This window comes from Corticium candelabrum, chromosome 14 (assembly GCF_963422355.1).
Source record: "Corticium candelabrum chromosome 14, ooCorCand1.1, whole genome shotgun sequence".
Lineage (NCBI taxonomy): Eukaryota > Metazoa > Porifera > Homoscleromorpha > Homosclerophorida > Plakinidae > Corticium > Corticium candelabrum.
The window spans coordinates 2,209,655-2,281,053 of record NC_085098.1 but is presented as its reverse complement, the minus strand read 5'-3'; the positions used below and the strand labels follow the sequence as shown (position 1 = coordinate 2,281,053).

The window sequence follows — 71,399 nt, the reverse complement described above, 5'->3', positions numbered from 1 at the left end:
CACAGACACACACACTGGTGTGTGTATGTGTGTGTGTGTGTGTGTGTGTGTGTGTGTGTGTGTGTGTGTGTGTGTGTGTGTGTGTCCGTCCGTCCATACAGATGGCATCATTCGAACACTCACACAAACAATGCAGACATGAGCAGATACAGCCACACACAGACTACAAATGCAAATCAAACACTTAATTCCAATATCCAATATTGTTTCAGACAAAAGCAGACAGAGACTGGCTACACACACACAAACTAAACCAACTTACTTCCTCTACTCTTTATGAGACGAGCCATTCGCTTCTCAGCACTCTTACTCTCATCTTTGTTTTTTCTCTCTGCCCCTTTATCGCGAAAAACTTTAATCTGGCAAAACCCCTTGTGACATGCATCAGCATCTGGATTCAGCAAGTCCTCATATGTATCAACTTGAAGATGAAGTGGAATGCCTTTCACCCCTTTCTGAGATGAAAACTCGGTACTCAGACAATTGATCCTTATTACAATCTAATGACAACACAAAACAAGCTACAACATCACCGTTAAGTAATGTGGTTTAATGTGTGTATGATATGTAGAATGTGTATGTCAACAGACAGACAAATCTCATGTTACAAGTCATATTATACAAACTCAGACTATCTAATACTTCATTTTCAACAGCCAAGCTAGACAAAGACCTTAGCTGGCACTCGAGGATTCCATATAAAACTGCAAGCATTATAGGCAATGTCATCAATCAGCTCCATCTCTACATTCTGACACGACTTTCGATCTACAACATAAAGCATTTGAGCAAATAGCAGTCGCATTCCATTCAACGTAGCTAAACATTAAGTGCTACCTACCAACATCAAATGCCTTTTGATTTGGATTAGGCTGTTGAGAATGCCAGTACTGCCAACGCTGCAGTTCACCTCCAGGATCACGTTCATCTCTGAATCCAAGATGTACGACAGACTATAAGAAACAATCTCCAAGTATGCAACAAAATCAAGCACATCCACTGCAGCACACAAGTTTCATATATTCAATGTGTTTCTAAGTAAAGATAAATCAAACAGCTCTAAAAATGTTACATGTCATTATATCCACAAGTGACACACATAAGAAGCTGCCCACAGATGTTACCAGTCGGCATATCTACAGTATATCAATCGATGCCTTACAATGCCACTAATTAAAGCATCACAAACTTCTGGTGTCTCTCAGAAGCCATTCCTAGCTCGAAAGTCCTGTTGAAGTCATATTTTCCACATTCCAGGTGACCTCCCAATGCATTATTCAAACAGATAAAATGCCGAACAGAAACAAGTACAGACATATCTCCAACAACAGTGAGGACCAAGTCTGCCTGGAAACAAATTTGTCAGCAATCATGTCACTTTAACTTCAACAGCTACTTGCACTTTCATTGTTTCTTTAAAATGACTCACACTCATAAAACAACAGAATATACCTTGTGTTCTAGTTGTGAAGCAAGCTAAACTGAACTACCATACACTCAATCTAAATTAGCAGATTTTATTTAGTCTAATTTAGACACCAAACAAATACTCTATGCACTCGTGAAACTGTTAGAGCCCCAAAGACCAATAGTGCAACAAAAAAACTTGCAAGAACATAGCCCCGACTGTACAGTATGATTATGTCTTTCTTTATCTCTATGCATGGCACAATTTATGCAAAGCCATCTCAGTACAGTAGACTGCTGATAATATGAAGCAGTGGATAGGTTCCAGACTATTTGCCTAATTACACAAGGCACTCACTGTTATCCTCTTCTGCACTACAATCGCACTAATTCAAACTTCATTAGTTCAAACCCTTACTAATCATTGGTTCTATGTATGGTGAGTCCCAACCATAAAACAACTCCATACTTAAGATGTCCTCAGCTGAAAGACTGGGAAAGCTTGGTACACAATGATAACAATTGACAAAAAGTCAGATGTATCATTGCAAGCATCTTCCAATACAATCACGTGCAAGCACTATGGCATAGCACAGATTAGATATCAAAACGAGTTAGAGCTTAGACAGCTTAAAGGGTAACTGCAACGCAAAAATCAAAAATTCTTTTATGTTGTAAATCGATAGTTCTAGTCGCATACATGACAGAAAAAGTAGTTTTAGATTTTTAAGCTAAGTCTTTGCTGAGAAATCGCAGGTCAAAGTTGCATCCGGTTCTTCAAGTTCCGGTATCGAGCATGATGTAGTGTACATGTCACAGAAGAGAGACACGTGTGCATCTGTATAATCATCGGCCTGTAAAAATGACTACATCTTCATATCCAAGACAACGCTACTATGGCAAAGGCAACAACAGCGACAATTCTTCTTCTAAAGAGCCATCTGGAGGTTTTTGCATGATGACATTCCGTCATCGCATGAATCACAGGATGAAGAAGATCTGATGGGAGCCATCAGACCATACAGGTTCAAGCTTAGCGACAGTGTTTCTGAAGCTTTGAGATCGCCTGCTGCCTTGAAAGCAGATGAGGAAGAGGACAGGCCACCCAATAGCCTGTCACCATCGTAAGTAGAAGTAGAAGTAGCAAACATAATCAATGAAAATCAGGGTAGGTAAACAACCATAACAGGTGTAGTTGCGATCATTGTGAGATTATGAATACGTACTCGTGTGGAGTGCGTGTGCTGTCAAAACATATTTGAAGTTGTCTCAAAGAAAGACACGATAATAATGTCGAATACCAGTGACAGTAATGGACAGTGTACTGGTGAGTTCATGCAAAACTCTAGCTAGTGCTGTGAGAAATAGAACAAAAATGAGTTGACGTTCGTGCGTTGAATTCACATTGACACAAGGTTTGACTTCACTGTACAGTATACTGTAATGCATACGACTGCATTTCCAACACACAATAATCAAACACCTAGCAAGACGCAAGTCTAGTCATCAAGAGTCTGACCTCTCCGAGCCATTTGCAGTCCTTTTAGCCCTGCACGAGATTCTTCCTTACCCTTATTTTCTCGCTTCTCAAATGTGGGACTCCTTTTCATTTGCAAAGGTTCCAGACTGCTGCAATCTTGAAGTGTGGAGGCAGTTAGATGAAAAAATGGGGCCTCAATTTCGCTCTTCTACAACCCAGACCAAGTTCTTGAATAGACCGGCTGTACATATCTTAAAGCAATCAGGCTAAAAGTGACTACTACAGAGTCCTGTCCACTCAATAGGACAAGTCGTACTCAGTAGTAGTCACCAGGACAACACAAACGTCTCTGCAATTGTCCTCCTTATTTGCGATTCCCACTCTTTTCTTAGCTTGGGGATCTTCAGAAATCGAAACACACTTGGATACGACTTGCATGAAATTGATGCATCCTGCAGCCACACGACACCAAACCATTCTTTCGCCACAGATTCCTTTGTTTACAGTACACACTAGCGTGGAGTCTCCCCTCTGTGACGTGTACTACACCACGCCCATTACCGGAACTTGAAGAACCGGAAGCAACTTTGACCTGCTTTATCTCAGTGAAGACTTAACTTAAAAATCTAAAACTATTTTTCCTGTCATGTATGCAACTAGAACTACCGATTTCCAACATAAAAGAATTTTCGATTTTACGTTGCAGTTACCCTTTATTGAAGAAGGCTGACTAAACGACAACTAGAAAGTCTGCCAAGACAGTAAAGCTGTCAACCTATGAAAAGCTAGAGTGATCGTACACAGTTGGTTCAAAAAGGCATGAGAGAAGAGCATACGCAAGGAGAAATTTAAAGGCTACGCATTTCCGCTAATTTGTTAGTCTGAACAGGTAAATGATTTGTGACACAGTGCTATTCAAATTAGCAAGGATCTACTGTACTCATCTATAATAACAACTTTAGCAGTAGCAATTTTTTTGTTAGAAACCAGTCATAAGATCTCTTAAAGCAAACTACAACAAGAATATGTTGACACAAATGACAAAATCCAAACTACACATTTGAGAGTTAGTACACAGTCAGAATATTCATTCCAATTAATAACGAAGTTGGATATCAAAAATGTACTGTATCTAATATTAGCTGTACCCTTTATTATTGCACAAATGACAGCCTAAACCTTATATAATACCTACACCAATACAAAACTAGAGAAATCAGAGAGCACATACCTCCGCCACAATACTAATTCAATTTAGATGTGTGTGTAACTTTCCCTATTGATTGTCCTGGATAAAGATTAGACATTCCAGATAAAACAACATTTCGCTTTTCTCAATTCTTCTGGTGACAAACAACAAACAACGGACTTTCTCCATATCAGAAAACATGCATGCCACATTTGGTACAGAGGAGGGTTTGAATCAGCAAACAATGTGATTTCATGAAACCATTAAGACATATATTGACCTGTCATGGAAATGTTATCAATGTGAATAATATCTGGAGTGACTCTGGTGCTTAATCAAGAAATTCTATTTGAGAGTAGACACCTTAAGTAGGACATTTTGGAGTTATGTTGTTATAACAGAAAAACAAAGAACAAACCAACATAATCTTCTTAGCAAAGGTAATAGGATACTAATGAATTCAAAGTACCTACCTACACTTGTATCACCCCACTGAAATATGGGATGGAGTCTTGCTGAAGGATATGACACCATTAGGTGCTAATTGGCAGAAGTGTTTGACTAATTTATTACTACAACTCAAGTTTGCTAGAACAACCTTCTATTACTAGTATCATCTACTACTCCTCTGTCATCTCAGCTTCACCAAGGCCTTCAAATTCTGCATCAGAGTCAGAGTCAGTAAGCTGCCACGACATTTGAAATATCATAACCAAGAAACACTTCATGATTGTGTCATCTCTGATAGCTGTCCATAACACTGATATCCAATTCACATTTTCAAAAACAAATGTTTCCATAAACGACGCATGTGATCTCTGAACAATTTATTTACCAAAACATCAAGTCGCTGTGCAAGGCTGGTATAGCCACCAGGAATATACACAAGGTCAGTGTTCCTACTGGCAGCCTCTGCTCAGATTTCATCGCATTTGTGAACCCTGTACTGATCAAGAAAAAGTAGGCAGCACACATCGTCTTCCGTATTGCCCCAAACCTACTCATCCAGTACATCATGGTTTCATAAGTCATCCAGTTGCTTTTAGATGGTAATCAAAATGCTATCTGAATGTTTAACCAGCGCCTTACTCCCAGACCAATACTCCAGCTGCCATCCTTGACACTACTGAGCCATGCTGTCGATGCCATTCTATGATGACACACTTCATTTCTACTGTAAAAGAGCGAATTTTTCTTGGCATAACTGAGAACTCAATGTTCAAATGCTGAATGGTTGGCAGTACATATAGTATTATGCATGTATTTTCTGGTTTGTTTCGTTTGTTCAGGTGAGTTAACATATCTTCCTATGTCCCAACCTATGTGCTACATTTTTCATCTGGGTGCATATTAACACCAACTAAATTGAGCTTAGGTGTGAAAATGTTTGAGACTGGGCCAAAGTTGGGGATAGGGGCTTCATAGATATAATGGGGTGATACAAGAGTAGGTATAGCATGTACATCTAATATATAAAGCTCAAGCTGTCTGTGTGTGTGTGTTTGTGTGTGTGTGTGTGTGTGTGTGTGTGTGTGTGTGTGTGTGTGTGTGTGTTCACGTTTGGCGGGCACGTCTTTTGTCCGTTCGTAACCAAAATCGGCATGCACACTCGGGACGCACAGGGGAAGGTTTGCGTAAAAAAATTTTAAAAAATTATGCACCAAGTCCCCATTCGAGGGGTCGACCCCTGCGTAAAATTTCTCGATGACGCAAACGCTACACATTCCAGTTCATTCAAACACACGCACACACCAGCCCTGTGTAGACTGTATGCATCGTCGTCCTTCGCAAAGCTTTAAGCAATCGAATATCTCTTGCCGACGAAACTTACTCTTCTAGCGCTTTCGTTTCTCTCCCAATTCTGATTGCATTTGCACCGAATCCAACCTACACGTTTTCTGCAGCAAGCGCTACAGCATATCCGGGACCTCGCAACAAAGATTGCACGTGACGTGTCCACAGACCTATCTTTACACTACAGTATCTTCCCCATACAAAGGACAGGCCATGGATACTAGTGTAAAATATACTGTATAAAATGCAGCTTGTTGCACTCATAAGTTTAGAGGTGACCAAAACATGATATTAGAACATACCCTGACTCTGTCTGTAGGGTCACTTTCATCAAGGTAGCCTTCCAACAGAATGCTGTAAAACTGTCCTTTGTTGAGATAAGTTAGACTATCTTCACCACGCTTCTGTACTACAGACGTTGGAGCATCTAACACATAACGATATCTAAACACAATATACAACAACAAACATCAATTCGAATCATCAAGTAGCATTTGGGGCTCTAAATGTTGCTGTAAAGTTTATGAAAGTGGTGTTCAAAAACAATATAACTATACAATGATCTAGATAAAAATATCATAAACAACAAATAACATTAACTAATCTGCAAACTTGCATTGATTTCTCGTTTAATAGAGTAAATTACCTACAAATATGCTTGTGTACTCACAGCTTGCTAGGCAAAGGCAAATATTTTAAACTTCCAGATACAATCTTTGGCAAAACAGAACATTTACAATATAACAAGAACCTGTTATCGCCACTACAACCCACACCCAAAAGGACAGATACTACATGTGTACATAAGGCAAGTGATAAGATTGGTAACAGGGCTAGTTACCTTATCGACAAAATTTCTTAGGTTTGTTCAGACATCTCCTGACCACCAAATAAACTTCATCCTGCAGTGCTTAGTCATAACATTAAAGGCTAACCACCCAAGAACCCATGAATTCTGTCCCAAACGTCTCTCTCTCCCTCTCCCTCTCACTCACACACACACACACACACACACACACACACACACACACACACACACACACACACACACACACACACACACACACACACACACACACATACACACACACACACAATGCCCCAAGCATGCATGGTTTTTATCATCAGTCAAAACAAACACCATTTTGTGCAATATCCATTAAACTGCCAGTTGTAAGGATAATATTACCATCACACAGAACTAACAAACTATAACCCAAGACAATAAAATGATAGGATAGTGCCCTTACCTTTCTTGTGCTTGAAAAACAGTAGGTGGATTGTCGGAATGAAATCCCTCATGACTAATCTGTGGGCTATAATCTGGCCTCGGCGGGCTACTACCACTACTAGATAGAGGAACATGTCCTTGACTTGAACTAGCTGATGCTCCGTTCAGCAATCTGCCATAAGAAGACAATGAACTTACGCTACTCACGTAAGCTATAGCAATAGATATGCATAAAACAACAAAACCAATAAATAAACTTAAAGTAAGCAATCTATAACAACACTAAACTGACCTTTTCTGTGGGTGACGCCTTTGGACTGAATTGCCAGACAGCTGAGAAATAGTATTCACAAAAGAGACAGAGCTTTGTGACAGTTCTGGCGAACCGGATGTTTGACCAGCTGTCACAAGACTGCAAACAACATGAAAGTCTACATGTATTGCCTCGTTTGGAAATCCAAAACTAATTGACAATTTGCCATGTCTACACATCTAGGTATTGCAAGAGAAATTTGATAGCAACAAAAGACATGATGTTTATATTGATAATAATTTTATGGTTATACGTAAGATCTGTGTGTATCTGCAAATGAAAAGACGACCAATGTAAAGCATGGTTTCCCCAGATTTACAAGTGTGGAGCAAAATAGTAACGCAGAGTGCTGGCTTCGCCACCTCACTGTATACAGTACATCTATTTGCAAAAGTGTGACTAAGTCTTCCACAGTCCTGATTGTACAGTAATGACATTAAAGGTTTCATTGAATAAGTATTTTGGGAACTGCCTTTCCACCCACTCTTGGTCAATTAACTTGTCTTGGAATTTATCACAAGTCTTCTGTCAAAATTCTTTTGCAAACAGGATTTGATTTAGTAAGTGATACCTCAACAAACGTCAACCATTTGAATCTTCGTTAAACTGATAACCTACCGTAATAATAATGAATTATCATTCCTTTTGTCTAAGAACACAATTCGCCCCATCACCATAAAAACGGCAACCTTGCTGACTGCCCAGACTAAAACTGCAAAACCTATTGTCCCATATATACCGCAACTCAAATCCCGTATAAAGCAATCCACTACAACTGACTTAGCTAGATCTTCTTCAGTTTCTCCATCATCGGATTCACTTGATAATTCTGCTTTATCTCTCAGAAATGCCATGGATCCTCTGTTCTGATCTAAATTTGCGCATAATCTAAACAGAAGTTAAAGTCACACTCCGGAGATATGCGCTAGGCTACTGGCTCCGCTTTTGCTCACAATGGGAAATCCATACTACCAAGTTGGGTTGGGTGCTATCTCAGAGCAAATCCGACAGATGTAAGTTAAGAACATTCCAAGAATTTTGTCTGCCAAGTGGAGAGTATTTTGGCGTGCGATCAGCTCACTTAGCCTTACTGATGCAATCATGTTCCCGGAAATGGTCTCTCTGTTGTTTCTGTCGCTCCAAGCACAGTAGAAACTGTCGTGCTACTTTCAGACAGTCTAGAAACTAACCTTTTCGTGCGATATATTTCCGTTTGGCAACATTTGAGAGAATTTGGTGTTTTGAGAGATTATTTGGCATTAAAGGTAATGGACGCTGCCGTCGATCATGTTCTAACAGTTTCAAGGCACTCATCCCTACGCAGGCACACTTTTGTGAACACCCTCAATCACCAGACTTCACTATTTCGGTTGCACTATACACTGCGCAGTTCTCCAGAGTGTACCTTTAAAAGCATCTGCACAACCAAGCAGTGCTAAGTATGCGCATAATCGTGACCATGTTCCTTCAATTTATGAAACCAGGACAAAAGACATATGATGCATACGCATTACGAGGACTCTCTGTGTCATGACTTGTAATGATCCTACTACATCTAGCCTCAGTCCCAGACCATATATAAACTTACACTCTTCCTAGACGAGACAAAAAACTGCTTGTTATCTAACTTTAGCAGATTGATTGTTATGTGGAAGCATTGGACGCCATCATTGTCTGGCTAGCTAGAGGGAGCATATCGCTTCTTGTCCCACTTTGGTGGAACCCTTCAAAGCATGTACGTGTGACCATGTTCTTCAGTGGCCAGTCCATTCAGCAATCAAGTTCATGCATTGTCAGTGACTGCTAAATTGTTATGAATGAACAGGGAAGATACAATCTCACATGCACATGCAATTTTAAGTGCTACACACTTTTATCTCCTCCCATGCTGACTCTTCCCACCATTAACTGCACTGCTAGACATTCCCAGTCACATTTGAGAAGGAACGAAATGGTAATAGTATGTGTTAGCTCTACTTGTTAACATCATGCATCTTCACCAAACTAGCAATCGCCCACTTACACCACTGTTCCAGATAATAAACAAGACAAACAGACAGATAGTCAGACAGACAGACAGAAAGAAATTACCCAACATTTCCTAACTGATTCTCATCTGCAGCACCAACACCGTAGATATCATAGAGCAGATTTAGTGGCAAGCTATTCTCATCTTGATTCCCAGAAGTTCCAGTAGATGGCAAAGCCACAGCAAATATGCTGCCATCATGAGGGCCTGTAAGACTCCACTGAGATGCTTCTTTCAGAGCAACAGCTGCTATTCCTCCCTCAATAACACGAGTGCTTTCATTCATAATACAAGATTGAGGAGATGGTGAGTCCTCCTTTTTTCCAGGTGAACTAGCATTAAATAAGCAAAATCATTCGGTTGCATATAAAACATGTAATCCACTAAGTGGCAACTATAGCTATAGAGTTCAACTCACAGAACTGCATACTATTATAAATAGTCAGGCCAGTATTGTATTGTCTACTGTTTCATATCAAATGTCAATCTGTAGGAAGTGAGTGCAAACATCTAATAACAACTTGCTTTCCATCATTATAAAAATAACAGACTTCTCAAGTTTTATGTTGAGCGCTGTTGCAGCCTACTTCAGAAAGGCACTTCATCATTTCTACCACAAGGAGTCTGAAAGACCTCTTGCCATCTGGCAAGAGTCACTCTTGACATTATTAATATTATATCCAGTAGGGTATTACATATATAATTATGTACTTAACTGTAATAGCTTAGTCGTAATATGCTAGCCATTCACATAAAACAAATTCTCCATTCAGTGTTCAAATGAACTATCCACATCATGTGAGAACGGTACGCCCTACTTTAGACCAAGAGTTTCAATGAGACTATGTTCGTCAAGTATGTAGCAACAGTCAAGAGATACGTAAGTCGACAAGGAAAGTCACCTACCCGTGTCGTACGCGCATGCAATAGAGCCACACCATGAACAAAGAAAAAAAACAGAAACTAGAAAATATGCCCACACATCTCTTATGTGTTTATCTAGAAACCAAGAGCCATAAAGCGACGAACTGCACGTGTTAAAGACGTCGCCACAAAGCTGGAAGAATCACAAGCACAGCGGTTAACATGACAACTTAGACGAGGTGTAGAGTACACAAAACAAACGACGTCACGTTGCTACTACCACTGTAAAAACTAAAACGTTGTCAAAAAAAACGCAAGAACGTATAAAGCAAGTCGAAAGTCGTCAAATAGCGAAAAGTATATGTCTCTTGTCCATCAATCCTTACAAGGGGACCTTCTAACGGAATCATCTACGCCTAGACTTACTTTTCCTCAGACATCGTGTCCCAAGATCTACACTGGCAACTTCATTACGTGACTCGAACAAATGGACTGACAATTCTGAAGTTCTACTACGCAATCAACGCTGATTGGTGTCCGACTGGGATGGATCACCGGTTATCCGGGAACTGTGACACCTATCCTCGGAAGCTAAGTAAGCTCGGAAGTTTAAAAAGGTAACAAAAATTTTTGCGAGTCGGCTCGGTTCGCTACTCTAGCAGGAAAAATAGTTCTCTGCGACTGCGATGTTTTTCGGGCGCGTGCGTGAGTGCGCGTGGGTGTGCGTGCGCCTGCATGTCTGCGTGCGCGGACATGTGTGTGCGTTGAACATTGGGAAATAACGAAAGCGGGGCGAGACCGGTCACGAGTGTATGTGCGTTCCGTGTGTGTGTGTGCGTTGCGTGTTTGCGTGCATGTGTGCAATGTGTGTGTTGCGTGGCGTGTGTTGCGTGGTGTGTGTTGCGTGGTGTGTGTGTGTGTGTGTGTGTGTGTGTGTGTGTGTGTGTGTGTGTGTGGTGTGTGTGTGTATGGTGTGTGTGTGCGTGTGTGTGTGTGTGTGGTGTGTGTGTGTATGGTGTGCGCGCGCGTGCGTGCGTGTGTGCGCGCGTGCGTGCGTGTGGTGGTGGTGGTGGTGGTGTGTGTGTGTGTGTGTGTGTGTGTGTGTGTGTGTGTTGTGTGTGTGTGTGTTGTGTGTGTGTGGTGTGGTGGTGGTGGTGTGTGTGTGTGTGTGTGTGTGTGTGTGTGTGTGTGTGTGTGCGCGCGCGTGTGTGCGTGCGTGTGCGTGTGTGTGTGTGTGTGTGTGTGTGTGTGTGTGGTGTGTGTGTGTGTGTGTGTGTGTGTGTGCGTGCGTGCGTGGTGTGTGTGTGCGTGGTGTGTGTGTGCGTGGTGGTGGTGGTGTGTGTGGTGGTGGTGGTGTGTGTTGGTGGTGGTGGTGTGTGGTGGTGGTGGTGGTGTGTGTGTGTGTGTGTGTGTGTGTGCGCGCGCGCACACCGTGGTTTGAGGACAAAGTTGAAATACTGGCACCATTTTAATCAAAGCTAAGAATAAAACCTATGCTGCGTACTGTAAAACGCAGAAGGAGTCAGAGTTCAGACAACTCTGAGACAACATCAAGGAATTGTGAAAAAAGCAATACATGAAGGCATAAAAAAAGATTTAGTTTACCATCAGACAAGATGGAAATGCATCAGACAGCTTCAGCAAGCACTCTCATGATCAGAGTCGAATTCAGACTGCAAATTAACTTGGCCTAGAGCTATTGTGAAGAAGAATGAAGGTTGAGACATGGTCCATCAGAATTAAGTATTGGCTTGGTGGCATCATATTTCACAAACTGCTTAACTTAATGTGGAGAGTGAACGAGTTCAGTGAGTATATACTGCTGTGCTATTTGCAGAACTTGATGCAGCTCCTAATCAGGAGGAGGTCGAGTTGGAGAGCACATTGTCAAATCTGAAGGGAAGGTGGAAGGCGGAAGGCAAACCAGCATTCTACCAGAGCTGGTCAGCAGTGGTGGTACATGGTGCTCCTCCGTGTGACAGGCTAGACTGCTGATGCAGGACCTGTGAAAGGCAAGACAGTAGTTGTCCCTATTTCAAAGAAGAGAAACCTTCAATTCTCTGACAATTGGCAGTTTATTACTGGATATCGTGCTGTGGGGAAGATTTTTACTAGAATAATACAAAAACAAATGCAGATCATCACAAAACATTCTCTACCAGAATCTCAGTGTGGTTCCAGAAAAGAAAAGGAAGTGTGGACACAATCTTTGTGGTAAGACAGCTGATGGAAAAGCTGTAGAGCATGGTGAGACACTCTTTAGAGAAATAATGTGCCTACTAAGCACAGTGTTCAGTCTTTCAATCAAAACAAGAGAGCTGAACTGAGAATTGGATCAGAGTTGGATCAGAGTTGGATCAAAGTTGTCAGATACTTTTGAGGTGAAGAATGACCCATGACTGTTATTACACATTAGCTCCTACTTTGTTTAACATTTACTTTAGTGCAATGGTTTCTTGTTAGCGTACTGAATGCACAGAAACACTGGAATTGATGTTCTGTTTAGGCAAGTGAGAAAGCTAGTTTGTGACAAAACCATAAAGTCAAGACTGGGAGTGGTGAGAGTGACTGAATCACAGTTTGCAGACAATAGTAGCTCTGTAATTCCCGTTCTCGTGGTGCATTTGAAAGTGGCAGCTAGGAAGTTTGTCGAGGTGGCAAAGAATTGGGAAATCAAGTGCATGTTAGTACTCAGAAGACAAAGGAAGAGTGAAAGGGGAATTGTTACATAACATGGCCAAGAATGGTTTGACTTTCGCCAAGGAGTTGTAGTAGTCACTAGTCATGACATGGAAAGAACACTTGTAGGGCAAACGTGCCATGTCAAAGGGAAAGTATGCAAATGTGAAAGATCATTTGATGATCAGGTAACCTGAAACAACATAATGTTTGCCTGACTACACCAGCTGGAGATTTGCCAATAGCCCAGGACCACAATCCATGAGCGTGCAATCTTACTGTGGTCAAGGATCAAGGTGTGTGTGTGTGTGTGTGTGTGTGTGCACGCATGCGTGCGAACATAACCCATGCCAAAATGTGTGAGTAAACACACAGCACCACAACTCATTCACAAATCATATCAGTATATGTATTGTACAACACTGACCCTTCAGCAACATCAAGCAATAATTGTCTAACTAGGAAGACATATCAGCCTACTCAAAACATTCTGACATAAGAGCAGGTAGCATGTCAACGCAAGGACAAAACAGAGCTGGAATCAATTATTAACATCAATATACCTATACCTGCTCAACTCAGGCCTGTGCTAAACCGTTGTGGATGGTCAGGTGATCTGCTGTACACACTGAATCAATAAACCATCCTATCTGGTGACTTTACCACACATGTGCAAAATTGCTTTGACACATGCATGTACTACCAACCATATCAAATTCCAAAGATATTCACGTTTCTTACTATATTGACATTTATTACACATATCAATGAGCTACAAGGAAGTCAATAGACTGTAACAGCAACCAAATGCATGGATCTAGTTGCGATCCAAATGAAAACTAGTCACATGAACACAATTCAACTCTGTTGTGTTGTATCAGGTACAACCAATTGTTCCTAAAAACAGCAATTAAAATAAATCTTGGCAACACCATAGAAACACCTATCAGGCAAGGCCAGAATTTTATGCTGTAGTAGCATATTCATTTTATTTAATTAATAATAATTATTCCAGTACTACATGTATATGTAAAGTAACCTAATGTAAAGCTAAATCCAACTACAATATAATATAATATCAAGTATTAATTAAAGACTACCATCAATATCACTGTAAATGTCTTGTGTATGGCCTGAAACCACGTCATGGGATACCACCTCATGGGACACAACGTGATTGTTTAGATAACTAATTTAGACATCAAACCATGTAAAAACATGTGAGAAAGCATTTGCAGTTATTCTAATGCAGTAACAGAAGAAACATAGAATTAAAACAGAGTGGCCTATCAAACTTGACTTTACATATTGATACCATACCCTACAAGTTTGAGTGCTTTGGAGTCTTATCTCTGCATTGCTTGTTAATATTAATCATTAGTTTTTTCATGTTGATCTAGATAATGGTGTCATTCACTAAGCTTTGGAAAATATTCTGGCAACAACCCTGGATAGGCACAATGACATGAGACTAAACACTCCCCAGTTTTGCTGTAAGTGTCAGTAGTAAGTAACATTACCATCAAAGAAAGTTGGCTATTGCATAACACCAAAAAAAGTCTCTCAAAAAGTAGATGTCTAACCTATATTATCAACTCCACTAACTATTCTTATGCTGTCAGTCAAACTGTCTTCTTTCACATAACACAAACAGTCCACAAATTCAATGCAGTGTCAGATGTCAACTACTAGTATTACCATGACATGCAGATAAGTAACATACTAGACATTGGATTCACTAACCAACGGAGTGGGTTTCGTCATCTGTTCTGGTTTGAGCCATGGTTTGAACTCCGGCTTGTGCTCCTTCTTCCACTCAACATATCCAAGAGACGCTTTATGTAACTTTTCGATAATCTACAAAAGAATATATAGAAAAATTACATACTTTTAAGTAAGTTTCAAGACAATTGATAACATTTCAATGCCAGCATTTATTTATTAGTAAGCATCTTAACATCACAGTGTCATGCCATGAGACGGCTAACTGGGATGTCTACTGCCTCCAAAAAAGTCATACTTCTCAAAAGCTGTACATATTGCTTGATCTATTGAAATTTGTTGAGCAGCTTGAGAAATTTGTGTTAACACCATGCCCACGAGAACACCATGTTTCAGACCGTTGCAACGTGATTTGGGTCGCATTGGGAGGGGTTCACAGTAGGGGGTATGGTACTGTCGAACTCAAATGCTGAACACTGTTCGGAGTGCCAAACTACATACAACCATAAGATCATCTGGAGTGCCGAACTACATACAACCATAAGATCATCTGGAGTGCCAGATCGATCACATCATAGACACCGTCCGGACCGCCGGACACAAATCACATCTAAACCAGAGCGGTGGTTCGAAACCACCCGAAGCGCCGGGTTTCTTGAACCACCTGAGGCACCAGGCTTCAAAACCAGGTAGAGCTCGGCCAGACTGTAAGACTGAACTCGCTTATGTAACCGTACCCCGTTGTGATCCCTCCAACTTTATTGAAACAAAAACATTCATTATTATTACAACATAGAACAACAACTCTAGCAAAAACACACTTAATGACTACTACAATAGCAACCTGTCAGCTCCACAACAAATTTAAAGCGATAACTAAAAAGTGATTAGGCAATATGGCTAGCACAACATTGCACTACTAAGTAGTTTATTATAACTACGTTTATGAATTCAGACCTTGGAGTAATAGCGGGCAGGCGGGTGGAGGAATAAAGTGCAGAAACGTAACCCAGACGGAACTTGTTTTGCCGCTGTAGTTACAGGACTATCGCATTATCGAGCGGCGTTAACGTCAGTTGCCAAAGCTCCGCCCAGCAACTGTGCACTAGCACCATGCCCGCAAGAACACCATGCTTCAGACCGTTGCAACGTGATTTGGGTCACATTGGGAGGGATTCACAGTAAGAGGTACGGTACTGTCAAACTCGAATGCTGAACACTGTTCGGAGCACCGAACTACATTGAACCATATGATCATCCAGAGCGCCAGATTGAACACATTACAGACAACACCGTCCGCAAGCGCCGGACACAAAACACATCCAAACCAGAGTGCTGGTTCTAAACCACGCAGAGCGCTGGGTTTCTTGAACTGCCTGAGACGCCAGGCTTCAAAACCAAGTGTAGAGCTCACCTAGACTGTAAGGCTGAACTCGCTTACATAACCGTACCCCCACATTCCCTCCAGAGTTCAGCCTGCAAGACCCAAATGCAACTCTCAAGTAAGCGGACACCAAGCTGGAGTACCATGGGCAGACAATGGCTGCCAGTTGTGAAGGGACTCCCCTGAGCGTCTCCGCTGAGGTGCGGACATAGCGTCGGTAGCACAGACGTAGCATCGCAGTTGCTAGACCAGTGACCCAACGTCTGGATCAACTAAGGGGGCATGCCCCCAGCTGCAGCAGTTGTTGCTGCACAGATACGGAAGCTATGACCCGCGTAGAGTGTCTCCTCGATGCCGGCTACATGTAACAGTGAATGCAGACGAGTGGTAAACGATCTGTGAGTTAATTAAGTAGGCACCATCAGCACGTCGAAACAATGGCTCACCAGGAATGCCTTCACGAATTGCCAGAAAATGATGTAGAGCTCAAACTGTGCATACAGAACGCCCAGATGGATAAATGCAAACGGTGTGGCCCAGACGGAACAGGTCTGTCTTGGAGGTGCGCAAAAACACGAGAAAACCGTTGCCTGAAGCGGTAACATTGTAGCGTTGAAGGTCGGTGTCCAAGAAACGTCTCGAGCCAGTCGCTACAAACTCTGTGCAATGCAAAAACCAAAGAAGGCGAGTGTACAAGCCGACCACATCAGACAAATGTCACAACAGCTCATGACCGATACATCACGATGTGACCTTTTTAGGCTGCGGAGGGCATCCACCATGATCGGCAAGTGAAATTGACGAGTGTTTGCGCCTTTGCGACGGATACCTCTCAGCACCAGTTTGAGGCAAAGGGAGTCATTGAGCAGGTGTGAGAACCCCCTTTCAATATGCTCCAGACGGATTCCTGCCAGGTAGACTTTATGGTTGTGTAGCTGGTCGACTGTGCAATGAAGGCAGAGAAGTCCATCATCTGTTCTTCAGAGGCAGGAAATGGAGTACGATGCCCTATCGTGCAGAACGTAAGGTAGCGCTTGAGGCCGGCTTGGTAGCTTCTACGTGTAGATGCTGCGCACCTTGCTGCATAAAGTAGTGGGCCTCAGCGGTCAGAGATCTCGGGTGAGCTGCAGAACTGGAGTTGCAACTGGAAGGGCCCGTGGGGCTAGTTGTCAAAATCTTGTCACCTGTGAACAAGATAAAGGCATCAGCAATACTGTTATCGGTGCCTGGAACATGCAACAGTCTGATAGCAAAGTTGCCCTTTGCCGCTATCAGGAGCAATCGCCGTAAAAGACCCATGATGGCTAGGGAACGGGAACTGCTGTTTTGCCATGAATAGACTATTGTCTGATTGTCGCAATGAAATAAGACTCTCTTGCCCTTCCACTGGTCTCCCCATGTTAGAGAGGCCATGATGATTGCCGCAAGTTCCTTCCAAGCTATCAGATGGTTGAGTTGTGCTCCAACCCATTTACACAACAGCCAGGCCCTGCCATAGAAAGCACCGTAGCCTGTGAGAGAGGCATCAGTGAACAGATTCATGTCAGGCGAGCTCGACCATTCTGAATCTAGGAAGAACGAGTGACCATTCCATGTAGGAAGAAAATTGTTCCACCACACCAAGTCAAGTCGCACTTGCTGATTGAGGGTAAGAAAATGCTGAAGCATCCTGGCTTTGGTGCTGAGGTCAATGAGGCGTTGCATGAAAAAACAACCTGCAGGCACTGCCTTGCATGCAAAGTTCACGGTCCCAAGCAGAGAGAGTAGCTCATGCTTCCTGCATTTTTTTGTTCAAGCCAATCTTGAATAGCAATGCACAATTCCTCTAGTTTATCCGGTGGAAGGCAAATTTCTTGTCAGGGAACATCCAACTCGATGACCAGAAACGTCATGATTGATGCTAAACCAACGACCTTCTCCAGGGCGAGTGGGACCCCAATGACATCAAATAGATCACGAACAGTTTGCAACAATTTCCCGCACTCTTCTGCAGAAGGCGCAACAATGAAAAATTCGTCTAGGTAGTGTATAACGTTCATGACACCACATTTATTAACCAAAATCCAATGTAGTGAGTCGGCTAGCCAATTGAATAAGAACGGCGCTGAACGTAGGCCGAAAGGAAGCCGTTTGTCTATGTAAAATTTTCCGTTCCATTTAAGGCCAAGTAAATTCCAGTCCTCTCGCCGGACTAAAGGCATGCTTTATGTCGACTTTTGCCATGGCAGCTGACAGTCCCAAACGTTGAAGGATGACGATAGCATTGTCGACAGTACTGTATTTTAGACCAAAGTCTTCCTTGGAAACGTAGTCGTTAACACTAGACCCAAATGGGGCCAACAGGTGCATAATTACGTGCCATGCGCCTCCCTTTTTCGAGACTACGCCTAGACCTGAGCACTGAAAGTTTTCCAAAGGTGGTATGTCATAAGACCCCGCCGTGTGTCCGTGATCACATTCACTCTGTAATTGTTTCTGAACAACGTCTGATGAAGGATGTGGTCGCCCGCAGTTGTTGTTCGAGCAGCAGTGCTTGTACTTGCATGACTCTGCTGACTTGTCGTACACACCTTTGTTGAACCGGTGGCAGGGTTCCCTAGAATTGCCTGCTTTAGTGAACGTGATTTTCTTCGCAGCCAAGATCGTGGGTTGCAATGGGTTTGCTGCGGCGTCTGTAAAGCGACGAAAATTACACTGCGTAGCTATGAGTTCCGATGATCTACAACGGAAGCAGGTGACGGTGCGCAAGGTTAACATCCGGGCCGGGCCAGTGAAACAGAGTGACCAAAGGTGAGGGTCAGCAAGGTCCCATCGCAGGTAATGGTCAGCAGCAGCACGGTGGCGGGCAGCGAGATCATACTTCAGACATGCCGATGGTTTGAAATCCTTGTTCGTGCCCGCTATCAGGTCCATGTACTAAAACAGCTCAGCACCTCTTGATGGGTGAGCTGACACCAACTGAGCAGCATATGCAACAAATGCGATCGACCATGACCCATAATTACTGATTGGCAGTTTGGGGCGTTTTGATTGAATACTTGAATGCCTGCCTCTTGTGCGCCCATGGTTGCAGTTCCGCTAGCAATTCCTCAAATCAACATACTCACCCGCAGTAATCTTCTGCTTCGTTGCTTGGGAGACTGCGCCTGCCAGCGAGCCAACGGAATCGGACACTGCTTCTCTACGTTTGCATGAAGAATGCCTCAGTAGGCCCGTCCCGTCGCTGGTTTCTCCCGGATGTAGTCGATGTCAGGGTCATCGTCATCATCCGAAGTGCTGCTGATCGGCGGATCAGTGGTCCATGTGGTTGAGTGCGGCGAGTCTCTAGCACTGTATTTCTTGTGACTTTCGACTGCGGCTGTTGGTGGGCATTTCCTGGAACATTGTTCGTATCCGGATAATGCGGTTATGTCAGCATGGGAATCTCAAGACACAGAGTCGAGGCAACACTCCAGCTTGGCCAAGGATTGTTGCAGTGGTGAGATTGCTTCCCGCACAATATCGCGAATGATGGGAAACAAGTCAGCATCCGTGATGGCGTGGTCTGTACATGATGACTGCTGTGTTTGGGTGTCGTACCGCCTGCTTGTAGCATCGTGGTGGTCGCTGCGTGGTCAATGGAGCAGCTGCATGTGGGAACATTGCAGCAGCTAAGCGATTGACTTTTTCAGCTTTACGGCCGTCTAGCATCAGGTGATGTTGTTGCAGGAGCAGGTTGATTGTCTGCACCAGTAGCTTGTGTAGTTCTGCCGGAGAAAGAGACTGTTCTGCTTGATTGTGACGACGACGAGATACAGTGGTGTAAAAACGAAGCGCAGAAACGTAACCCAGATGGAACTTGCTTTGCTGCCATAGTTATGGGACTATCGCATTATCGGGCGGCGTTAACATCAGTTGCTGAAGCTCTGCCCAGCAACTGTGCATTAATAAATTGGATTCACAGAAAAGAACACAATAAAGACGTTCTCAAGAAAGAAATCAGATTTGAAACAAATACTGTTAGCCAGCAAAAGTCATAAGACAACTGCAGCTAGGTGACAGAAGAAGTACTGCAATAATGTTATACATACAATCAACTGCACAAGACTACCAAAATGATCAATTGTTTAGAGGTCAAACACAGCCAAGACGGAGTAAACAATTATTTTGTTGATCATGAACAGCACGGTAGATAAAATGGTGCAATTTATTAGAAGCATTTATTCCTAACACTCTCGTATGTACAAAAGGGCATCTAGTCAAAGGCAGCATTTAATCAAAGAAATGAATACCATTTCTTCTATCCACACAGTTTAAGAGTAATTCAATCTTAATTAGCCTGGAATAGTCTAACAAACTTGATAACATCATTACTACAAATACTAATGTAGACACACGCATAACACACGCCCTTAATGAAATGAAACCATTATCTATAATATCAAATATGTCAGGCTTTATTATCAATTGATTTAAGCTGAAATGAACACTTACTACCTAGAATAAAAACACAAGCAATACTAGAAACAACAAATATAGTTAGAAACAATGTGATTTCAAAAATACATAAATGTGTGTGTGTGTGTGTGTGTGTGTGTGTGTAAATGCAAATGCTACTAAAACAGTAAAATGTACAATGTTGATATATATATATATATATATATATATATATATATATATATATATATATATATATATATATATATAAGTTGCAGCTTAGATCACACAAGTCACAATTGATGAAAACAACCACTACTCAATGTCAAACCAAGTCCATCACTCCACTGTACCTTAGGTGCAAAAAAGGTAGCAGCTTTGTTTGTGAGCCAAGCAGGTATCCAGCCTTTCATGTCTGTTTGTGTCACATATGTAAACGCACATGCACCATTTTCCTGTGGCCTCAATACGTATCCAGTAAGATATGAAAATGCACGTACGAAATTCTTTTTCTCAGGGTGATCCTAAATAATATACAACAATGATATGCACAATGAGAAAGTTAGACTCACTTTAGATCATTACCTTGTGGTAAACTGTATGATTAAAAATCATGTACTCTTCGTCATTGACACGCCAAGATCTCTCATTCACGAAGTCTCTGTTAGTCACTCCAGGTGGACATTTTACTAAATGTCAACAGAAAGCACACAATTAACCATCATATGATTTAACTATAAACATAGTACAGGAACTGTAAGTATAGGCTGTAGCTTCTGACTGCGTAGAAGTCCAACAATCACAGGTGTATGCTTACTACAACACACAAAAACGTGCCTAACTCTTCTTTATCAAATGAAGAGTGCTCTTGACAAGCTCTATACAATAACATCTTAACCTCTTCCTCCCAAAACCAAAGTTTCTGTAATCTTCTGTGTACCTTTGAAGTTAAAGCCCAGTCATAGCAACCAAACTACTGGAAAACATAGTTCCCCACTGACACCATTGCATGGCCGTAGCCTGGTTTCATAAGTGGAAGTGCTTAATTAATACACCAAAATGGACCAATGATGTCCCAAACACGTCACGTGGTCTTTTTGGCATTCACGTTGTTGTGGTAAAATGATAGAACCACACTTTTCTTCATGGTTACAGGACGAGTTATCAAAAGAAGGTTTACACCAAGACACCACTTCAATTAACAATTTACCAGTACACGTACTGTAGTCATGGAAAGGTTGAAAAAGTAACGGATGATCCCGTCAATGGAAAATGGAATCTTTTGGATATATCTGGCGTGAACATAGTGTGAACAGGGATTTCAGCTGCATCTTCTCTTTCGAGACCAACAGGCAATGAACTACGTTGCTTTTATGCTACTATAAACAAATTTCAACTCTTTCTGTACAAACTGTTCTTCACATACCAAGATCTGTAAGAGCTCTGTTGCTCAGATTCTTGCTAAAGAACTACAGCACGCATGTCAGGATGGTTTGTGGGGATTTGTTCGTCTCCACATGTTTCCAATAGCTGTGCTACGTACACCTCTTAGAGGTGGCAAGAATAACGCTATGTGGTGAAGGAGATGTTGTTTTCACGCCTTCGATGCCGGCAGCAAGGAGACTTGTTAGGTTTATGGGAAGAAGCCAAAGTAGAAAGTAATAGATCAGATATACGTACGACATCAGATAGTCCTAATTCTTTCAATCCCGTCGCTCACTGCAGCTTGCAAGAGAATGTCGTTTCAAGATGCATTAAAAACACTGGGATCCATGGGATGCACTTCTCGAGATGATCCAATCGCTCTTTCGGAGTTAGAGAATCATCACCTACATCACCCTTACCAGACAGGTCTGATGAAATTCCATCCCCACTCATTGTGGATAGTCAAGCCGTTCTATCTGCATTGGAAGCATTCCCAGCAAGATCCAGTCCAGGCTGTTCTTAGTTGCGAGCACAGCACTTTTTGGATGCCATCGAATGTGAATGTAAGCATTTCTCCATGGTTGTCAGGTGCACCATTGACTGCCTTGAATAAGAAATCTGGAGAGATACGTTCGATTGCAGTTGGAGGAGTGATTAGACGTTTAGTCAGTCAGATCTGCTGTACAGCAGTCAAACCTCGTTTACAAGAAGTATTCTTACATTATCGTCAAGTTGGGGTAGGTGTAAGTGGTGGATTGGAGACAGCTATTCACAATTTGAAGTCTTACATCGCTACTAATAACAGGAGGAAAGATCTATGCTGTTTCAAAGTTAATATGTGGAATGCATTCAATGAATGTCACTGTAAATAATTTTGCCTACAATTACGTGAAGAATTTCCAGAATTCTGCATGGGTGCAGTGGTGCTATAGTTCACCAAGAGGACTTAGGTTCGGCAAACATCGCATCCTGTCAAATGCTGGCACTCAACAAGAAGACCCACAGGTCTAATACTATTTCCATGGTATTACTAGAATTCTGGACGACATCAGCAATGTTCCTGGCATAGATCTGCAACTATGGTACCTGGATGATGGCATATTTGTTGGTGATCAAGATTGCATCTCTTCTCTATTAGAATTGTTTTTAGCAAAAGGTCCTCGATTTGGTCTTCACACCAATCTGGATAAATGCAAGATTTATTTTGTGCCATCAGGGGACAATAATTCTCTCAATCTCCTACTGAAATTCATAGGCTTACGGACGAATTGAAATTGCTTGGATCACCGGTCTATGGGTCAGATATTCTTTCAAAATACGATCGCTAAGCAGATAGACAAAGTACTCGATATTCAATCACATCTCAACAACATAGACAACTCCTAGGTCGAATTACACCTTTTGCGGAGTTGCTTGAGTGTTTGTAAGATCAATCACCTTTTGTGGACTGTAACACCTGGTCTGACAGGCAGTGAATTTTTCATTTTGACAGAGGTTTAAGACATTCTCTTGAACTAATCACTCGCTCATCCATTCCGAATTCCTCATGGCTGCAAGTGACACTACCAGTTCACACAGAAGGTCTTAGTCTCAGAGAAGCACTAACATCATCAGCGGCTGCTTTCATAGGAAGTTGCAATACCACCCAAAAGTTGATTCAGCGTCTCTTAAGAAAGGCAGGCAATTCGAACACCGAATTTGCTGAAGAAGTATTTTGTCCTGATTTTCGAGTTCAAGGCAAAAGTGAAGGGTACAGTATTCTTGGAGAGAAATTACCTATAATGCACACTTTGGATATCAACACAGATTTTCAGCAGAACATTCAGAAACAGATACATTACAATGTTTTCAACTCCTTAATGAAAAATGGGAGTTTAAGAGACAAGCTCGTCTGAACTCAATTTCGTCGACCCATCGAGGGCTTGGTTGCGGGCATTACCCAACCCCAATTTGAGGCCTCACCATTCCTCCGCATGAATTCGTAATTGCGATCTGGACGTGGCTCAGCATTCCAATTCCACTGCCTTCTGTTTTATGCTGCTGTGGCACTACAATTGATCCATGTGGTGACCACCTAATCAGCTGCCCTAGGGATCCGCTACGTGTTCAACGTCACAATGCTCTTTGTGAAGTAATATTCCAAGCTTTTCTTGTTGAAAACAAGCAAGTCAAAAAGGAAGAGAACTGCTCAGGCTATGATTCAAGCAGACCAGAAGATGTGTATCATCCCTTTCATGAATGGTCAACCTGGATATTTCAATGTTACAATCCATAACTCTTTACAGCCTTCCTATATTGAAAACAGTGATCAGTCCTGGCGCAGCAGCAGAAGCAGCAGAATATGAAAAAGATGCCAGGCATGAAGCCAATGTTACCGCAGCAGGTGGTCTATTCTATCCAATCTCTGGGCTTCATATCATCTTTCACTCTACACACATTGAGAGGAATATGATCAAAGACATCATCAACCAGCAGGATACCGTTTCCTCAAGCTTTCCACAACATATTAGAACAGTTGTCTGTAAAACTATGGTGCTACAACACCAAGCTGTTACTTGCACGCATGCAATTAGAAGTTTAGATGTTCATAGTTGGGATTTGCCTACTTGACTTGGGAGAGATGTTGGGAGGGAAGTTGGGGTATTGGGATATATAAAATAAAATATATGTTATATATAAATAAAATATTAACTAACAATCAATAATCTAATCAACCCAAACAAAATCTCATCTAGTATATATATATATATATATATATATATATATATATATATATATATATATATATATCTTTGTTGAAGACTAATAAAAATGTAACAGAATGTCCCATTGCAAGAAATTAGCAGAGAGTTTTCCTTTCAGAGACAAACATCCGGGCAGCTAAAACTTGAAAGTCACGTGCAGTTACTTATAGTTTAAAAGTTTAAATTAATTCAGTGGCGATCTGATGCGCCGTTCCAGAGAAAATCGCACATGAGTAGAGGCGGGTTCAATTGACAGAAAGTCGCATCGTGCCGAGAGAAGTCCGACAATGGCAGCTTCACTTTCGAGCTCCATTATTTGGCGTGTGCAAGCAAAATTCAGTGGTGCTGTGACTCGCCGTTTTGAAGAAACGCTCTTACATGCATACACACACACACACACTCGAATTAAAATAAGGAGAAACGTTGGGATTGCATAAAAACAACAAGATTGACAGAGTAGTACTAGACATACATAAGCAAACAATTCGTCCAACCCTCACCCCCAGGCTATGGGCCTGTATTGCTAAAGTATGTAAACAGCAATACATAATAGCAAATGATTAATTAAGCTATCAAACAGTAGTGACAATCTTATGCACCTGTAAGATAACTAACGAAAAGCTAAAAGAATCTCATCCAACAAAGTCCTTTAGCAAGAAACATCATCAGAGTTCAAGACTGTAGAAAACTTTCCCCAGTAAAAGGTGTCAGAGTAAACTCTGCATGTTGTGTTGTCTTTGTCTTACTCATAGAGTGTACCAGTTAGAGGGAGCATAACCAGCAATGCATTCATTGTGGAATAACAAAATTTGTGGCTGTTTGTGTTGTTATACGACTGTACATCATTAAGAAAACCTGCTGATTGTGGCAACATACCAATGCTATCACAAACAGGTGACAAGGAATGAAATAGTATTATTACATACCTGAGTAATATCCTATGTCATTAGTAGCATCCAGCGTACAGATTTCAAAACCATCAATCATGTGATCATCCCACACTCGACGATAATCGGGATCATGAATAACATCATACAACACATCTGCAGATATGTCTTGAAATACATACTGAACCTGTAAAAAAGAATTCCAAATTTTAACAAATCAGAAAAATAACAAAATGCACATTTTGAACAGTTTTTGACAGCTGTCAAACTTTCCCAATGTCACTCTTCCCCAAATGCGTATTTGAGAGCAAAATGTCGGCAACACAGAATTTAGTGCAAGGTGTCAACATATGTGTAAACACAGCCTACCTTGGTAAGGTTAGATGTACTGTACTAATTAAAGCAACAGTGTCAAGGTTTTCATCATACTCTCACATGAAACAAAGATGGTATACCTTGACAGTAGAACTAGCTCTGCTAGAAATGGCAGCAACTAAGGCAGCAATGCTGTCTCTTGCAAAAGACTGTGACTATGAAAATGGTATGACAGTGTAAGCTAAAGAAGAAGACAAAAGAAAAGAGGCCTAACAGGCAATGTATGAATTGATTCCATTGTGCAGTTTCATGACTTTCCTTCCATGTGAATTCACATCATGTCTCTTCAGTTCATTGCACTCGAAAGTCTCAATCATAACTGCATTTTCTGTCTACATCACATCTTTGGCCGTCCTATAGCTAGACACTAAAGAACCACGTTGACAATGACACTCTATGGTGGTGCACTTCTGTTCTCCAGTAACTGATCAAATCTTCTTGACATGATATAGAAAGTGTGTTTCACACACAGAGTACGAGTGCCTAATGATGTCATAACACTTGCACTACAAGTTAATGTAGCTGCAATCTACATCATGCAAGTGAAATCCACAACTGAAAATTCTATAAATAAGGGCAAAGTTGAGGATCAGGGTTTGATCGATTATAGAAATAACCATACACAAGTAGACATTTTGTTTCATACATAAATGCTTTATGTAAAATCATCTGTCTTCCAGTTACTACTGAGATCTCATGATCAACCAGTCACGTCAATGTAATTTCTACCACCTAGGCCACATTAAAAACAAGTGGGATTCAAGTAAGGCCAAGCAAACTTGATTCACAGTTTAACGTCCAGCCTTTTTCACGACGACATGCGGGCAGGCGGTCATTATTCATTATTCATTTAATATTTTAATAATAATATTAATGAAATAATAAGTTTGCAGTTACAGTAACTACCATGCATCGACTGGCACTACAGCTGCAAATGGCTCACTATCAAGTTTGGCAGGTACTAGTATCGATAAAACCTGTTTTCTTTAAATGTTTTAGTGTTTCAACAAACGCTGGTTTATTCTAACAAAAGAAGCACAATCGTGACAATAAGGATAAAATAGTTCAGAGCTCTTGGGCAACGTCAGTTCAGTTGAGCTCCCACAGTGAACACAGATAGGGTCATCTGATCCATAGACAGTGTAATAGAGCTTTTCAACATGGTCACTGCAGCTGTGCTTTTTTATCCCAATACTGGCTAGAGACTCAGGCAGCATCACGTCATCTATGGAAGCACCACAAGAGCAGGATATGTCTTGAATCATGTCCTGGAGTTGATCTCTTTCTTTGGCTGATAGCTTTCTTTTGGAGAATATCAGACGCCACTTGTTACATTCATCACACTGGACCAATACACCGACATTTCGAACATGCTGCTCACTTGGAGAGTATCCCAGAACTTTTGCATTTTTTGTGTGCATCCCGGATGGGCGGTATCTCTTATCAATTTCAATGCCAAATACATCCATAAATGGCAGGTAGTGATCATCAGGGCGAATTACAGGATCTGGGAGAAAATGTAATCCTCTGAATCAGTCAGGGTCCATGCGAAGTGGCTTGCTAAACCTAGTCATCCAAACCACACTTCTTTACGCAAAATGAGTAATGACGGGTTTGACAACAGTGATCAAACAGCTCCTTCAACTTGGGCTTCTTACTCAAAACAGATTTGCTTGTCTCACTTTTCTCCAAGATGCAGTCTACCTGGTGTAGTACTTCCCAAAAAGCATCTATTTCATTGCTATCAGCACTTTCAAACACAGAAAAAGGCTTTCCATGCAATTCAAGACGACTTGTTATACTGTTCAGCAATGGCACAGCAGGACGAAGATAGGATTTCATTTCATTGCCATACTGGTCTTTAACTGCTTTGCGCAATGTGTTGACACTGTTGGCATTTTTATTGCCTTTTCAAACTCTTCACTGCCTTTACTCCGCATCATCCCTACACATTGTAGACCCAAGTTGATTATACTCATGATCCTTTCAACAGGATTCCTTCAAGAATGATTTGGTGCCGTTCTTCCGACAACAAGAAGGTCCAGGTCTAAATTCAAGAAAAGAGCAATCAGTGATAGCTGGACAGAGAAAAATGTCACCCAGTGGTCAGGGCCACCATCAGTACAGAGAAAGAGAATACTCTTGTTCTCGATCTGCTTCAGAAGAATCGAGTACAGCTCAGATGAGTGACAAAGTGCTGTCGAGTGTTCTAAAACCGCGTCTTTGCATCCAACGTCAACCAAGCTGTCATACCATGAAGATTCCATTGTCTCGGAAATTTTGGACAATGAACGAAACACTGGGTACAATTGAAAATTTCGTGAAGTCATGATCTGCGACTTCAAACGTTTCGTGGCCAGCCACCAAAACCCGTCTCCTTCTTTCTGCAGCCACTACAGAGTTATTAGGCTCTCCAACCTTGATGCGGTGTTTGTCATTCAAGGAGACAAAGAAAGCTAGATCACGAACCTGAATGGCATACTCTTTCATGTACCAGAACAGTGCGGTGCAATAGTGGGCATCAACATGGTGGTGTCTAAACTGACGCTTCTGTACCATCATCTTGACGTTAAACTGTGATCTATATTTTACTGCAGCCTTGGATTGGGGATTTCTAGGGCAGAACTGCAAACGGACCCACTGTTCTGTCGGCACAGGATGTCCAGGATACATTTTGGCTACCTCCTGAACCAAATCTCTTACTGATATTGCCTTAGCCATGTAGGTGACCGTACCATGTCTCCGTTCATGTACTGATGTTGATTCATCAAGATAGACTTTCATTTTCTCCCAGAAAACAGAGAAGTTGTTACTGTGCAGTTTGTTTGATTCGCGTAAATCAACAACCAAGTCAGCGTCTTCCATTTCAAGAGCTTCCCTCAGTCTTTGATCAAGCTCTTCCTCAGCTGTTGTTAGATTGGCTGACTGATCTCCTGTTGCCACCCGGTAGAACTCTCTGAGTGTAGCCAAGTTAGTGTTTGCAAAATTCGTCCAAATTTGGAAACCAACTGTTGTTTAAGAGCTTGGCAATGATAAACAGGCAGGTCTTCTTGAAGATTTGACACAACCCTCTGGTTGTCATTCAGAGCAGCTTCAAGGGTGACTTGCTCTGGCAGTGGCCATACAAACAGGTAGTTACCTACTCGTCCACCAATGGAATAAGTGCACAGAACACAAGGTCTACTAAGCCCCATACGTAATTGTTGCACATAAAGATAGTTTTCTTGTCGATCAGATGGAGCATAGTCACCTATAAATTTGGGCTCGTATGGTGATGAGGAAGAAATGGCATCATTTAGCTTCTTGAGGCAATTTGATGGAGACCTGTTTGTTGCTAGAAGCTGAACAGACGTTTTATCAGCAACAGGTAAACTAGATGATTCATGATGTGGCTTCATCGTCTTGCATTGACTTCTCAGGTGTAAAACATAGGAGTCCAATGAACGAGCAAGACTTTCAGTTGCATTTCTAAAACTAGCCCATTCAGAAGTGTTCAGCCAAGAAGTCAGCAGAGCATTATACAGTGATGCTGTATGGTCAGCAAGCTTGTCTGCGTTCAGATTCTGAGACTTCCGTTTCCTGTGCTTGGAGAGCTCTGAGGTGTCGTACCCATTAAACTTCCTGAACATCTCAGGAACATTGCAACCTCGAAGACCAAGGGTCCCGTGATGACCATCTATGTACCACAGGGTGGAGCACACTGTGTTGACATAGAATCTACCGGATTCTAGTTGGTCAGGAAGGAATTTCAATCCTTTCTCCTCAGCAAACCGTATGAGATCATTAAACATCTTATCTCTCTTCGTTTTCTCTTCTATGAGGTTGGGCAAACGTGGTGTACTGACGGTCAGCCGACTCTGCATCATTACCTGAAATGCGTTCTTCACGTATTTGTTGCACCGGTAGGACGGCCTGCAGGTTCAACAATAAACTTTACGAAGTGGCCAAATACACTGATAACATCAGCAGCTGTCAGGTTCTTCTGGACTGACGACAAGGACGACTTGTCGCTGCCAACGAAGACAGACGTCAAAAGGGCCGCCGACAACTCGTTAGACATCTTCACAATAGAGAAGCACCCGGCCTGGACTGATGTCAGCAGATCTTCAAAGGTTTCTGAAGGAGACAGCAACAAAACAGTCCAGGGAACTAGGGTTTTCTCAGCAGTGTACACATGCACGCTTACGAAGGAAGCCATATTGTGAAAACTAACGTGTGCAACACGAGACATGCACGTGCGAGGTGTCATGTGTTTTATATAATGAATACTGAAACTTATTTTGCTTTCCCAGAATATGAAGTGGATGGGAACGTTAAACTGTGAATCAGTTTGCCCGGCCTAACATACGTAAAATTTTCACAGTCAGTTGATCGACATTTTTTTGTATCCTTTTCCCAGATACCAGAGAGTGTGTAGAAACCAAACACAAATATGTGTACTGTATCACCATGCCTCTGCTCAGGTGTACGTCTCTTGTTGGGTGTCCACTTATGGCTATAAATAGGGCTGTTCTCTGGTGCTGAAGCTTATTGAAAGCAACACCGATACTGCAACACAAGTAGGACAGCTACTACATAACTGGTATTGATGTTTTCCTTCCTTCCCATTACCTTCACTTTATGCGAAGCAATGTGAGGAAACCAGAGTACTGGATACTGTCAGCGTACATCTAGAAGATGGTTAATAAATATAATTTACAATGTATTACACTTGCACTGTAAACATCCTTACAATCTGCCTCAGACGTCATTGAGCCTACCCAAACAACATATTACAAATCAGTCAGTTGGGTCACCCACTTGCTCTTAATGAGCCTTATCAATATGATCCATGGGTTACTGTAATTTCAATGTTTGCTATCGCAGTCAAAGCAGAGCGCTATGCAAGGATTAAAAACACACTCTTGGCATACAAAGCTGTCACTCTAACTGCTATTCAGTTAATTCACTCAGCTTCACGATCATCAGCTAACCTTATTGTCCTCATTGGCATAATCATCATCTCTGTGTTTCTTCTGCTTCTGACTATTCTGCAAAACCTGTTATTTGATTGTTTTGCTTTAACTTTTGGTATAGAATCTGCTCACTCTCACAGCAAGAACAACCTGGCTACACAGTCTAAAACTGCACATGCAAAATGTTGCAAACCAATCTCTAACATCCCAAAGCATAGTTGAGTTCAAGTATGACTTGCTAAACTGATCAAATGTATTTGAGCAGGATTAATGAGATACTACAGTATTTGAAAAATGATGTGTTAAAGGTGTGCGTGATTGGCTAGCAACAAAAAGTAGCAGTGCTACCAGAAAACCAATCTCTAATAGCACTATGGTCCAACAAATCATTGCTGATGTAATTTGCTAGAAAAAATGACATGAAATTAAAAAACCAAGTGTTGTAGAGTGTTATATATCCCCTTTTACATGAGCAGAACATTATAGATAAGATCACGTGCAGAATAGTAGGTAGCCATGACGTCAACTCCGGTGAAGCATTTGGGTCTTCCCGGGAGTTAGTCTCTCCATTCTGACTAGTAACTAACAATCACTCATATGACAAGATAAACTGACTAACTCTTAACAACTTGATGGACGAGACTTCTGACGTCTGAGTCCAAACGACGATTCCATTGCTATCATATTGACGAGACCAGCCTTTGTCAATGTCAGCCAGCTTCTTAAAATAGTCGAAGTCCTCATCTGTCGCCGGTCTGGGCGTTGTTCCAAGACTGGACGATAGAGCTTCCGCCATGCTGCCGAACTAAATGATTAGCTACAGGATAGAACCCGGATGCTACAGTGGAACCAAGTGCATATGGTGTGGTATGCATTCATAACTCTGCAGAATGCACGTCAGGTGGCAACTGTCTTCTTCAACATTACTAGCACTTGGGGAGCTGTAATAATAATTAATAACAATAATATATTTTCTCTCGCACCCAAAGACGGTACAGTTCCCACTTAGGGGCAGACATAAACTACACACAGACAAACTACATAAGCTTAGCTTGGTACAATAGACTACAAACTAGAGTCGACCTTGAGCTCTGTCTCCCTAGTTAGAAAAAACAGCGTTTGAACATGTACATCATACATGAGCAGCGCTAGAATAAATCCAAAAATGTGATATCGATGTTGTTTTAAATGAATATAGATGACCATACCATTTTTAGTACAACAATGCATGTGATGCCCGAAAAAGAGTCTGATATGGTTGACTTTAATACACATGAAAGAACAGTCTTTAACATTTCTTCAATAGTGCCACATCACACAAGCACTCTGAAATTTAAAAGTTTAGACAAAAACCTTGTTGAGCATCATTTGTACCTCTAGATTTGCAAACTTGTAGTCTACTGCATAGAGCGCGCTAAAGAGTCATGAATACGAGGGCGTGGCCATCAACACCCTATGTAGAACGTCAAGGAACCCATTTAGGTATCTCATCAGTGAGCGCTTTCACACACACGGTTAATTCGGGTTAGGATAACTCGGGAAGAGTTATGATAACCCCACTCCACTCAGCTTGCGTTCACATGTAGAACATGGGTAATTAGATGCAGAAGATCTAGAGTAGAGCGAATACATCGATTGCTTGAAGTTTCGGCTGGAGGCTTGGAAAGCAGTAACGCCGATAGCCTTACACGAGAAGGACAAGCCATTTTGTACGTTAGCGCGATCCACTCTAGGGCGTGTTTTTGCATATATTAGGGCGTGTCTTCGCTTAACCCACTTTAACCCCACTTAGCTTAACCCTCACTTAACCCCAGTCTTAACCCGGGTTAACTTGGGTTTACTAAACTCGCGTTCACACGACCGGGGTAATTGGAGTCTAACCCAAAGTTAACCCGATTTAACCCAAGTTAACCCTGTGTGTGAAAGCGCTCAGTGACTATCATCTCACCCCTGAAATAACGGCTACTTCGACCAACCTTCAGTTGTTTATTTAATTTATTTAATTTAATTAATCAATCATACCCTAAAACAGATGTTTGTGCCAATGTGTCGCTAGCTAAAGCTATACTTGGAACATTGGTCCAGTGGCCACCAGACTTGCCAAACCTGTTCTGACACCCATGATTAATTAACTTGCAATTTCCATCACATACGCAACATATAAATTATTCAGTAACCGAAAGCAAGCTACAAGCTACAGGTCTGCTAAAGAAAAACCACTGAAGTTTAGCGGATAAGCAAAAATAGCAAACAAAGCTAATTTTACCTACTACTATTGTCACTATAATAACCATACATTCATGAACGTGCAATTAAGCCATTCCTCACAGGCTGCAAAAACTCCTCCACCAATTTGCTGACCATATCATCCAATAGTTGCCTCAAACCAGACACATCCACACTATTAACCAGACACATCCACACTATTAACCACACACAAAGACTTACTAAATGAAAACCTAATAAACAGTATAAACATAAACACATAAACATGTTTGCTTGCAAGATACAACATAGTAATGTGACCAGAACAATGAACACTGAACCAAATTTACAAAGCTCCTTTAAGGCCAAGTCAACTAAATAAATTAATTATCATCCCGTCCGTCCCAAGTTCGAAGGCTGTCCGGTGAATTTCATTTTATGCTCATGCTCAAAGCAAACCTCTGCTACAGTAGTTAGTAGCCTGATACACAGTGTGCTACAGTGGGAAGGCCAAACAAGTAATGCCTTCCGTCATAATTCAGATTCAGTGTAGCTGTCAGGTGCTCAGCCCATGCTATAGGTGCATCGTTGCAAAGCAGGCCACTGTTGTAGATATCTTCAGCAGTCGTGTGCTTCATTCTGGAAGTCCCCTACCGAATCATTTCCGGTCCTGCATGGAGACTCAAGTCGGCAGTAAAAAAGAGCTGGTAAATGTAAGTCCATAACCCCTGTTGGGGAGATCACAATTTCGCTTGGACAATACATGGAGTTCTGCATCACAAAGCTAGACAGTTCCGCAACCTGCATCTAAGTGCATGGAACTAGAAGATGTAGCTTCTTCTAGTTTTTGCAGACAATATTAAATAAAAGTACACGAAAACTTAAGGGGTCATTCAAAATTATCGACAATTTCACGAGCGTACACAAAGCACAAGCTAGGGAAGAGAAGTTATGGCCTCTGTATGCTTTATAAAAATTGTTGATCAGTAGCAGATGGCTCGTGCTAATTTCTCTGTTTTCCATGGCCGGAATTGTATCATTCATTGTTCCGTGCTAGTCACCTGTATGTATGGGATTTGCAAACATGTAAGACCGCAGCAGCCTATTCCAGTTTTGTCCTAGAGCAACATCAGTCGTCCATAAAGAGCCCAGCTGTCTCTACCACAACTTTCTCAATGTTTTCATCTTTGTCCACTTGAATGACCGGAAACCTCAAGCTGACATCATTCAAGTGGGTCAACTGGAATGGAAGAAGACTGTATCAATGCATTGAAGACCACATGTCAACCCTCTAATAGATGGAACCGTGGTCAAGCTATTGAACTGTGCATCAACAATATTGCATACGCTTTGGGAAGGAGAGGGGGCTTCAAACAGCGTGCAATTTGTATGCTCATGAAATTGTCAGTAATTTTGAACCACCCTAACAGGATCATTGTGTAATAATTATACATCTTGAAAAGTTGGTGTACACAGTTTCATACTTTAACTCCACACGGGTATTTACAATTCACACTCATATACATAACACTTTTAGATGTACGTACTAAATAAAAAAATTTGTTCACTCATCCCAATATAAAAAAATCTGGATGATAATCGTTTATTTGACTTGGCCTAATACTGCAACTGTTATACAGATTATGCCAAACTCATGTGTACAGCCACACACAACAGAAACTTCCTTGCAATGCTGTTTAATAAAGTCAGCATGCATAGACTGCAATCACTTATCCACTGCAACATTTTATCTAAATATTACTCTCAAACAGGAACACAAAACAACATCACGCACCTCTCTCCTGGCTGACCTCGAAGTTCAGTGTAATATTTAATCTTTGGTTCAGTACCACTTGTTCTTAGTGTAGCAACACAACCGTTTTCAAATGTGAATGTAATCATTTCACTAGATTCTGAGATGGGTAAAATCTAAACAATACCATTGCATTTAACTCACTGAATAAAGACAATAGCACAACAACACAGGAATGCTACAGTAGCACTGCTACCAAATGTATAAAGTACATATGCTACCTATGATTGGGTACTAATCTACATAGATAAATTCAGATATAATAACACTCATAAAATATCCACACTTCTAAACATGAAAAAATGACACAAATACTTGAAGTTTGACTTCCTGTTGGTAGCACTAATGTGCCTACAATAAATGAATACATAATTCTTAACTACATAAATTGCAATACTTCAAACATTTATCTAAACAAAGTAAACAAAAAATATTCAGATATACAAGTAGTTTTAAGATATCACAAGTCATTTCTGTTTTGTTTCATACAAGAAAACAGGTCTAAACCTACGTTATTGTCTAAAGACAATCTATATAAAAACAGACTAAAAGGATTTTGTTTATTGCATATTAAAGTTTCAAACAACAGTCTTACAGCTTTCTTGTTTGGTTGTGAGTCATCATAGCCAGTGTTGAGATCTCGAATATGAAGGATTTTATATGGTCCACAATGTCCAGGATACTATATTTGAATAAAGAATAGAACACATACGCAAATATACATACTATAACACAATTAAAAGCATGTCTTGAAACCAAATAGCAATAGAAACAACACAATGATATGGCGTTAACTACAAAAATATAAATGCCATATGTAAGCACCATCACCCAACTTTGTACCAACCAATGTCACGTAGTAGCTTAGAGTAAATAAAATATGCTGACTTTAGCTAAATGTTGACCTGTCAATAAATCCAGTCGTATAATGGAGTAAAGGCTGTCTATTAGTTGCATGCCTTGCAAACATTGTTGCTATAATATTGAAAAGCACAACATACACAATACCACAACACTAAACAAGCCTGAGCAGTGTGTTTTCATAATGCATCCAAAACAACAAAATTGAGTTTCACATGTCAACAGTCCATCACTCAAAAGGAACTATATTTTGTTTCAGTGTCTTGTCTCAGCTGGGTGCTACAAACCTTCTCTTTGGCGCTAATAACTATATATAAGAAGAGGCATCAAGGTCTCTTTTATTTATACAAGCATGTATCTTCAAAAGACCAATCTACTAAACAATAAATAAAGTCCAATAACAAATGAAGAGTCCTCCAGCAACAAGCTGTGACTAGAGAAGTTGTTTTGGATTACACATAAAGAGTAGTTGAAGCTGCACAAGAGATCCCTAAGGAAATTACAAAAGCTGTCTCCCTTGTATTTTTATCTATAAAACTTCAATTTCTCCATTAACTCTTTGAACAGAGGTTTGACATAACCATGATTAAGCCAAGCCACCAGTGTTAGTTAAATGATACAGTTGACAACTTGTTTAAAAATTGTGTGGTGTGGCGTGGTGTGGTGGCAGTGATGGTGACAGTGATGGTGATGGCGGCAGTGGCGGTGGTGGTGGTGGTAGTGTGTGTGTGTGTGTGTGTGTGTGTGTGTGTGTGTGTGTGTGTGTGTGTGTGTGCATGCGTGTGTGCATGTGCGCACGCGCGCATGTGCAACCAACCTGTCCATTTTCTCTTAAACTGTCAAAAATCCGTTTGATTTTTTCCTTAGAGTAGCATAAAAAATAGGAATTGCTGCTAATATGAAATCCATATCTGAAAGGCAAGAAGCAACTGACAAACCAGATTCTACAATGGTAAATGTCTCGTAACTTCTAGGACTGTACTATGCTATTGAGTCACACCTATAACACACTTTTAATGCACCACTGCAGGCATTGCAAACATGTACCTGTGATAAAGCTGGTTCAAATGAGACATTAAAGTTGAACCTTGTGCAGCCAAATAGATAGTTAACTCTGCCATAGCAGCAGCTGCACTGACACCATCTTTATCCAAAACACTTGTGCCAATCATAAAACCTTCAACACAATTACGAATTAATATATTCAAAACTAAATGTCAATATTCAATTCACATTACCAATTGCTTCTTCAAATGCAAATAAGACCGTTTTTCCTTGTGCTTGAAGATCACGTGTTTGATTTCCCATCCACTTAAATCCAGTAAGTGTTTCAATGAATTTGAATCCTTCTATTTGAGCCATTGAACCAAGCATTTTAGATGAGACAGTGCTAGCAAGCATGTAAACATTAGCTCCTGCAAGTAACAGACAACAAAATACAGTCAATAAATGCAAGTTTTATCAATACACTAAAATTCTATAATGTAATAACAAACGTATTAATTTTAAAAAAACCTTGTCAGGTTGAGATACTACTACCAAGTAGTCCAGTATCCTAAGTATACATTAAACTATAATACTGTAAAACCATTGCATTATTATGGGTCAGTGAATTACTAACAAATGCTGATTCCAACGAGTACAATGTAATATAAAGCAATCATCCTTGCTTGTAACAATCACACAAAAATTATCGTGAAAACAAACAGACCATATCATAAAAGAATGGTAATGCTAAGTACAGCTGCTGGTTGCTAATAACAGTAGCTCACCAATGCAAGCAAGCCAGTCTGATGCTACTTATCCTGATGCTACTTAGCCTGATGCTACAAAGCAATGCAAATGGAAGTACTGTACCAGGAAAATGCTCTGGATGATTCTTTTTGTGATTATGAAAAGCCCACCATCCCAGCAATGTTCCAATCTCGTTACCAGTAAACACATGCCACCGACCACTAGCCACAAGTGCAAACAAAAACCATTAAAAATCTGCTGTAGTTTCCAATTACTTCTTTGCTAGTAATGTTCACCTTTCTTGCTTCTCAGAAACTGCTAATCTGTCAGCATCTGGATCATTGGCCAAGATTACAGTAGAATTATGAGCTTCTGCGGTTTTCATAGACAACTCCTATGCATTCAACAGCAGATTCAACAGCACATTTGAAATAAGAACTCCTATGCATTCAACACCACATTAAAATACAAACAATTCATTACTATCTTACAGTACAAAACAATATCCACTATATAACCACACCATAATCATAATGGCTTCGTGGCAAATTTCCAAGGCTTTTCTATACAACCAACAGCCTACCTAATCTAATACCTGATATAGAATTTCTAAAATTTATTTTAGGTGTTACTACATTTTAGTGTCTTTACTTAGACTTCTAGCGTGCAATGACAGCAAATAAAAAAAATTGACAAACGGTCGCTTTGTTTCATCTCCAAATCTTCACCATTTATGCAATTGTTTAACAACAAATGCAAGACGAGTCTAAAATTTAAGACTCTATAAGCAATTACTAGCACTAGCTCGTCAATGAAAACAGCGATTAGAAAGTAGAAAGATTACATTCAGGATACAATTAGACTCAACACTTCATAATAGAGCCAGGCACTGTGTTGTCAATCACTTGCAATATAATCTACCACCTAGAAATCCATTTATTAACAATTAACTTTCACTATTTAGCTTGATTGTCCACGAAATGCAAGAGAGCTTTGGCACAACAGCATTTACAATTTGTATCTGTCATGCGTATTATACATGTATAAAAGCAACCTCACCAAAGCACTTTCTCCCTCTTCTGGATTAGGGAATCTGACTGTAGGAAAGTCAGGGTCAGGTTCAACCTGATTCACACAATCAATCAAAATAAGCTATGCACAAAAGTTACAAGCACAGATGAGAAAAAAGGAAAAAGAAACAAATAAAAAAGAGAAAGAAGAGATAAAAGACTGACTTGTTCTTTGACTGGAATCACTTCAGGAATCTCAAATTCACAAAAAACTTGTTGAACAAACCGATATCCAACTCCATGCATTGCAGTGTATGTAAACCTCATCTTAGTATCCTTGTTCAGCTCCCTACCACACAACAACAACACATACTGGTGCATGTAGTTTACACCGTAGCCTATTGTGGTTTTATGCAGAAGCACTGCAGAACTGAATTCTGACAGCAACTTATAGTATGAGACATGTCATATAGCACATGCATACTTATTATATGCATGTACATTACACTAGCAATACAGTAACTAGAGCAATAAATTCTTAGATAGACCATTATAGACTAGTCTTGCTCACCCTATCCTTGTCACTTCTCTCATAACAGCAACAACAGTCTAGTCTAGGCTGCTTAGGGAGTTCAATTAGCACTTTTCCAAGAAGGAAAGATTAGTAAAGCAGGTGAGGGTGTTCGATTGGAGTACTTTCTCTTTCTGGATAGCTTGGAAAAGCTTTCCGTCCTTTCCAACCTCTAGCCTGAAAAGGACAAAAGAAAGGAGGAAAACAGCATCACATCATTTAAAGTCTCAAAGAAATCTGCAACATATAAATGGTAATGCAAACTCAGTGCGTAAACTGCAGTCCAGAGGAACCAATAGAGCTTTCAATAAGTCGTAAAGTACAAGGTCACTGAGTTCCAAAAAAAAGCGTAGAAGGAGGGCTATATTAGGGGTGATTCTGCAATCCTTTCACTCATTCACCTTTATGGCATATGTAAACATGTATGTATCACATCATCCAACAGTAGCACTATTGCAACTAAATGACCACTTACATCATAGTTAGGCACATGCACAATACGTCACGTTTCCTTTTTTGAACAACATGCTATTTGTGTCGGATTTCTGTTCTCTCGTCTTTTCTTTTCACAAAGCCCCAATCAAATACACCCTCAGTCTAACATTCATAGTCTCAGTGTTCAAGCAAAGCTTTCACTAAAGCAGTGTACTCTAATTCGTCAATTAAGGAATTACTTGAAAGTTCTGGACAAATACATTTAACAGATGTGCATTACAAACCAAGAGTCAAAGAAGCAGGTGTTGCCATAGTTGCCACAAATAAATGTTCATGTACGGAGATTGCTCTTACCTTGTGAAAGAACATTGAGCGGCTACTGCTTTATGATACTTGTCATTAACTTCATCTAGAGGGTCTACCCTCAGATCGCTCTGTTCTGGCAAACTGCTATCCCAAGATTGAGCCCACGGCTCAACATTCTTCAAAACACTGCTAGAAATGGCGGAATCACGTGGAGTAATGATTTGAGCTCCATTTTCCCAGTAGACCTACATGTACATACATAATGGTAAGCATTAAAGAACCCTGTTGACTACAGTTGTGATTGCATTAGGCCAGAAAAATTAAATTCCTACATAAGTGGATTTGCCAATTCAAATTTGAGCTAATGTACCATGCACATGTGCAATGAATGATATTGTGGCTGCTGTAGAAAAGTTAAGTATATAAATTTTCATATGTACTGCGAGTACATATTGATGACTCAATATTGTTAACAAGACAAGCAGTCCACTCACTTTTCATGTTCTACTCCATATTCGTGTCTTTGTTCCGTGTCTGTTTTGTTATGTAGCGTATTGATACTTTGTATTGCGTAGTGCACGTTACTTAGATAAAGTACGCTATTCATTGGGTTCTATAAAAGTAGACACACACAATAAATCAGACACTCTTGTGTTCCGCTCACTCGGCTGTCGTGTTGCTACACACGCCACCTTACATTTGGTGACAGAAGTAAAAGTTGTGTTATGTCTAAAGGCCCTCCGCAAGCGTTTGATGGCTCGGGTAAATTGCTTTCATTTCTTGACCATGTTTCCGTGTGGACATCTTTGAAATGTGAAGGAAAGAAAAAGCGTTGGCTCTTGCCTTGAGACTTGAAGGACCAGCGTTTGAAAACTATCGATGACTGACAGATGAAGAGAAGACAAACGACTTAACAAATGAAGCTTTGCTAAAACGAGAGTTCATGTCCAGAGGAGCCGACCGAATGCAAGCAATGAGAGAATTAAGACAGCATAAATGGGCAGAAGGTGAGGAACCGACTGAAGCGTTTCCTCATGAGATAGCTAGATTGGTTGACTTGGCTTATCCCGAGTCCAATGATATGGAGACACTTGCGCGAGACGCATTTCTAGAGGGTTTGCCACCTAACTTAATTTCAACTGTACGTAAAACTAGATGCATCTAATATGACAAAATCGCTACGTGATCTTACAGATGTGGTCCACCACTTACAGTTGGCGGGAATTGGGAAACAATCGAGCAGTTATCCATCACATCTACTGGTAAGTCATGTTTCAGAACAGGAAACGCAGTCGTTTATGGAAGTCAGCAACATTCAGTCATTTCACGAGCATAAAATATCTTCCAATCAGTGAACAGCCGGCAACAACCGCTTGGCAACCAGGAAGATATAACGTAAGTCGCGATTATAGATGAAACTCCAGAAGACATTTCTGTTATATTTGTGGAAGTCCTGAACACATTCGACCTAATTGTCCGCACATTCAAGATTGCCACCGTTGTCTAAAGCCAGAACACCTCGCCAAGAATTGTACAGCTCCAAGCTCAACGTCAAATCGTGTAGACCAGGCAAATGAAGAGCGTGTTTCAAATCTTACAGCCGCTAGACACAGACTCATTTTGGTAAGGACTACAAGTTACGATTGAAACCACCCCTTTCTAGTCGATACAGGAGTGAATATTAGCCTGTTACCGTACAGCGTCGTGGAGACCACTAATTTACCAGTAAGACGTCATATGGTACGGCAACCAGTAATGATTGATGGATCTGCTCTCCAATGTGAGGGCATGAGGAATGAGTTGACGCTAACAATTGGTCCGAGTAAGGTTTCAAAGCCATTCTACGTAGTCAGAGGACTTGAATACGATATCTTGGGGACGGGCATACTGGCACATCTAAATGTGCAAATTGACGTTGCTACGAAAAGTCTCTATCTGCATGGTAAAAAGTCTCCACATTTGAAACTGTTGGGGCGGCTACTAGTTCGGTTTGTCTCATAAAATTCGGTCGAGTCTACTCACCAGACAGAGTGGTAATTTCACCAGGAGAAGAACAAACAATATGGGAAAGAATTCATTCGAACACTCCAACCATGTGGACGGGTAAAGTAGAGATACTGGATGAATTAACTGAACGGTCTGGTTTACTGGAATGTGCAACTGTGCGGAAGAAGGTAAAGAGAAGAATGTCCCTGTTCGCGTCTTGAATGTCACAGAAGACCTGGTAACCGTTTATAAAGGCCAATCGTTAGCCGAGTTTACTAAAGCTATCATGAATGAAGACAAAACACGTGACGATGCAACAAAAACCGGTAAGATAACGTACGACCCTATCGCAGAAACAACCCTAGGAGAGTCACTGTCCACTGAACAGAAAAACTGCCTTGAGAAGTTAATACGAAGGTATAACAAAGTGTTCGCTTACTCAGGCAACGAGGGGCATGTAACTCACATTGAGCACACCATTCCGCTAACAATGGACAATCCAATCGCATGTAGACCTCGTCGCCTGCCAACGCAATGGAGACCTGGAGTGAAGAAAAAGTACAGGAACTGCAAAGACGAGGTGTGATACGACCATCTGAATCGGGCTACGCAGCACTGTGTGCCCAATTAAGAAAAAAGACGGTTCAATACGTCTCTGTGTAGAATATCGCACCCTCAACTCCAAGACAAAGGATACGGCAATTCCAACAGGAAATTTAATAGCAGTTGTGGAATCGATGACAAGAGCCCAATTTTTCAGTCACATTGATCTAGCGCATGGATACTACCAAGTGCCGATTGCTGAGAATGACAAAGAGAAGACGGCCTTTCGAGCGAGCACCGTCGGGCCTTTACAAGTTCAATCGAATGCCATTCGGATTGAAAGGCACTCCAGCAAAATTCTGTAGGATGATGGCTTCTGTCTTCGGTCACATGACCCCCTACAACTCGTACTGTATATGGACAATCTTTGTGTTTTGTCGGCTTCGTTCAATGATCATCTTAAACGGTTAGAAGACACTTTTAAGACACTGTTAAATTATAGCCTGTGAATTAAAGCTAAGAAGTGTCAATTTGCAATGACTGAAATTATCTTCTGTGGTCTACAAGTGAGCAAAGATGGACTGGGCCCAGATTCAGAAAAACAGCCGCAATTGCGAAGATTCCCAAACCTGCAAACGTCAAAGAGGTTAGAATGTTTTGGGGCTGGTATCGAAGGTTTATTCCACGGTCTGCATCCATCGCTAAGCCAATGTATAACCTTTTGGAGGATGACAAAGCCTTTCGATGGCCACACGAATGTGAAATCGCCTTCAGCACTTTGAAAGAGATGTTGATTTCTAATACAGTTCTGAGTCATCCCCATCCAGATAGAACGTATGTTCTCACAACAGATGCTTTCATGGTTGAGATAGGAGCAGAATTAGCTCAGCAGACACCAGAAGGAATAAGACCAGTTGCCTATTTCAGCAAGACACTTTCCAAATCAGAAAGGAAGTATTCTGTATATGACAAAGAATTTCTTGCCATTGTGATGGCTGTCCATCATTTTCGCCATCATCTCATAGGAACTAAGTTTTGTTTGAGAACTGATCATCATCCATTACAGTTTTTGGCGAATACCAAAGATCCCTGGGGCAAACGTGCTAGATGGATTATGGAATTGGAAGAATATTCATTTACTGTAGAATATATAAGTAGTCAAGAAAATGTTGTGGCTAATGCTCTAAGTCGACTAGAACACGAGAAAACCTTGAAATTAGACGAATCCGAGGAAATCGGTCAGAACAATAACCGTGCCAACCCGATCGCCGCGTTTTGACCTCCGGAAGCTGCACCGTTAGTAGCCAGTATAAGAGACGACTGGTATATGAAAGAATTTATGAAGGCACAACAGAGAGATCCACTGTTAACGAAAATCAGTGATATTGTTGGTATGGACCAAGTTGGCCCACGTGTTGATATGGGAAATCAATCAAAAGTGGTAAAGGCAGTACTAAAGGAAAAATCTGACTTGGTCTCCTGAAAGTGTGCTCCAGAGGATCGCCTCGTCAGGACTGTTGCAAAATGTTGTACGCTCAACGCTAGTTGCGGAAATATTATGTCTTGCTCACAATGAACCCTTTTCAGGACACCAAGGAGTGAAGAAAACGCTTCAAAGAATTTTACAACGATTTTGGTGGCCTACAATCAAGGATGATGTTACACAGTACACGCACTCATGTGATGTTTGTGTTAGAAAAATGTCAGCATGTACAAAGGCACAAGCACCATTAAAAGAGCGACAGCAAGCTACACAACCATTGGAAAATATTGAAATAGACATCAAGGGTCCATTGCCGAAAACTGATAACAGCGCTCAATATATATTCATCATCCAAGACACGTTCTCTCAATTTGCAGAGATGCACGCGATCTCAAGACAAACAACAGAAGATCTATGTGGGAAATTGCTTGAATGAATATGTAGATACGGGATCCCCACGTGTATACATTGGAATCATGGCACCTGTTTTAAGAGTCGAGCATTTGAAGAACTTTGTTCACGATATGCCGTTAAATATACAATGTCAACTCCATACCACCCACAAGAGAATGGCTCGGTTGAATGATTAAATCACTCCTTGGGTGAAACCTTGTCTAAATTGGTTGTCTCAAATCAATTAGATTGGCAGAAACACCTTCCAAAAATACAATTTGCCCACAATACAACATTTCATGAATCTATCGCCACCACACCTTACAAGGTCGTCTTCAAGGAAGATCCTAGAACAGTAATTCATGCAGCTGCAGACGTGATTCACAGGCCACAATCTGCCGGAATCAACTAAATGCCATTAGAAGTTTCGACGGATAGAGATTCTGGAATATCTAGACTCTATAGCAGAGTCAAGACAAACTCGGGACAAATGGCAGTACAGAGAAGAAGAGTTTATAATAAGTCAAAGCTTGTTTTCCATCAGTTTCAATGTGGTGAGTTGCTGTGGGTTAGGAATAAAACAGGAAGACAGAAAGTATCAAGATCTCTTTCACCGCGCTGGATAGAAAGTTGTCTACATCTTAACATTGCCTCATGGCAGTAAAGAGATAACGCTACACCATGATGCTCTAAAGCCATACGTACAATGTGAAGAACGATTTATGCCTGAAAATGCATTGAGGAGTCCACGTCCCAAAAAAGGCAACCGGTAAGCACCCACACCGACAGAAGATCCTGATAATACGGTCGATTGCGAGAGCCCTGACTCGGGAGAAGAGTCACCATTTGAAGTGGAAGGAGGTGCAAAAGAGCAGCCTGGAATGCACCTAGTACAAGAAAGCCAACACGCTTCACCTGAACGACCAGTTATATCAAGAAGATCTAAACGGATTCGCAGACTACCCAGACGACTGCATGATTACATTCTAGAACCAAACCATGGGGAGGATAGAGATGTAGTGTATTGATACTTCGTATTGCGTAGTGCACATTACTTAGATAAAGCACGCTATTCATTGGGTTCTATAAAAGTAGACACACACAATAAATCAGACACTCTTGTGTTACGCTCACTCGGCTGTTGTGTTGCTACACGCGCCACCTTACAGTTATCTCATAGGTCTGCAGGTTAATCATGAGAACTGCAACTGCTCAAAGCGTCACATTGCCTGACTTGGCAAATTTCCAGCAAGTATTATTATTAGTAAGCAAGTATTGCCCATTTGCTTTGCTTTGGTTTCCTGGCAGACGTCAGCAGTACAATCTAGTACACATAATACAAAGTTTGCATTGCATCACAAAGATGCAAAAACTTTACACTAATAAAGTTGTGATAAAACCTCAAACAACAATGTTAGCAAATACTGTTACACTGCTCCGTGAACGCATGTGCTACAGCATGTACACCAAGGTGTTGCCAATAGGAGCCTGGGTAGGTCATGACCCCATATTAGGTGTAGCTTTCTAAACAATTGACAAAGTCATTTAGTGGTTGGTGCTCGTAACTTTGAAAGCCCAGCAACACCATTGTACACTAATTAAGCCAGACCAATTAAATTTCTTGATGCTCAAATTTGCTGGTTTAGTTTCAAGCTTGACCAAAATATAACTAAATTTTGATGTGTGCATGTCCAATGATGTTATGCTTGCTGCAAAAGGACTTGGTGCATAATCCTACGAGTAAGTAACAATGACTCCACAAGTGTTAACAGTTCATGTGGTCCAGTGACTGTTTCCAAGTTCCACTAGGATCAGCATCATTAACCCAAGGAACTCAAGTTATGGTAATAGCACTGTCAACCCTTCAACAACTCGCCAATTAGACAAATATGGACAGGTGATAGACGGATGTGGACTGTATTATATTCTCCGTGCAGTTGTGTACATTGAAAGTTGGTTGGGGGTTGGGGGTTCACGTTTTCAGCTCTGGAACGTCTTTAATGACGTCACTATACACGTGATTTAACAATTACGCTCATGTCTAGTCTTGTTTCAATTAACTAAGCAAAATTACAAGAGACTCCAAATTTAGACAAATCTTGCAGAGGACTTCTACATACACACATTAGAAACGACACGACCAAACTGGTTTAGAGTCACTGATATTTTATTGTTCCGAATATTCACATGCCCAGTCATGACCCTCGTCTGTTTCCCAAACGACATCTCAAAGGACACTCACACAATATACTTAAGCCATTACCCAATCATTAAAATTTTAGATTCAAGCTGCATTAGTAATGTAATATAGCATATGGCATCCATAAGGTGGGTATGTGACGTCATGTACTCATGCCCAGGGAGGTTAACATGCCAATGGTATGTATGTACATGCCTAGTTTCCGAATGATTGTATGTGCTAAATTGTCACAAGAGCAGATGCCACCAATTATCTTAGTAATTAAGCTGTTTGTACTAAAACAAACACAGGTGCTTCGTTGTTTCATGGCCCCAAGCCCAAGTTACAAAACAAAGTAGTTGCACGGATAGGTCAAATTGTGTTGTGCGTGTGATAGTCCATTTCTTTATTGATAGAGTACTGATTTGCAAATACGTGACAGGATCTAGTACGTGGTGTCTGCTACAACCAAACATAATTGAATGGCATAGGACCAGCGCAAAATTTAGCGAAATTATACTTCAGGTACATTGAGACACGTTTGAAGTTTTAAATAGTTCGTAATCGTTGTTTAGTATGTATTTATGCCGCACATTCATTCATTGTCAAACTGGCATAGATGGTTGCCGATTGTTTAGGAAACTTGTCTACTGCTGCTAAATGTGTACATAAATCTATTACAATACGCTTTACAATTTTCTCACTTTGCCAAAATTCAGGCTAACGCGAGAGAAGTGTCACACTCAAACAATTGCTCCCATAAATGGTTAATTACTTTTTGTAGAGTAAGTGCCAGTAAGTGTGCAGCAGCTACATGTTCCCTACCTAAAAGCTAGCAGTTGAGGGTTTAGCATTTTACTGTTTCTTCATTTGTTTTAGTGTCCATTTTGTCATCTCACGTCATGCTCAAAATGTCATTTGGCACATTACTTTTCTTATTTCGGTTGATCAGTCCGCTTTTCATGTCCAAATATCCGAGATTTAGTTGGTCTGGTCTTCTATGTATAACATATTTTGCAGGCATTTAAGAATGCAACATAACATGGTAACAAACATAAAATTAAACTTATGGTACAGGGTGAAGTAAAAATTTCACCTGATGCAGCACTGCCTGATACTACACTGTACAATGTACTTTACAGCATGCTGTTTACAACAAAATGTACAATTGATCAGCTAAGTAAAGGATTGTACATGATTTGTTGAAAAGATCACAAGTATCAATCACTGTACATCAATAATGTACAGTAATTCGATCCTGTATCATAAATCAATCCTGCAGTGTATCAATTGATCAGGCACTGTCAAATGTTTCCTGCATTAAGACCATCTATGGCAATCAATTGTGCACAATGTCTTAATGAATTAATTAAGGCTCATTAGTGCATGACACATGATGCACAATGGTAAGTTCATGATGCACGCAGTCAACAAGTGTCCAGATGTTTAACAGTTATAACAACCCAATCAATCTTCTGATTAAATAACAGAGCACAAAGACCTCGAGATGTTTGCAAGTAGTTAGTTAGCAAAAAGATAATGTAACAATCTAGCGGTAGGAGCAACATACAGTGTACCACAATGCAGGAACTGCACTACAGCTAGCATGTACCAGTGCAGCCAGCACACTCTACTTTTCATAGCATATGGTTAGCAGTACAGGATGATATAATGACATGTGGTTGACCAAACATCCATATTGAGATCTATCCATTCATCTCAATAAAACCACTTATTATAACATGCAAATTGTGTAGTTATCAGACATCCTACTTTGGCTGGCAGCGGCAGCAGCATATTATTATTAATTAGTCTTAAACTATTTAAGGTTTAGTGCGCTCATACACACATTGACGTGTCACTTGCACATTAGAAATGCCTTGCAGACTTTGCACAATAAGGAACTTGCAGAAGTGCTGTCAACCCATTACATATTTTCTGCACCTACCTAGCGTTAAACTAAATTTAGAATATGTCCACACATGAGAGCCATGACTAGTCGCATCGTACTACTTGAACAAAACACATAATAATCATCTGCACTATTAGACATTGAAATGGCCACCCTTGCTGCCAAGACAAATACGCCAACCGTTTAGTAAGTACATGGTCTGACATGACCATGATTTGGTCGGACTTGACTATGATTTAGTTGGACAAAAGTCCGATGACCGACCGTTATATCATGCACTGGGTTAGACATGAAAGTGAGTGATGAGCAGTGGTGTTAGTGCCAGTTGCGCGGACAAAATGCAAAGAAACAAACAATCAATCTGTAGTTTCATGCTCCACCGGGTATGCAGTAACTTTCTGTGATTTGTGTCCAGTTATATTCTTTGCTTTCCTTTGTTAGTAGGACATACAGACACCCTTTAAGTAGTAATAAACAAAAAGGGCAATCCTGGGTGATTTTGAAGTGCACCAAGAGTCAGACCATCGTGAATACTATCCAAATACTCAAAAGACAATGAAGATATTGCAGTTTTATGAAGTCTAACCTTAGGCAGAACGGACAGTGCAATAGGATAATGCACAAACAGCAGTGTACCTTGTCCAGAGGTTTGTAGGCAAGAAGATACTACAATAGTAGTACATCATGCATCAAGAACTGCACATCGTATAGTAATGTGCATGATGTCTTTAATTAAGCCAATTGTTGCATTTAATATGCAGAAAACAATTGACAGTATAGAGGTGATCAACTGATTAATACAATGCACACAGCCAAGTTACAATGTGTGATCTGCACATTGATTGTGCATAATCATTTAATTAGCCAATTGATCATGCACATTTGTCCTGAACAGCACACCATGTAGGCTAGCGTACCTGTTTACTATGCAAAGACGCTATTTAAATTCAATTTTGAGCAAAATTCTACTATTTAATTAATACACAAGACTACTAACTGTTCTTCTTACCTTGTAGCCATTGTCCTCTTTAGGATTGTGAGATGCTGTCACCATGATGCCACAAACAGCTCCATAATACAAAACTGCAAATGGCTAAAACATAACACTGTTATTCTATTGAAAATGCTATCTAAAGCAGTGAGGTTGGCAGACACATTAGACATCAAAATTGTTGCAAACTACTACTAAAATACAACTTTGGTTCCAGGTTATTTATGTCTACAAAGACATTAGGATTTTCACATTCAGCTTTGAAACTTTCCAACGAGACACTGTTGTGGGAGTTACATCAATTGATACGCGTTCAGATTTCTCACCCAACCAACAGTCATTGCACACTCCTGGAGTTTACTTTGGCATTCTGATAAACTAAAAGTCAGTACAATGAGTTTTCTGCAGTCCTAACGTAGATCAAAACAGTCAGTTATGCTGCTAATTGAGTTTTGCTGCTTCATCATACATATCACATCAATGATTTTGAACAAAAATATCAACACAGTATTGATGTGTTGCCAAAAAAGTAGCCATTTGCCAAAAGTGTGCATACTCAACACGTGCCCGACAAACACACCCTTCACTGCAATTTACTACGTTGCTGTGATAAGAAACTTACAACATAAGGAGTTGGAACAATATCTCTAAAAAGATACACACGAACACCCTGACTTATGAACACAGCAGCAGCCAAAGCAGCAAACCTAACAAGAAATAAAATATAGAGATACTACTGACAATGTAAATGGCGTTAGCAAATGGCGTTAGCAAACGACCTTCGACTATTGTGACGTGCATCATGTCCAATGATGACCCCTCGATCTTGAATAACATCAAAAGAGCTTTCTAGATAGCGACACAGACCCTGTCACACACAACACAAAAACACTTTATTATTAAAGCATCCAAGCTTATACAGCAATGTTATAATCACAATACAATGTTCACCCATTTAGACATCCACCAGATAAAATTCACATCTTATCAAACCTCCATCAATTATCATATGGCAACATAGAGTAAAAGGTTTCAGATGCTTTCATTTACATATACATTACGCACATGATAATTTATTACACATAAAAACATACAAGAATCTCTATTTAGTAACTCGTTTCTCTCCCTACTGTCGTTGTTCCTTGATTGTTTACCTTGATCATGATCAGGCAGTCTCTAAACTCCAGCAGTTAACACATAGATTAATTGATACTGTTAAAAAACCAAAACTTGAACAGAATTGCACTGCTCAAGCACAATCATAATCCATCCAATCACACGAGGTCTAGTCGATTGATCCAACAATTCATTCACTTGCCATAACTTTACAGAATCCTATACACGATCACCCACTTCCGTCTGTCCACATGTCTGTAACACGCCGACCAACACGACACCGGTCTCGGATCATTGCGAAACACGGCAGGCAGGTCAAGATCAACCATTCAAGATGAACGGTCGAGTTGGATTTTGCCTAAACTGCTTCCGACGGCCTGAAATGAGACTTCAGTGGCCTGAAATGAGATGCACGGGAGATTGTTTAATTCAATTAACCAAGTACACCATTCTCTAAGTCTCACAACTGGTACAGTGTAAGATGCGCCCGCTGCAGTAGAAGTAAGCCGGTTCACCGGGCCTGCAGCTCACGGTCTGTTGCAGTAGCATCGACTACACAGCATGCACAGAGGCATATAAATGTGGGAAGAGATGAGAATGCTAGCTATAGAGGCAAAACTATGGCTAGATAAAGTGTAAGACGAATCGACATGCTACGGTGGCAACAGATGCGTGTACACACCGATGCCACTTCCACGTGCGTTGTTAGTTTCTACAGTCCCGTTTAGATCAGTAACTTTAAATATGTTAGTTTCTCATCGACAGCCTGGACAGGCATTGCAGCTAATTTACTGCGAGGATGTCATACAGTGCCCAGCCTATTCAGGCTCCTGGTACCTGGCCACTATTGACAATAGTGAGATTGACACAGAACATGCGTGTTAATTAATTAAGCAAGATCAACAAGAATTCTCTAAATGGATGCTAAAGCTAACGGGCAACCAGGTATCTGCTAGCATGTGCCAGGATGCTGTACTGGGCTCAGTTGACATTCCAACAAATTGGTATAGTTTCTGGCAACATCATTAACACTGCAACAGTGTTTTTCCCTGATCTGTCAAGTAATCTCACATTTTTTGGAAAGACGTCAATTTCCAGTAAGGTTGGAGTATTCCATCACAACTTAGGGTTGTCGCCAGAATTTTCTCAAGGCGTAGAGAGATGAAGTCATTATTTAAATTACTATTACGTTTAAAATTAGTATCAACAAAAAATAAAGCAAAGATAAGAAAGCAGTCAAACTTTTAGGGATCGACACACAGATAGTGTGTAAGTACAGTTTACAAACACTTATATGCTCGTCATGTTTGTAGCAAGTGAGACTGAGTGCTTCAATGATGCAGAGATTTGGTTTCCTAAAAATGTTTTACCAACAACCAAATTGGTATGCACACATCATCTTGTTTTGATGATGTCAGCTCCAAGCCCTTACAGATATCTATCACTCTGGACTGTCTGCTGTTGCTTTGGACGTCAAACCGCATCAAGAACATATGCATCCAGCTTCCGTTGTGAAACGAGAGTACAGCGCACAATGCTATGCGTACGCCAGATGTTGATTGTGACTGCACAAGATTGAATCCTATCAACATCGACGCTCTCATGGTTGTGTTGGCTGCTGTAAACATGCAGGTTTCACTAACAGCACAGAATCTGTAGTTTTCAAGGAGGTCTCTTCCTGGGAAGCGACATTTACAAACTTGGCTCCAACAGTTTTAGAAGAGACATGCTCCTCTTAACTGAATACCCAATCTATGATTAAGACACTTTGTTCAGCGAGAACTAGCCACTGTCCCATATTAGATGGTCATGTCCCACATCAATAATCAGAAAAAGCTTGTGATGGTAAGAAAATTAAACCAATTAGCTTGAATCTAACGAAAATGATTTATGAATGATCAGACTTTACTTTCATATAAAAATGAAGAGGTACCTTGCTTTGAAGTTTTGTGCCAGAGCCCGATATTTGAGAACATCCCATATTAGATACGGGACCCTACCTTTTAGCAATGGTAACTATTTAAGGTACCTAACTAGTTAGAGTCTAGCATCACACACTGAAGCTCATGTAGTATTGCTGCAAAACAGTGTCTGTTTCCCAATACTGTTGGAAGGACTTTAAAAGAGCGCCTTAAATAGATCCTTTAATTAAATTATGATAATTATCTTTGCAATTATCTTTGCTCAAGTAAAGTCACCTGAGTTGTCTGTATTACTGTGAGGTCGTTCATCTTTGAGTATCCTGGTCCCATCGGAGCTCTTAGTCCTGCCAAATATTACAGTTAGAAATAGCAAGAACTATCAACAAGATCTTCAAAATTGTTCAACACGGCACGTGACACACTAAAATGTACACAATAGTACAAGTACAACGTAGACGTACGTGTAAGCAACCACTCTATTCAACACCCAACATCTAAAAATTATTTAAGAGTAAAGTACTACTGTAATTAGTGCTATTTGCAGTGTCACAAGAAAGACTGACTGCATGGCATGCACGTGGGTAGCTTACCTGCAGTTCCAAACGACATACGAGTAAGAAGACATTCTCTCAACGCTTGCAGATCTCTTGATTTGACTAGACACTCTATAGCCTCCTTTGTTATTTTGTTCTACAACAATTAGTAGGTAAACTTCATTTCGATCACAGAAGCCCAATTGTTCTTACTTCATCCCATTTCAGCCATTCCCTGATTTTATCACTTAATTCTGCATCTATATCATTTATCTCCATCCCCAGGTTGTAGACAACCGACATGAGACAAACAAGTTACCAGACCACCAATAGCAGCCTAACCTTTTAACACGTGATTTGAGTTGCCCGGATATCCGATAGGAGTTGACAAGCGACTGCTTGTATCTAGCTTGCATCAGTATGGATTATCCTCCTAACGTTACTGGAACACCGTATGTCGGATATACTGACAAGAACACTGGATACACTGGATCATCGTCTAACTCAGACTACGGATCAACTGTGATGGCACTAGGTGCCTCTCCGAGTGTTAATGCAGACGTTGACACAAACTCAGTGATGCTCATTAACGACGCTAAATTAACAAAACACAGTAGTTCTACTACCTCCGCAAAGTAAGGAGATTGAGATTCAAGATATTAGAATTGAACTTTATGATTCTAAGTTAATTAATTAATTTCAACATGTCTACATGTTAGTGTGCGAGGCAACAAAATTCAGAAAAGACTGCGGAAGTTCGTCGAGTCGCTTCCAGTGAGGTCTTAATGGCACATCATACAATAACACATGAGCTTTGTTTCCGACGTTTTAATTTTCAGAGTTTTGACAATTTTGGTGCTTATTGCTGATGTTGTGTTGACGATTGTTGGACTTGCAACAGGCAACGACGATAAAACGGTTCGCTTTTACTGAACACCAAATTCCTTGATATTAATTAATGGTTGTATTGGATAGCCATATGTTGTTGTATCAGTTGTGTTTGTTGCCTACTTTGCTGTGGAAGTTTCCTTGAGGATATTTGGCAGAGGGTAGTCTAATGTCAACGTTTTTATTGTATAGTTTAGTTATGTATTGTTTGATGTTTTAGTAAAGAGTTTTTCACGAAGTGGTACGAAGTGTTGGATCTTGCGGTCATTGTTATATCTGCTATCCTCACAGTTGTTTATGTAATAGAGCTGCGACAACATAGCTATTTAAAGTAAGTAGATACTCTACTAGCAAGCGTGCACGCACACACACACACACACACACACACACACACACACACACACACACACACACACACACACACACACACACACACACACACACACACACACACCAGTCTAGATAGTTCTTGAAAGCTGTTGTTGTGAAGGCTGGTCATCCTTGCAAGATGCATTCGCTTCCTGTTGTGGTTTCGCTTTCTCTTTGAACACAAACTGGTCACTCAGGCTTCAAGACATATGGTTAGTTGAGGATATCCTTGCGTTGGTGGTTGCAGTATTAAGGAAAACTTTACTAGGTGTCTCAAAATAAACGTCGCTTCCAAGAGGATGGATTTGATCTTGATCTAACATATGTCACAAGTAAAGAGAGATGTGGTGTCGTATCTCAGCATGCTAAGAATATATTATTATCAAAGCACATAGTGTTTTATATGGCTCTTAAGGTTTGACACCAGATTAGTTGACAAAATCACAAGCAAGTTACATTGCCAGTTGAGCTTTAGGAGCTAAAGTATATATCTTTTGTGGATGCTAAATGTATGATTGAGGTTGTATTTGTTTGTGTATTTTGTGACAAAATGATATACAATATCTGTCAAATTTTGATGTCATTTGGTGACTGATGATGCCCAGGATATATTGATTAGAATATTGATATTCATATGTATTGACAAGTATTTTCTAACTGTGTTGCTGATTGTGACTTGAAACATTGCCCAGCCAAAGTCTTGTAATGTTTGCTGTGTTATCTATTGCAATGGTTGTAAATTGATAATTTCATTAAACCTTACTGACATTGTTTTTGCAACTGTAAAATATAATGCAAGTAACTTATATATATATATATATATATATATATATATATATATATATTATTCACTTTCTGTGAAACACCACCTCTTTCAAAAGATTACTGTTTGAATAGTATGTTTTGCAGAGAGAGTGATTGCAATGTCTTTTCCTTCATCTGGCAAACAAGGCCTATATCGAAATCCCATCAAGGTAAAAGGAGGTCTACTGATTTGTATACTAGAGGGACAATGTTGAGGTTGCTTTTGGAACACATGCAGGCATAGATAAGTAAGCAACCATGGCTTTATAGTTGAGATATCCAGTTAGTATAAACAGAACATTACCCACAACCCTACTCTGCACATGCTACTTTCACGTAATGGTGAGTTGGTAGGTTGGACACTAAAATGGTGAATTGTGGTTGTTAAATGGTTTGAAATGAATGACATGTGCATCTGAGTGTCAGATCATGTGTCAGATCATGCCATGTAGTCTGGACTGTGTCCCTCTAAGACTCTGAGTGGTTGTCTACTGTAGAGTATAATATGAAAATGTGTTTGTTTTAACAGGAAGTAGCTCGACTGTTAGACACTAGACATTTTGATAGCTACAAAGTTTACAACTTGTGCAGTGAAAAATGTTATGATACATCTTATTTTCATGGTCGAGTGCTAAGAATTAGAATTGATGACCACACTGTACCACCTCTCATGTACGTTCTCAACTCATTTCGTCAATGAGACTAATTTGTTGTGAAAGCAGTTGACTATTTAGGGATATTGTAAGCTTCTGTGATGATGTGAAAGAGTGGATGGAAGCTAATCCAGAAAATGTCATTGCAGTTCATTGCAAAGGTGGCAAAGGTGAGTCGTCTTGGTTTTGTTAACTCTTCAATGTGTAACTTCGTATTGCATTATGAGGTCGGACAGGTTTAATGATTTCTGCATGGCTTGTTTGTGCTGGTCTATTTGATGAAGCAAAGGTAAAGTTTATTGTCTTGTTTGTTTTATGTAGCTGTTCTTTAGTATTGTGTGTTGCTTCTAGGACAGTTTGAAGTACTTTGGCTCAAGACGTACAGACTTATCTGAAGGATCAAAGTTTCAAGGTGTCGAAACACCTAGTCAGGTCAAATTTCCTTGTAGTTGTATACAGTAGTGGTTTGTATTTCAGTTCACGTGTTGTGTGTGTGTGTGTGTGTGTGTGTGTGTGTGTGTGTGTGTGTGTGTGTGTGTGTGTGTGTGTGTGTGTGTGTGTGTGTAAGTGCAAATTATTGTAGTAAATTTATTGACAAGTGTTCTATTAGAGTCGATACGTTGGTTACTATGAACTGATTCTCCAGAGAGGCGGTCTGCTTCCAGAGCGAGTGCCAAAGAGAATCAAGTCTATACAAATTGATGGAACAAAGGGTGATCCATTTGCGTTGGTATTCATTAGGCACCTTCTAAATTGGCTGTAATTGTAGGTATAGGCAAGGGCAATGGATATGATTTGACTTTGCATCTTCTGTGTGACAAGCTACTAGTGTTTGAATTGCCACTCTGTCCTGGTTCAAACACTCAAGTAATGTGATATGGTTTTGGTTTGATTTTAGTATTGTTAGAGTATGATGTTTTACTATAGAGCCAGTATAGCATCGAAAACAATCGCCTCAGTGTGGAGCTGATAGGTACAATCTGTCCTAGGTTTGCAGGAGATGTAGCTATAAAAGTTCACTGTTCTTCGGTTGAGTCAAATTAGTTCATCATTCATATACTCACATTGGCTGACTGAGAAACATTGTGCTTAGAAGGTGAAATTGAAGAAACTTTATGGTGATTGTCTATTTTTCTTTCATTTTCATACAGGATTTATTGAAGACAACAGGTGAGACTTTTGAGAAAAAATTCGTGACAAAAATAGCATTTATTTTTTGGGCAGACTCCACCTGAAGCGCTGTCATCTGGATAACCCCCACAAAAGCAAAACACATCATGTCTTCAGAGAAAATTTTGCTGTCACCGTCTTGTTTACTGATGTGTATTAGTCTGCAGACTTCGTGGGAGTAATAATGCTAACCATGTTACTATTTGTTTGTAAAGGTTTGTATTAACATACATTTTGATATTGATAATGTATATTTTCATATTAAGTTGAACACTGAGATGCCTTCTACTATTAGCTGGGATGACACACTACTGATTTCTTGCTTTTGTACCTATAAATTACCTAAGTCAAAATTAAAACTTACTGCAGACGAGTACACCAGTGTCTATATCACAGACGAAGTCAGTGCGTGCAGTTCTCTTACAAACACTTTTATTAATTAATTAAGTGACTTAGGTCACTGCTAGCAGAGAAAACAGACAACCCATATAGTGTGACCATCAACTGGTTACGCTGCAGGATTGGAATTGCGTTACTGAGGTCATCCATAATGTGCCTACGAGGATGAAGGCACAGGCCATCCTGCTATGGACGCAATTTGAACACAAACATTAGTTTGGCCACCGCTGAAAGCGGTCGGCACTAACCGTCTTACTTATATCTAGTAGCAATAGTAGTAGTAATTCTTGTCTGATTTGTTATAGATAGAATTTTAAAACATTATGATATCTTATTTGTTATTGTTGCCTGTATAGTAGTTGTTCTCCAAATATACCAGTCGTTCACAGTAAAGTTTTTATTGATACCAGTGTACAGTAGTAGTACAGTAGCAGTAGTGGATCTTGCATACATAGGTGTTTAGCATAGTACTGTAATAGCAGTTTTATTGTCAAACATACCATGTGTCACAGTTTTATTTTACTAGGAAAACCTTTGGCCATGCCGGTCTTCCAGGTAGTCTAGAATAATACACACACACACACACACACACACACACACACACACACACACACACACACACACACACACACACACACACACACACACACACACACACACGCACGCACAGGCAGAAAGACTACAGTACACTAACATATAAAGTAACAAAATCTAAGTAAAGTGTACATAACAAGTCTTGCAGTCTGTTGTAGTGTAAACGGCTAAAGTTAATGTCTCTAACATTTAGTACAGTACATCTAAATATAGATCTGTGCTGTGCAAGGGATAAACTCACGCAAGCAGATAGACAGTATCACCACGCATACTACTATATCTACTAGTAGCTGTGTCTCAATCCTGCACTTTTGCAATATCTGGCATGACAGACAAGTAATAATTGGTATGAATACCATGCACAACAACCCAACAACCACATGATGGTTTGTTAAATGGTTGCCAGCCATCTCAGTGACCTAGTGTGGAGATATATGCAAGTGTCAACTACGATAATTCACTATTCATAAACGTCATCCATATACCTACCTATATGTATGCTCAAGTTTCTGGAATCACCTTTAGTTGTAGCAAGAGCAACCCAGTTCTGGTGATGACAGAAAGAGCAGGATCAAGATGCTTGCCTGAGGTAGCATCTGTTGAAGAATTTGTGATCTTATCAACAGATAATAACAATAATAATTATCACGCGTCTATCTGTCTTCTACAACACCCTCACCTCACCTCAGTCGTCAGACAGAGGATTGCAGGATATTTGGTTCAGGGAAACCTCATGGCATCGAAGTAGGAGGGTTGTCAGCAGGATTCCGGTGCAAAGGATATCAGCCGTTGATTAACAAACTGCTTACTGAGCACTGTAAGACCAGGCACAGCAGCTTGAGCATGGCTTGGGTGGACTACCAGGAAGCCTATGACAGCGTGCCACACGGCTGGTTACTTCAATGTCTTCAGCTGCATAAGATTAGTCCAGTCTTGTGCAGGTTTCTGTCACGTGTGCTGAAGAGTTGGAAGACATGACGGTGCTTTCCTACGGGAACAGTACCATCAAGATGAGGCTGATGTGGATCAAGCAAGGTATTTTCCAAGGTAATTCACTATCTCCTCTTCTCTTCTGTATCGCTCTTAATCCTCTCAGCACGGATCGAGTTACACAGAACTGTTTACGGCTATTGGATGAGCACTGGGCATAGTGAGATCGACTGCATGTATGGCAAACATCAGCCTAATTGTCATTCATCTGCTCATGGATGATTTGAAGCTGTATGGCAGAAATCCTGATCAGCTGAAAGGGTTGTTGCACATGGTCCGTACCTTAATTCTCTGACGACATCCAGATGAAGTTTAGTCTGGACAAGTGTGCTGTTGTGCACTGTCAATGGCAAGCTCTCTGGACACAATTCTGGGGTGACAGTAGAAAAAACCGACACCATCTACTGTCTTCCAACTGCATACTTAACAATTGTACTTAGTTGATCTCTCCCTAGCACCTACTATGTTTGAAACTGATAGCTCTTGTTTATGTTCAGTCGTTGTTCAATTTATATAATTATCTACAAAATTGACTTATTTGTCAATCCCCAGAGTGTATCTACAACATAGATGCACAAGAGGTACACAGTGAGTGAAATAAATGACTAAAAACTAAATTAAATGTCCACACTGTAGTACTAACGCGATCCCAGTCAACTGGTTGAGTATTATTTCGCTAAAACACTAGATTTGTTGAAATCGACTGAGTTGTCAATTTCAACAAATCTCATGGATTTGTCTGTGTTGAAATAGACCAATACGTGATCTACATGCTGACACAACACAGCTGTCACAGGTGTACCGGGTGCTCCAATGGTAGTTACCTGCATTTGGAAATTGTCTCTTCATTATCTTAGCCTCACAGTGATCGTCTTCAAATTGTTGGATAAAATAGATAAACAAAACCAGACAGGCAAGGTTTCAAATATTTGCAACAACTTCCACAGTACACTGTCAATAAGTCAAAGGGACAAACTATCTGTGCATTTTTACCCGAGTTGAAGTTCTTAGCTAAGAACTTGGCCTTGGCAAGTTTTTGCAAGAACCTGCCCAAGATCTCGACAAGAATTTCCAAGACTTGATAATTCATACAAATATCAACTGAGAAGTTGATGGCCGTATAAAATTATCAAGTCCTTAAATGTTAATTAGTTGATATCCATATGAAATTATAACATGTCTTGGAAATTCTTGTCTAGATGTTGGACAGGTCCTACACCCAAGTTCTTGGATAAGAACTTCAACCCGAGTAGGTGACTGGTGAAAGGGATTTATCGTCCAACTTCAGGAGTATAAACTGGCCATGAGGTCCAAACGTCTCTTTAGTGTAATTCTGTTTAATTAATTAATAGATCCTAGTCACGGTTGAACAATTGCGTTTTAAGTCTTGTAGTTGTTGATGTTGCTGAGTGACATGGTGGATATAAGTACAGGAAATGAGATGAGTGAGGAAAATGAAGGGTTAACAAATGTATAACATGACTCCAAACACAAGACGTACGCGTTAATTAATTCATCAATACACTGTAGGCTACTAACACACACACACACACACACACACACACACACACACACACACACACACACACACACACACACACACACACACACACACACACACACACACACACACACACACACACACACACACCCGGACCTGGACCTGGACCTGTACCTGTACTTGGACGTGGACTTCGACCTGGAAGTAAGCGAGAAGCCGGTCTAGCCTCGGCCTCCCAAACCCGTGTAGCGCCGATTCAAAATCGTCTACACGCGCACGCAGGTCTGGTATGGTACCGCCTCCTCTCAATATTGCGGTTGATACAAGATTGCCGTAATTGGTTGATTGCCGTAATTGGTTGATTGCCGTAATACAAGAACGACGAAGACACGTCGCGCTAGAACATCGTGTCGCATTCCGCTGCACGGGTACCTTTGTGTTTACAGTTACGGTTTTATCATTTCGATGTGACTTGCCGCAAAAGCGCGACAAAACTTCGCTGTGAATTCACTGCGAGACTTTGTCTCGTAGATGTGATCATGAAGTCGTTCGTTGAGCATGCAGCTGGCTGGTTAGTGTAGATGTCGAAGCATCGGTTTGTAATTAGAACAAGCGGCTCTACTAGAAGGTTTTGTTACTGCCGTTGACAGGCGTAGAATACAAACCACGACGTGCAGGGACGTGAGTGCGTGAAGAGCGCACTACAAGTCGTTGTTTTGTGTATCTAAAAAGGACGAAATTAATCGGCGCTACACGGGTCTGGAGGCCGAGGCTAGAGCCGTCTAGGATGTGGTCGTGTCGTCGCTGCACGTCACGGAACAGTTTGTTATATAGTGAATGTCAGGTTTGTCAATGTGCACGAGAAGGCAAATGGCAATGTGTTCGTTGCACTGTCTTTTCTCCTTATAATGCATCGTCGTGTCTGTCATGTGGACTCAACAGGCTGCTGAATGTGCCACGCGAAGACAGTCCTCCCATCTCTCAGCCACGTAAATCACTCTTCAAAGAACTTAAAGGCAAAATAGTTGGAGGATTTAAACGAGTGTTTAGTCGTAGCGCGTCTGTAGATTTGTCAGACAGCGCGTCTACCGTCTCTCCATCAGAGAGCAAAGAGGAAGGCAATAGACGTGATGGCAGAGAAAGTGAAAAAGGAAATTGGAAATGTCCTAAATGTACTTTTAATAACAAGTTAGATTTTTTTACTTGTGAAATGTGCCGAACAGCAAAGCCAGAGGTGGTAGTCATTGACCCCAACCAAAACAGTCTACCCCGAAGTGCGATGGAAGATGAAAGTTCTTCCTCATATGATGGTCACTCTGGTACATGGGAATGTGTATACTGTACATGTATCAACTCATCATTAAGGAAAGAATGTCAGCAATGTAGACATCCTCGATACAAGGAGACAGTAGAGAGAGAAAGCAAAGCTGTAGAAAGGAGTATGTCATCTAGTGATGGTATTGCATGCTACTTTTGTACGTTCTCTAATCCTGCAGGAGCTTTGGAGTGTGAAATGTGCCATAAGTGTATTAAAGATGTTGGTACCAAGACTCATTTGAATGAAGGGACTTCCACATCAGTCAATGAAACTGAGATGAGGCCTTGCCCACATTGCACTCTTCTCAACCCTTCATCAGCAAGCAGATGCAGCGCTTGTGGCAGCAGAATAGCAACAGTAGAGAAGGACAATGCACTGGAAACTGAAGAGAAACATTCAGTTATTCAATCCTCAAAAGCACCAGACAGTGATGTTGTTGCCTGTCATCACTGCACATACATGAATGCTGTACATGTTGAGACATGTGGCATGTGTCATCAACCTACGAAAGGAGGCGATGTTATGAAGTCCGGATGGTGGAAGTGTGACAAGTGTAGGTATAACAATGAACCCAATAAAACTCGTTGTGTAGCTTGTGACATCCCCATCACAGCTGCCATCTCACGCAAGCTCCGAACAGAACAGCGACAGGATAGAACATGGACTTGTGTAAAATGCACATTAAAGAATCCAGAAGGAGAAGTCCGGTGTCAGATTTGTAGTACTAGATATGGGGACAAACAGAAAGGAAATGGCAATGTAGAGGACAATACGGAAAAGAGAAGGAGAGGTCCTAGTGTAGGACGACAAGAAAGTTGGAGTATGCAGTTGAAAAGACAGGTGGATGAACATGATGCAATATTACAGTGGAAGAACATAATATCTTTTTGTAGGATGGTAAGACATAGATGTCACGTGAAATGTTCTTGTTTATTGGTTAATGTATTTAGAGCTCCTCTGTTGCGTCCACAAAATGGCATTTATTTGGGGTTGAGGGTTAAAATGATGAGCTAATAATTTTGTGGGTCTGGTGGCAATGAGGTACTCTGATTAAAGGGTATCGTGACCTTTTTCTAGAATAGGATAACGGATAGCTGGAGATGAACTTTATTGCACGCTGAATAATCTACTGCCAAGCTGATTGAGGGTGTAAAATTAATTCTCTTAAGAAATACTGAGACATGAGAATCTTTAAATTAGATGCATTTGATTTCTATACTAATGTACAATATAAATAATGATAATGATAATAATAACAATAGGCTTGGGTTTAATCCCGGACAGCAATATATAATGAAATGAGTCTGTTGGTTCTTTCTCACTGTCTATTTGGCTATGTCTGTGAGAGTAGACTTGTTTCTGTCGAAGGGGAGTTTCTGTGATCTGCCATGGGGACCGTTGGCAATGAGGATCAGTGCTTTCCTGGTAGTCATTGATATCTATTGCACATGCTGTTTAGAGCTGGTGAAATTCTCGTAGTGCACGCAATCAATGATCGATAAGCCAGTTAATAGTGCCATATGGATTACACGGAAACATGTACCTCTCTGGGACTTACCTGCCAGGTTGGTGGGCGCCCAGTTGAGGGTAAACATCCCACTTACCCTACCTAGAGGGTGATGACGACATCACCATTGTAGCTTAGTGGTTAGCAACAATGGCTACCATTCCTTGGTTTGGGGGTTCAAACCCAGTGATGACAGTAAATAGTAAATTATGAAACTTGTCTGTCTTTCTTCTCTTTCTCTTGTTTCTCTAGCTTTGTTCATGAGACTATGGCCCGTTTCAGTCGTTGGGGAGTTTCTGTGGTCTGGCGAATGGTCCGTTGATGACGTTTAGTGCTTTCCTGGTGGTCATTGATATCCACTAGGCATTCTGTCTGAGTTTGCGGTCACCAATGCCTGCAATCTATATCGAATTGGGATCGCCGTGTCGACTACACAGAAACATGTACCCTGCTGGGCACACTTGCCTAGTTGGTGGGCGCCCAGATGGGGGTAAAGACTCCACTTGCCCATCATAGACTGATAGAGGGGCATAATGACATAATATAATAGTAATATGGAAGTGCTGTAGTTTAGTTGGTTAAAGCACGACATTTCATGAAACTAATATATTTGGCCAATTTTGGGCTCATTGTGATTGCAAGTTCTACCGTATAACCGCTTTTTACTTTTTACTGCAGGCTGTTATAAATGCCATATTGCAGTTATATTCAGCAGAAATAAGCACTGTCCTGTTTTTACTGCCACACTATTCTGTCTGTGATTGCAATGACATGGCGCAAGAACAGTTAAAGTATTGGCTTTACAATTTTATCCACCAGGCTATTGTCTCATGATTTTGTGTTGTTTGATTTTGATTTGTTGCTGCTGTTGTACAATTACAATATTACAGTCCATTGGTAGGTATTCTCTTACAGTAATGTTGTCTGTGCAGGAGTGTTTCTTGTTTATTGGATAAAAACACGGTTCCTGCTTTCCGTTCTTTATTTTGCATTGACATACATAAACGCTGACACTGTTGTTTTTTAACTCATATATACTGATGTAGAGTGCAGCTATTTCATGTGCAAGCTAGCTAGCAATCATTTATAGAGATTTGTCCATGTTGTTCCTTTCCTTCCATATTGGTATATCAAATACAGCATACCGATCAGAGCTGTTAGGTGCATGGTTTTCATGTGAAATTATTAAGTGCCCGTCTCAAATTAACTCTGCCTGCACTCCAAAAAGTGCCTTCCTTCGAAGTCCATGAAAAATATGCGAGGCGGCTGGAAAGTGGTTATACAGTAGTTCTAGTTCTAGTAAGTTACAGTGCAATATTTCTGGGAGAAAAATGCACTCACCATTTTGCACTTGGTGTAGGTGTATAAATGAGTACTTGGTATTTGATTGGAGTGACAAATGCTGATGTCTGCGACATTTATTAGTCACTTGGACCTAGTAAAACTTGGAGTTTTCACATCGCACTTGATGTCACAGTCAGTGCTTCTGCAAGCACTTGTCTTCAACTCCAAAAGACAGCTTAGTAATGCAACTCAGCTTTGCATAGGAGCTCTTTTGCTATCTGTTTGTCATTTTTTCTGTGTGTGTGTGTGTGTGTGTGTGTGTGTGTGTGTGTGTGTGTGTGTGTGTGTGTGTGTGAGTGTGTTTGCATGTTTTTTATTTGCTTGTGTGTGCAAGTTTAGTACAGTGTATTGATGAGTTAACATCTTGTGTTGTAGAGTCATATTTCATTTGTTGACCCTTCATTTCCTCACTCATCTCGTTCCTTGTACTTAAACCCACGTCATTCTGACAATCCACGTGTCACTCAGTGGCTGCGTCCACCACAGATAGTGCGTGTCGATCAAAGTCGTTCAGAGTGGGTTGTTTCTAGAACTCCGAGACCAAGTGATATTATGCAGGGAGTGTTGGGCAACTGCTGGTGAGTTTACCGCATCATGATGTGATCAGATTGAAAGTTTCTGAACAGTCTGTTGTTTGATTGAAGGTTTCTCAGTGCTTTGGCTGTTTTAGCAGAAAGGCCTGAGCTTGTGGAAAAGATAATTGTTACACGGCAGGTTTGAAACTTAGATTTGTTTTTGCCTGTCTGTGTTTTAGTGTTTTGGTTATTCTTTTTGTTTGTTGTAAATTTGTGTGTTTGTTTGTCTGCCTGTCTGCTCGTCTTGTCTTCATTTATCTGATAGTCATACTTGTCTGTCAAGATAATATACATTTTGAGCATCAAAATCTATATCAACAACTACAAGACTTAAACGTGATTGTTCAACCATGACTACAATACCAGTCACCTAAAAATGCACACATTGTTGGTCTCTTTGCTTTATTGACGGTAAACTTTGAGAGTTGTTGTAAATATTTAAAACCTCGTCTGTCCGGTTTTGTTTATTTGTATTGTGTTTGTCTTATTTTGCTTGCTTGCTAAGGGGTCATTCAAAATTATCGACAATTTACAAGTGTACAAAGCACACGGTAGGGGGAGAGGGTGATGGCCTCTGTATGCTTTATAAAATATTCATTAGTGCTAATTATTCTGTTTTCCATGACCGGAATTGGATCATTCATTGTCCCCGTGTTAGTCACCCGTATGTACAGGATTTGCAAACATGTACGATTGCGGCAGCCTACTTCGGTTTGTTCTAGAACAACATTAGCCATCCATAAAGAGTCCAGCTGTCTCTACCACGACTTTCTCAATGTTTTCGTCTTTGTCCACTTGAATGACCGGTAACCTCGAGCTGACATCATTCAAGCGGGTAAACTGGAATGGGAGAAGAACTGTATAAATGCAGAAGCATTGAAGACTACACATCAACGCTCTTAGAGTCTCATAGATGTAACCATGGGCAAACTATTGAGTTGTGCATCAGCAATGTTGCATACGAGGGGAGGGGCTTCAGAAAAGCATGCACTTTGTACACTTGTGAAACTGTCGATAATTTTGAATGACCCCTAACTGTGGAGTATGTCTATCAAATATCATTTGCTTAGAAATGTTTTGAAGGAGCGTATCAAGTTCGACTGTGTAAGGATGGTCGGTGGCAGATCATTCTTGTTGATGATTGTTTTCCTTGCAACAAATACAATCGATTGGTATATTCTCAGGTTAGTACTGTATTCTTTATGGTGTCTAATATATCATTCCATAGCAATTGTTTGTAGGCTCGACGTGCTCAACTGTGGGTCCCTCTCATTGAAAAGGCAATGGCTAAACTCTACTCATGCTATGAAGCTCTGAGAGGTGGAAATTGTATTGAAGGATTGTCAACTCTGACTGGGGCTCCGTGTGACACATTGAAGTTGCAAGGCAAGACAATATTATGTTGCTTATGTTTTGTTGTTGTGCCGATTATTTATGTACAACTTTGTTAGTGAGCCCATTATTGAGTAGAGATGAAAATGCAATAGACGGTGACTTGGTATGGGGACAACTCTTAAGCTTCAAGGAAGCAGGGTAAGGCAGTTTTAATTATTTTGGTTTTGTTTTTTTGTTAGTAGGTGTGGAACATAGGCAGTTAATTGTGTGTGTGTGTGTGTGTGTGTGTGTGTGTGTGTGTGTGTGTGCACGTGCATGTGTGTGTGTGTGTGTGTGTGTGTGTGTGTGTGTGTGTGTGTGTGTGTGCGTGTGTGTGCGCGTGCGTGTGTGTATGTATGTGTACACATAGACAAAGCCATGATTGAGATTAGTCGTTCCGACTACTCATTCCTTCATGTGCGTGTAAAGCTGGCAGCTATTTGATGCTGTGGTAAATGTCTGCTTGAGATAAACGGCCACACGGACGGACAAATCAGTCGGCCTGAAAATTGGCCATAAGGGTACATTAGGATGGAAAACAACATAGGATGGTTCCATTGACATTTTAGGTTGCTTTAATACTGCTGTTGTAAGACGTTGTTCCTGATGACCAGTGTCTAGACAGATAGGCAAATAGGCCTGAAATATTCCATAGGGGTAAATTAGGACTGAGAAGAACATGAGATAGGTTGCGTCATCATCTGAGGTTGCCAACTGCTGTTGAGACATCAAACTTTTTGTTCTGATTGGATGTACCTTACTTGTGGTTATTTTTGTGGTACGTCAGATCTCTGTGAATACAAAAGCATATTCCTTGCACTGAATGATACAGACACGTCTTTACTAGTCTTGTACCAAACCCTCTCATGTTGCCATGCCTGGTTTTAGCATTGTCATGTCATACAAGAACCAGGTACGACAGCACGAGAGAGTCTGGTATGACGCTAGTTTTTACAAGTAAATTGTGAAAAGTAAAATCTTCTTATTCTGGATATTCAGTAAAAAATTACATGACATGGTGACACTCTTTCTAACTCATCTGAAACAGAAGACTCAATAACAGTGTAAATATGCCTAATCCAGCAACTGAAATGCATGCCGTATAAGATGAAACATTGGCAGGAGTTTATATTCGCGGTTTGCTAAGAAATTAATGGACAAAGCATATTGGAGGATTTTAATTTGTCGGTCGGACATCGTTGTTTGATAACTGATATATGTCTATTGACAGCTGTGTTTGTGGCTACCATTTCCCTAACTTACTGGTCTCCATGCAACTACTGCCTAGTGATGAAGAACTGCTGTGTCAGTGCAAAGAACGGGACCTGCGTGAACTTGACAGTCCAGCTTCATTCATAGCCTCACGGCCTTGTTCATAGGCACAACAGATGGCAAGCAGAGATTACCTATCATGTTGTGGCCTCATCTGCATGATGTACCACCACATCGCCATATGATGCCTGCTGATCCACATGGGTGGTGACATCAACATATCCCAGTGGCCAAATTAATGACGGATTTTATATTGGCGGTCAAACTAAATTTCCCACCAATATTTCATCTTATACGGTACTTGAAAATCAGACCAGATAAAGGTCTACTTACAAACGAGCTAATGATGCCTGTATTTCCTCAAAAGAGAACACCGCTTTTAAAAGAACACCTCCTTTAAATATGCACTACAGGGTTCTGCCACTAACTTGAATGAATGCTGCAGGGTAGGTAATTGATATTCATTATCTATACCACGTGCATGCATGTGACTGAATCATCTGAACCACAAGGCTGAAGAGTAGCGACCCAAGAAGCGTTCATACAAGGCTGTCTTCAAACTCAAAGTATAGTATGTGCGGCGCTTTAGGAACAGGCAAGCAGACGAGTCATGGAGTAAGTAGCCGAATGCCGAGTGGCAAATGATGACAGCTTTAAAGACGATGTTGGCACACAGAAAAAGACGAATAGAGGAGGGAGAAAGATCAGGCTTGGGCCAGACGTGCATAGTGTGCGTGTGGTAGTGTACATGAGACTGACATTGAAAGAATGCTGTCCTTAAATGAACGCCGCAGGATCCAGTCTTGCCAAATGAATAAACGCTGCTGCATTCTTTTGAGGAAATACGGTACTTAGTAAAAATGTAATATGTCTAAAATTGGATACTTAGTTCATTGATTAATTAATCTAATTTTGCCAAGGCAAAGAACTAGCACTTAGTGCTCACTATTATATATATTTATTTGACTTTGGGCATGAGGGGCTTTTTCCTCCATAATTAGCCCTGGTCCCACCTCAGCTAATTATTGTTAGGAAGCCCCTCATGACCTCAGTCAAATGAACTGGATATGTTGTCTTCTGACCACGCACTAACCTACATTTGTAAACAATTATGCTAATTTACCTGAAATGAGATACTCAGTGGCAGTGTAGTATACATGATTTTAAATGTCCCGGCAATTAAAGTGCAGAAAGGGAAGCTTGAAAATCTGATGAGTAGGCTGGTGAGCTACTAATAAGGTAATATGTCTGAGCTGGAATACTCAAGTGTACCGTGCCCTAGAATGGGATATTACTACCAATGAATGAAGAACCATCAAAGTGCTAAACCCTCAACTGCTATCCCACCTTGAATCTAATGACAGAGGTACATTGCTTTGCTAATTAACATGAAGAGCTTGAGAAGGGGGCTGGATACATTGACTGGCACGTGGGATTGTCGACATCTGATATCTATTGGATACCTCTTGACAGCATGCAAAGACATCATTACATCACTTGGCAAGCTAATTAACTCATGGCGTACAAGCACTAGGGTACAGTAGCGCCAATGTAGACCTGGTATGTACCTTGGTACGACTTGACACATCTCTTGCACATGCTCTCATTGTTATAGTATGGCTAGTATGTGCTAAATTGTCACAAGAGTGGATGCTGCCAATTATCTAAGTGTTGCAATGACGCATGGATGATTAGAGACACGCCTATACTCTATGTAGTGTTGCTATGTCACACAACACAGCTTAATGGCTGGATGTGGGCGGGTCGATAGACAGATGTGGGTGGTATTATCTACTTAGTTTTACGCAGTCAGCCCCTCCCCTTTTAAGTTTTGAAAAGGGGAGGGGCTGGCTGTGCAAGACTATTATCTATGATTATCTACTCCGCATAAGTGTACTGTTAGGGTATCTTTTATGTGTCAGTCTACTCTCTGTTCTTTCATATTGGTATGCGTACTCTACCGTGTTTCTCGTAAATTCGGATGCAAATGAAGCTATTTGGCTCAAAGACTGGCTGTCCTTTGTCTCGGCATGTAGTGTCTAGTGACGTCCATGTGATCTTAATTGTATCTCGTGACTTAGACTTACCATATATGCATCCTTGTAACATAGCTAAGTTAGCAGCCGAGTGTTTAGCACTCTAGTGCTTCTTCATTAACACTAGCGATAACAATGAATGTATTCCAATTGTCCGTCCGCCCATCTGTCTGTCTATCTATCCGTCCATCCATCCCTTGGTTGGTCTACAGAGGCATTACTGTAACCCTAGCGCATGCACGCCTTGGTTTAATTAACTAATGATCCAATTTGCCCAGGCAAAGAAGAGCTACTCACTAGCATAGCATAAGAGACAGTTAGAGAATAGTTGGCTATCTTGTAGAAGCATTTATTATGGAGGACATGGGTGTACATGCAATAGTTCACAGATCACACGTGAACCCCAGATATCAAGAAACTTAACATTTAAACTTAAAGGGAGAGCTTTTTTCAGACATAAATTTGCAGGTCCTGCAAGGTTTTTCCCAGAAATAAAAGTATTGCGGTGCGGAATGTAATTAGTTAATTTCAAAGTGGTTTTGGGTGTGACATCTGATAGAAAGTTGAGCTAAATAAGTGGCAACCTGCAATGCTCAGAGTTACTCAATTAATTGCTTACTAAAATTTAGATTATCTCTCATTTATGTTTGTCGCCTGACTCAGTTATATTACTGTCAGTCAACAAGTCTAAGAGACCTGGTACCCGGTAAATTTTCCCATCTAAACAAAATTGACTAAAATTCTATTGTAAACTTCTAACTAATTAATTAGGTTTAACAAACAGTCAGCAACAAGAACAATAAGAACAAGAACAATAAGAACAAGAACAATAAGAACAAGAACAATAAGAACAACAACAATAAAAGCAACAATAAGAACAATTAACAACAATACTGTTAAAGTGTTTCACATGAAATGAAATAATCTTTTGCAACTCTAATCAAAACATTCTCTAATTATCTTTAACAACATTTAGATCTAGCTGTAAAATGTGTCTGTGTCTAATTTGAGACCAGCCGACTCCTGTCTTTGCGTCACCAACCAGTGACATTACTATGTCATCATCATAAGAACATAGCCATTTGGTGATGGTCATGAAACCCTTATGCAAACCATTTATGTATGCCACTAGGACATGTACATAATATGTTAATGTACATCTAGGAGTGTGGTTTTTGACAGCAATAGTAAACGTGTTGTGAGTCAGTTGAGTTTAGGTAGGCAAACAATTGAAAGTGTGTTGTGTTGGCAGATTCTCAACAACATTTACATTTAGTAGAAATTAGTAATTACAAATGTACTGGGTAATGTGAAGGTTATACACGAGCCCTGGTTCATAGCCAAGCCGAGCTGAGCTGTGCCGGCCCAAGGTAGAGCATTGAATCAGACCCTGTTCATGTGGTGTTAAGAAAAAGAGAGGCAGCTCGGTTTAATGGGTGTGTTTCTTGTTACACACGCTAGCTACGAACCGTCATGTGTACATTAGAACTCTTGTGCTACTTTTTATTGATCATGGATCAGGTACAAGCTGCCTGTATTTTTCTCAGTAGCAATACAGCAATCAAAGGCATCTTTCTATTTGGATGTGTACAATGTGTTTGCCCCACAAATCAACAAGATACAATGGTTCTTGCTATGACCCATCATCTTGCTAATACACATGTGCTGCCGTCAGCCAGCTTGGCCTGCATTCACACTCCAGCATGGCTTGGCACAGA

General features: G+C 40.7%; 5 protein-coding genes and 2 long non-coding RNA genes across 14 annotated transcripts in view; 2 read left to right on the top strand and 5 right to left on the bottom strand.

Annotated features, from left to right (window-relative positions):
• LOC134190422 (grainyhead-like protein 2 homolog) overlaps positions 1-10,864 on the bottom strand; it is a 15,191-nt gene extending 4,327 nt beyond the window's left edge. Inside the window, exons 1-8 of the mRNA XM_062658875.1 lie at positions 10,734-10,864; positions 9,506-9,775; positions 7,394-7,513; positions 7,121-7,273; positions 6,173-6,314; positions 842-953; positions 674-768; positions 263-500 (exon numbers count right to left, since the gene is read on the bottom strand). Of these exons, the coding sequence (XP_062514859.1) occupies positions 263-500; positions 674-768; positions 842-953; positions 6,173-6,314; positions 7,121-7,273; positions 7,394-7,513; positions 9,506-9,775; positions 10,734-10,747 (1,144 nt within the window). The 5' untranslated portion in view covers positions 10,748-10,864. The remainder of the gene's footprint in view (positions 1-262; positions 501-673; positions 769-841; positions 954-6,172; positions 6,315-7,120; positions 7,274-7,393; positions 7,514-9,505; positions 9,776-10,733) is intronic.
• Positions 10,865-13,702: 2,838 nt separating this feature from the next.
• On the bottom strand, positions 13,703-31,715 carry LOC134189872 (START domain-containing protein 10-like). Its single transcript, XM_062658267.1, has 6 exons — positions 31,514-31,715; positions 25,604-25,751; positions 21,094-21,197; positions 20,862-21,032; positions 14,730-14,843; positions 13,703-13,883 (listed from the first exon to the last, which is right to left on the bottom strand). Exons 1-6 carry the CDS (start codon positions 31,688-31,690, stop codon positions 13,845-13,847), a joined length of 753 nt encoding a protein of 250 aa, XP_062514251.1. The 5' UTR covers positions 31,691-31,715; the 3' UTR covers positions 13,703-13,844.
• Positions 30,107-30,813, bottom strand: LOC134189873 (uncharacterized). Its single transcript, XR_009971554.1, has 3 exons — positions 30,672-30,813; positions 30,551-30,609; positions 30,107-30,487 (listed from the first exon to the last, which is right to left on the bottom strand). It is a non-coding gene; the product is annotated as an uncharacterized LOC134189873 (long non-coding RNA).
• A 126-nt stretch (positions 31,716-31,841) lies between the features above and the next one.
• LOC134190143 (uncharacterized) lies at positions 31,842-32,578 on the bottom strand. 4 transcript variants are annotated; one of them, XR_009971597.1, is made up of 4 exons: positions 32,525-32,578; positions 32,269-32,347; positions 32,103-32,220; positions 31,842-32,042 (listed from the first exon to the last, which is right to left on the bottom strand). It is a non-coding gene; the product is annotated as an uncharacterized LOC134190143 (long non-coding RNA). The 4 variants fall into 4 exon arrangements; XR_009971595.1 differs by having other exon boundaries at positions 32,103-32,347; XR_009971596.1 differs by having other exon boundaries at positions 32,269-32,566.
• A 437-nt stretch (positions 32,579-33,015) lies between these two features.
• LOC134190424 (phosphopentomutase-like) lies at positions 33,016-53,225 on the bottom strand. Of its 2 annotated transcripts, none has more exons than XM_062658877.1 (17): positions 53,101-53,225; positions 52,945-53,044; positions 52,631-52,698; positions 50,096-50,184; positions 49,939-50,023; positions 49,335-49,418; positions 39,878-40,074; positions 38,743-38,866; positions 38,567-38,632; positions 37,804-37,901; positions 37,631-37,728; positions 37,012-37,188; positions 36,821-36,950; positions 36,591-36,684; positions 35,508-35,594; positions 34,895-35,028; positions 33,016-33,295 (listed from the first exon to the last, which is right to left on the bottom strand). In XM_062658877.1, the coding sequence occupies exons 1-17, from the start codon at positions 53,188-53,190 to the stop codon at positions 33,193-33,195; spliced, it is 1,824 nt and encodes a 607-aa protein (XP_062514861.1). In that variant the 5' UTR covers positions 53,191-53,225; the 3' UTR covers positions 33,016-33,192. The 2 variants fall into 2 exon arrangements, with proteins under 2 accessions (XP_062514861.1, XP_062514862.1); XM_062658878.1 differs by having other exon boundaries at positions 33,277-33,317; positions 53,101-53,217.
• Positions 53,226-53,258: 33 nt separating this feature from the next.
• On the top strand, positions 53,259-57,141 carry LOC134190426 (phosphatidylinositol 3,4,5-trisphosphate 3-phosphatase TPTE2-like). 3 transcript variants are annotated; one of them, XR_009971626.1, is made up of 17 exons: positions 53,259-53,522; positions 53,607-53,666; positions 53,727-53,805; positions 53,863-53,936; positions 53,996-54,106; positions 54,266-54,356; positions 54,413-54,476; positions 55,054-55,118; positions 55,478-55,620; positions 55,683-55,771; positions 55,829-55,890; positions 55,953-56,033; positions 56,212-56,314; positions 56,371-56,468; positions 56,529-56,697; positions 56,753-56,771; positions 56,826-56,936. XR_009971626.1 is itself a non-coding variant. In XM_062658879.1 (17 exons), the coding sequence occupies exons 1-17, from the start codon at positions 53,308-53,310 to the stop codon at positions 56,929-56,931; spliced, it is 1,620 nt and encodes a 539-aa protein (XP_062514863.1). In that variant the 5' UTR covers positions 53,259-53,307; the 3' UTR covers positions 56,932-57,141. The 3 variants fall into 3 exon arrangements, 2 of the variants coding, with proteins under 2 accessions (XP_062514863.1, XP_062514864.1); XM_062658879.1 differs by having other exon boundaries at positions 56,529-56,630; positions 56,695-56,771; positions 56,826-57,141; XM_062658880.1 differs by having other exon boundaries at positions 53,385-53,522; positions 53,607-53,661; positions 56,529-56,630; positions 56,695-56,771; positions 56,826-57,141.
• A 3,915-nt stretch (positions 57,142-61,056) lies between these two features.
• The window catches only part of LOC134190030 (calpain-15-like), a 17,761-nt gene continuing 7,418 nt past the window's right edge, over positions 61,057-71,399 (top strand). Inside the window, exons 1-7 of one of the 2 annotated variants that reach the window (XM_062658442.1) lie at positions 61,057-61,694; positions 61,752-62,470; positions 64,800-65,002; positions 65,069-65,138; positions 66,070-66,183; positions 66,241-66,385; positions 66,451-66,532. In XM_062658442.1, the coding sequence (XP_062514426.1) occupies positions 61,466-61,694; positions 61,752-62,470; positions 64,800-65,002; positions 65,069-65,138; positions 66,070-66,183; positions 66,241-66,385; positions 66,451-66,532 (1,562 nt within the window). In that variant the 5' untranslated portion in view covers positions 61,057-61,465. Of the gene's footprint in view, positions 62,471-64,799; positions 65,003-65,068; positions 65,139-66,069; positions 66,184-66,240; positions 66,386-66,450; positions 66,533-71,399 lie in introns of both variants that reach the window. The other variant, XM_062658441.1, reaches the window with a different exon arrangement.

Bases quoted from the DNA above. Each gene is read 5' to 3' on its own strand.
- LOC134189872 (XM_062658267.1), bottom strand. From the start codon at position 31,690: ATGGCGGAAGCTCTATCGTCCAGTCTTGGAACAACGCCCAGACCGGCG. The intron at 14,844-20,861 runs GTACAGTGGAGT...ATTCTTTTGTAG, and splicing joins CTACCTTTTTTGCACCTAAG to ATTATCGAAAAGTTACATAA. The intron at 13,884-14,729 runs GTTAGTGAATCC...TGCTGTTTTTAG, and splicing joins TGACGAAACCCACTCCGTTG to GAACAATTGGTTGTACCTGA.
- LOC134190424 (XM_062658877.1), bottom strand. From the start codon at position 53,190: ATGTCGGTTGTCTACAACCTGGGGATGGAGATAAATGATATAGATGCA. The intron at 38,867-39,877 runs GTAAGAGCAATC...GTTGTGTGGTAG, and splicing joins GCTCAATGTTCTTTCACAAG to GGAGCTGAACAAGGATACTA. The intron at 37,729-37,803 runs GTGAACATTACT...ACTTGTGGCTAG, and splicing joins GTTTCTGAGAAGCAAGAAAG to TGGTCGGTGGCATGTGTTTA.
- LOC134190426 (XM_062658879.1), top strand. From the start codon at position 53,308: ATGGATTATCCTCCTAACGTTACTGGAACACCGTATGTCGGATATACT. The intron at 55,119-55,477 runs GTAAAAGGAGGT...TTGTTTTAACAG, and splicing joins TATATCGAAATCCCATCAAG to GAAGTAGCTCGACTGTTAGA. The intron at 56,631-56,694 runs GTTGAGTCAAAT...CATTGTGCTTAG, and splicing joins TAAAAGTTCACTGTTCTTCG to AAGGTGAAATTGAAGAAACT.